This window comes from Pinus tabuliformis, chromosome X, assembly GCF_031772625.1.
Source record: "Pinus tabuliformis cultivar Carrire ecotype Pingquan chromosome X, CPIR1, whole genome shotgun sequence".
Classification (NCBI taxonomy): domain Eukaryota; kingdom Viridiplantae; phylum Streptophyta; class Pinopsida; order Pinales; family Pinaceae; genus Pinus; species Pinus tabuliformis.
This window is the reverse complement of record NC_142308.1, coordinates 1,594,779,361-1,594,851,449: the sequence shown is the minus strand read 5'-3', so window position 1 is coordinate 1,594,851,449 and position 72,089 is coordinate 1,594,779,361.

Genomic DNA, 72,089 nt, shown 5'->3' with positions numbered 1-72,089 from the left:
AGAAAATAGGCAAGTGGCAAAAAGAAGAAAAATCAAGATGACATCCCTTGAGCAAGAAATTGAGGCTGACCGAGAATCATGGCTGGAAAGAGTGAATATCCACCTTGAGAAGATGATTGATAAGGCTAACAGAGAGAAGAAATTGCTGCACTACATGGCTTATCATTACTTAGCTCAAAATAAAATTTGCAAGACAAGGATAAATAGCCTAAAAGCTAAGTTAAAGAGAGCCTTGAGAGCCAAAAAGAAACAAGATAAACTTAAAATTTTGGCTGAAGATTCATTGGCTCAGCAAAGAAATTAGTAAGCTTTCCTCTTGCCAGGTTTGAAGAAATTTTGGGAAAATTTTGTCATTTCACAATTTTGTAATGCAAAACATAGGAATTTTCAGCTGATGCGCAGTGCCATCGGTGCTGCGCATTGAGTTGGCTAGGAATTTTTCAAAATGTCTTGCATTTTTGGATTCCTCATGGAAAAATAATGAAACCCAGAAATTTTCAAAAGATTTGGAGGAGATATAGGTCACCTAAATGGAAAGAAACACCTAAAGAATGCCCTCTCTACCACATTTTGGACCCACAGGAACCAATCTTGGGAGAAATGATTTTTGAGGGGGGAAATGGACTCCAAATCCAAAAATTCTAGTTGTTCCAGAAATTAGATAGGAAAAGCTTTCCAACAAGCTATATTAGGCCTAATTTGGTGAAGTGGAAGGCCTTCAAATTCAGCCTTGAAGTGGCGTTGTGCATCAAGCTCAGGGCGTTGCGCATCAGGCAAAATTTTGCCAATTTTTCCTAAAAACTCAGAATTTCACCTAGTTTGCTGATAATTGATTTTTTCTTCTCTCTTTGGTAAATTAATGATGTAATATGATGTAACGTGATGTACTATGATGTAAATATGATGAAAAATGACTTGAGGAGGTAGATACATAAGTTAGAATTGGTTTGAGGATGAATGAATCAGTTTCCATAGTTTTAGAGGCAAGTTGTTCCACTGCCTATTTTTCAGTTCCTAGTTTAGATGTTGTTGAAACAACTCCTTGACTCATGGATTTGACACCTGATGGCTAGAATAGGTGGTTTGATGCCTGTATCTTGTACTTTATTAGTCATTTGTCAAGGTTGGACTCTTGTGGATGCATTCAGCATTATTGTAAATCACTTTTGCAGTTTGGCAAGGAAATGAACCAGGATTTTGCAGCATTTTGTGGGATTCTTGTGGTAGTGTGTCTTAGCATTATTTTCCTCTATGATTTAGTTTCTCTTATGTGTTTATGTTCCATCATCTATTTATTTCTTCATAACTAAATGAATCAAGAGAATTAGGTAGAATCCATTGATATTCAGTGCTCTGCCTAGAGGATAGATTTAGTTTTTAATGTTTTCTACTATTTAAAGAGGACTCATGAACCTTGCATGCCCTCTCCAACTCCTCACCAGTCTTTAGGCTCACCATCACATTCATTTCAAAGTGCTAAAACACTTGCCTACCTTTCCCCACAGAAACCTCTACAAATCTGAGTTGATTTCCCAGACCCAAAGTTGCCTTCCTCATCTGATCCAACAACCAACCATTAAAATCAAACAAAATCCTCTGAGAAAATATACCTAGCCTAAAATTAGTATTAATTTCAGTCATCTCAAGCCCTATTTTCCATATTTTAATTGATATTGATAAGGAGAGAGCCCTCTCCCGACCTGGTAGGGCTAGCTACCAGGTTAAGCGTGGTTTGATGTTACCCTAGACCTGCCTTCCTTCAGCCTAAGGTAGATTTAGGCACTAACACCTACAAGCCCAGATTTTGTTGGTATCATAATTCGACAAATGGATAGTCAATTTTACAACTCTCGATGACACAAATTCAGTGGTGCAGTTAGTTTTTGTAGCTAAGCCTTCTAGTGGTCAACCATTTTCCAAATTGGAGTGAAAATGTGAGATTTCAAAGCATGGACATCGATTCTATGCTATTTGATGCCACGATTTCAATGGTGCATTCAGATCTAGTAGTCGAGCATTCTCTTCTTCAACCAACATCCGAGTTGAGGTATATGATCTATTTTTTTCATGTACTTCTTTGATCATTTGCTATGAGACGTACTATGTTGTTTCGATTCCTACTTGATGTATGATGCAGAATCTTTGTGTCTATTTAATGTGAGATGTATTCATCATGGATTGTTATGTATGTTTGGTTTGGATCCCTTTGATACCATGATAGTGGGATACTCATTGTCACCATGTGTAAGGTTATGTCATTTTGATAGGAGGTTGTTGATGGTGCTTGACCCACCAACATTCAGGGGATCACCCCAGTACGAAGTCCCAACTAGACCTCACATCGTTTGGTGTGGGAGTCCCATTTGGTATGATGGCCCGGTTGCCATTGCCTTAAGGATTTGCCTCAACTCTTGCTTGTCAGCACAAGAGAGTTGTTCGCTTTGTCTTCGAGAAGTGAGGTTCACGTGCCTAGTGAGTGTAAGTGTACTTGTGCCAATGGTTCTTTCACTGTGAGGGGAAGAGAGTGAAGGTGAGTTCCAGGTTGAAAGGGATCAGTCCCAACTTGGCTAGGAACACACAACACAAAAGGACATACATCGCTTCAACAGATCAGTCCACTCGGATGCAGTAGTCACAACATACAAGGTAAGATAATGCGTACAACACTCATGGATCAGTCTGAACAAGTGCAAAGGTTGTTACAGAAAGGTTCATGTGACAGGCATGTCTGATGTTCGACACAGTAGTTGACAAAAAGCAGACAACATTAACATCATATACAACAAATTTCCATTAGTAGATTATGCATTACAACAAATGAATCAGTTCAGATGTAGAACACAGGTTAAAGGAACATGAGTTACAAGTGTTAAAGATCAATCTTACAACAAATACAATACATGTGTGAAAATGTGTTGGCTTGTTAACAGGCTTCTGAATTAAGCGAAAGTTCCAAGACACATCGTTACACCATACATCACTAACCCCATCAATGGGGCATTTGAGCCACTACTTCCACCTCAAAGGAAATATTGCAGACTCTATTGGTTATGTGGGAGGAGCTGAGGTGAAAAACCCTTTACATGTACAAATGAGAGGGTATTTATAGCCAAGGGTGAAACTGACCTTTGTGGCTGTTCGACTACCCTCATGATCGTTTGACTTCCATGGCTCTTCGACTTACATGACTCTTTGTTCAATAAGTGGGTCTCTTGGACTTCCACATTACATCACATTGATTGACAACAAGACCGTAGTGAGGATGTGGGCAACACGACTCATAACTTGACTTGACATGACAATGCTGGTACATTCGTGTTGCTGCTAGAGTGCATGTCAAGCTATAGTGCTGTTGGGTGATGGATGTCTTCATGGTTTATCATAGGTTCACCTCCACATGGAAAAGTGTGTAGAGTCTTCAATGGCCCTTGGTTCGCTTGATGAAGATTTAGCATGTTATTCCTTTCTTGTATGTTGGAAGACCTGACAGGCTCATCTGTTCGCGAAGGTGCATGTTCATCACATTCATATGCTTGGCCTAATTTGTTCGTTTTTCTGTTGGTGAACCTATCATTCTACATGCAATCTCTTCATTCATGCCATTCTTCGTCTTGCCATTCTCGTTGGTGTACCTGTACCTGTAGTCACTCATGACGAGATGACATCAAATCCAAAACCTCCTAGTCTACAATAACACATGATCACTCAAGTGTAGGTGATCAGGAGAGGCAGCAAGGCTGTGATGTGGGATGATGGCTTTGGAAAACTATTGATGAAAACTATGAAAGAGTCACTGAGAGATGGAAACAGACAATCCGAGTTGACAATGACTATCTGCAAGGTCTGGCTCGGCTGGGAGGAAAAAGTGCGCAAATTTTGGGAGGAACAGTCTAAGCTACTGGAAGGAAAGGTAAGCATGCTCTACACATTTTTCAGAACGAATGGGTAGTGGGGTTGGATAGCCAGATTTGCGCAATTTTCTAGAGGAACAGGCTGGGCTGCATGAAGGGTCAATAGGTTTGGATTGCATGGTTTTTTTGGGGAACTACTGGGGTCACTGGCAGCCAAAACTGCACAATTCCTAGAGGAAACTTCTAGTTTGTTGCCTGGGAGACTAGCAATAGAAACTGTGCAATTCCCAAAGGAAACTGGTAGTTGGCTAATAAGGGCTACTGGTAAGGAAAACTGCACTAAGGACTATAGGCCGTCCTGCTGATCATCTCTGCACAATTTCTAAGCTGAGATGACTGATGGGTAGCGGAATCCTTGCTCATGAACATTGCGCAATTTCTGAGATGAACAGTTGGTCGACTATCGGGATGACTGACTTGGAAAACTGCACAATTTTAATTGGGAAATAGGGAGGGGAAATTGGTGGCTATCTGGCATGTTTGTGCAATTTACTCAATTAGTTGAGCGAGTGAATTCAAAGGCCTTTATGAAATTTTTGATGGGAGTCAGTCCTGGGGTGACTACAAGATCCGACTGTCAAGGTGGATAACATGAGAGTTGATTGAATTTCTTGTTGGCGGCGTAGCCTGAAAAGAATATCTTGGTGCCTCTGTGTTGTTCTAGTTGACAATCGATCGAGTTGGTGGTAGGGTGATGGTCTGGTTGTTAGAGGGGAGTCAGGTCGTCAGAACCTTTAGCAAAAATTCCTAAGTGTGTGAACGATCAAAAGATGCATAGGTGATCATACGAAAACACACTCACGGGACTTGACGATGAAATTACCAAACCATATAGACACATATGTTCAACAAGATTGACCGACGATGTAAGCAACAAGTGCGACACTCATGATTGATCATACATTGATCGAGACAACTCTTGCACAACAATGAATGTGACTCTGTGTGTGAGTGTGATATATGCTTTCATAATGATTTCAACAAGCACATATGAAGCAAAGACTTTAAGCATAACCAGAACATGGTCATAAGCATGACTTAGACATCATCATGTAGAGACTTGAATGCAATGAACAAGAAAGGTGGATGTAAGGACTTACACTAGCACATAGAGTGAACCCGAGTGTGTGTAGTCATCAAGTGAACTCTTCAAGGGATGCTATGAAATTGGTGCAGGCCAAAATTTTGGAGGGTGGTTGTATCCTCTACAACACTTGGCAACACACTGGTAGAACTCCAGCTTCTTTGTTTTGGTTCATTGCTAGCACAGGGCCTTGCTCTTTCGGGGAGTATTGAATCACTGTGCATTTTACTTCAGTTTCCCCACTTACCTCATGGACATACGCGATTCACCCCTTTCCAACTCAGTCAAACACAAACAAAATTTCAGCTTGAATCTCAGTGTTTCAAATTTGGGAAGGGTAGTTTAGCTTGCGAGTTGAAGATTTTGAGAGTATAAGTTTTCATCTTCGTGTTTTTTTACTGCCAGTAGGCTTTGACAGTACCGTGATAGATTCACACAAGAACATAGACATTCCTCCACTACCAGTGAGCCTCATCAGTACCCTGGTGGAGTTGTTTGCATCACCTCTCTACACAAGAAGCCTTTCTCTTCTTTCACCTTTGTATTTTTCCAAGAGGATTGTGCATAGGCACTTATTTATTTTTGGGGCAAAAGAGGGATCCTGAATTATTGAGCGCATAAGAGTTTGTTCCTTGAGAGAAGCATGTAAGACCTCTAATATAGGTTTGCTCATTTAGATTTTCCCCTACTTTGTTTCTACTAGTTTGATGAGCTTAGACACATAGAGCAGAAGGCTGAGTACATGCATTAGGCTTCCCTGTGTGGACACAGGTTCATGGTTGGACCAAAGCTTCCATTATAGATGGTTCATATTTTCTGTTGAGACTTCATCGGCCAAAGGTTACAGCCAAGCATAGAGAAGATAGACACAAGACTGGCCAAGTGATGCATTTTCACAGGTTTCTTCCAATTTTAGCCATATACTCTATTCAAAAGCCAGTACACAGTAGTTGGCAGCACTTATTTCCAGAAACAAAAATAGTAATATATCAAATAAACAAAATGAACGTGAAAAAAATAGTAAGCATAATCAAACAAAACAAAAGCAAAGATAATAAGTAAAACAAATCAAATGAAAACCACAAGTAGCAAGTAGACTATGTACATGGCATGGGAACGACCCGATGTATTGAAAATAATGTTTGAGATCTTGGCCATTGGCAAGAAGGTTGTCAATCCCCCTGACCAATGATTGCAAATGATACTTGTGTGGGACAAGCTCCTTGTAGACCAGGGAAAGTCCACCGGGATCCGCAACCAGAACCTCGTGGTATTCCAGAAGACCTTCAAGTGAAGACAACACCACTATTTCAGGTACTGTGTGCAACATGGGCTCAGATGATGGCATGGGGTAGTTGTTTTTATTCTTGGAAGGGTTCAAGTTTATGAAGTCAACGCGTAAGCGAATTTTCCCAGATTTCTTACGTGTAGGATTTAAATTAGAAAACCAAGTATGATGATGAAATTTGCAAGTAATCCAAGCACTTAAAATGTTAGTCAATATTTTTAGTGAAAGGAGTGAAAACAACATGTATGTGTTACCTACTCTTTGTTGTAATGGCTTGTCTCCTCCTTTACCTGGAATCTCATTGTTGGATTGCTAGCATGTGGCATGTACTCAGGTCATCATCTACTTGTAGGCTCATCCTAGTACTGTTCAATCAAGTGATCAACAATTTGTTGCTGTTGTAGTGTGTAGCTTGTACCGAGATTGACCATCTTCAGATCGTGGTAGGTTCCCAGGTTGCTTTGTTCATTCGTAGTGTTGGTCCTTTGTGTGTTCAGCATGAGTGCTTCATAATCAGCATCATTGTTTGTGCCTTCGAACTTCAGAAAGCTTGAAATCACCCATTGTCCATTGTTTTGGATGACTGAGACACACATGGTCTTTGGGCCGTCATGTGTTCCTGACCTGTCAAGGCTCATAGTGCAAAACTCATCTATAATTAGACTGTTTGGCATACTGGTATTGTTGATACTACCAAAAAAACAAATTGTATAAGTTTCATTATCATTAGTTGGGCGAGCAAGGAGTCCCAACTGCTTTTCTGGTGAGGTTGTACCTAGCCATGCAGGATAACGCTCCAATGTCTTTTCCAAGAGGCAGTTTCCAAACATGAGTTCTACGAAGGCCAATGGTTCGTTCTAACCGTTAAGGGGAGTGACATTATGTTTCATATACCTCTTGGATAACAACCAGATTTGGTTGCATCTTCCCTTGTACGGAAGCCACATGTGAGACTAGTCCATAGCAAAATATCCATCTAGCTTGCTGGACCAATCTCTGTTGAGTAGTAGGCTATATGCTTCCGGTATGTCCACAACAACTATGTTGGTGCATTGGTGAACTCGAGCATCGTGAGATAATTGGATGATCACATCTCAAATTTCACCAATGGATGGTACTGATGTTCTGTCAAGTTGGATGATTCTCGTAGATGTTTCGCTCCTTCGTTCATTGATCTTCTGAGCAATGGAGAGCGGCATGACATTTGCTACCACACCAGAATCAACCAAGCAGTTGTGAACATTGTAGTTGAAAACTTTGAATGAAAGGAGGAATGGGGGGCAACTTGAGTTTTCTTCTTCCATCCAGAGTGTATTAAGCATAGTATATAGTGATCTGGGAGGTCTGCTTGCTCCCTTGCTGGTGGAGGTCGTGTTGTCTGTTGTTGTTTGTCCCAATGCATGCGAAGGATATCTCACTAACTCTGGACTTTGGCTAACTTGAACAAATTGATGTTCACCCAAGTTTTCTTCATGTCATCGACTATGTTGTAGTCCAAAAGTGGTAGACTCACCGAGGTGTCTGGGGTGGAACGGATGTTCGTGTTATTTGATGGATTGTTCTATAACTTGTTGCTCATGGATGTATCCACCACTGTCTTCCCGAACTTGCTTTGTGTCTGTTGCTTCAAGGCAGTCAATGGATCGAATTTCTTTATCAGTTGCCTCACTTTCTCTTGCATTTCCCCACGTGTAGGGGGAGCCCCTTTACTCCTAAGATTGTAGTGATCATTTTTCTTTGGGGGATTCTTCTCGATGTTCGTCTTTGAGATTACTTGCGAGCACTGATATGCATTCACCACATGCCCAGAACTTGGTACCTCATCAGGTGCATCCTCTTCATTATAATCTAGGTCTTTCAGTGGCTCCTCTATGCTTCCATATAAATCGAATGTGTGACTACAGATAGAGGTAAAAAATTGCTTCCAATCTGAACAAGATTTCTCGAGATGAAACTCTTCGTGAAAGGAACAAAAATTAGGATCAGCGCACTGATCGAGTTGGAACACAAGATTCTGCGCAAATTTGGAACCAAACTGGTTGTTGCTTGATGAGTGGTTTATGAACTGCTTGCCTATCTCTGTCTGGGTGGATGGCTACTTGCAAATGTGTTTGTCTTCTGTTGCTTAAGTTCGAACATTTCGGTGGTCAAGTTCTTGACAAGGTGAGTGAGGGTATCAATATGAGTTGTTTCCTTGTCTCGACCCTTAGTCATCGTTTCTTGGGGATTTCTTCTCACATCCTTGGAGTCTTCCTTTGATTCGTCATCCTTGATGACTTCAATGGTGCACGAGTCCTTTTCAATAGCAATAGCCTCTTCAAAGATTTCTAAAAGTGTTAGCTTCATAGCTCGCTTGACGAACTGTGCAATTGTGGGTGGCAGTGCAGGCATGTAATAATCGACAGTGATGGAGTCATGAGGTCTGGTGTCTGCTGCAAAATTGTTGAAAATACGCATAAATATCTTATTGAAGTCTTTCACTTTCTATTTTCCCTCCATCTTGAGGCTTCCCAAGCCTTTGAGTAGCATGGCTGAGGTCTTGTCATCAACAAAATTTTCAAGGAACATACGTTTGAAAGAACCCCAGTTTTGTATGGAGTTAGGTGGAAGGCTATGATACAAAGCAGCTATGTGGCCTTCCAAGGTACATAGAAAAAATCTACATGCTACATCGTCATAACGTACCTCAAGGGTCTGCAACTATAGGTAGAAGTTGTCTGAGTAGTCTTCTGCCTTCACCATGTTGTCACGGTTAAACTTGATGTTCACTCTCTCTGCTTGCTTCAGCATCTTGTGTAGAACAACCAGGAGATCCAATGGTACCTGAGTCATCCATTCAATATTTGGGTCATTCATCTCTTTGTCTTATTTTTCCCCTTTCTCTCTCTCGGAGTCTGATGGTTCCAGGTCTGAGTCTGTTAGTTCATCTCGCCTCCACCTCCTATACCGAAGTTCAATCCCAAGATCACAAGAGTTCCTTATTCATCCTTAAGAAAGATTGGAGGTTCCTCTCCGTCTTCAATAGCTTCTTCCAAACCTTCAAGAGTGGCAAGGACTCCTTCTTCCATTGATGATACAACAACTGTTGTGGGAGTGGCTTTTGGCTTCTTAGATGTGTGTGGAAGATGTTGTACATCTGGGATCAGTCTCACTATTCTCGCGAACTGGTGATTGATGCGACAAATATAGTGAAGGTGTTGATATGAAATCTTGTTTTCAATTCTAGTAGGTTAGGAGTAGCCAACTGCAGAGTCATGAGAGAGGGGTTCTGAGTTACTACCTTGACTAGATGGTTGATGAGTGAGTGTGAGGGGAATTTCAGCCATGTAAAACTAACTACCCTCCTTCTAGCACTAGAAATGTTGACAGTGCTGGACCTTCCAACATTCAGGGGATCACCCCATATCAAGTCCCAACTAGACCTCACACCATTTGGTGTGGGAGTCCCATCTCATATGATGGCCTGATTGCCATTGTCTTAAGTATTTTTCTCAACTCTTGCTTATCAACACATGAGAGTGGTTCACTTTGTCTTCGATAAGTTATGTTCGCATGCCTGGTGAGTGTAAATATACTTGTGTCAATGGTTCTTTCACTGTGAGGGGAAGAGAGTGAAGGTGAGTTCCAGGTTGAAAGGGATCTATCCCAACTCGGCTAGGAACACACAACACAAAAGGACATACACAACTTGCGGTGGAGCAGTCCACTCGGATGTGGAATTCACAATGTACAAGGTAAGATAACACGTACAACACTCATGGATCGGTCTAAAAAAGTGTAATGGTTGTTACAAAAAGATTCATGTGAAACGTCCATCCCATGTCCGGCAGAGCAGTTGACATGAATGAGACATCATTAATAACATATACAACACATTTCCATTAATAGATTATGCATTACAACAAATGAATCAGTTCAAAAGTAGAACATAGGTTAAATCAACATGCATTACAAGTGTTAAAGATAAGTCTTACAACAAATACAATACATGTGTGAAAACATGTTGGCCTTTTAACAAGCTTCTGAATTAAGCAAAAGTTCCAAGACACATCATTACACATACATCACTAACTCCATCAGCGGGGCATTGGAGCCACTACTTACTCATCAAAGAAAATATTACAGACTCTCTTGGCTATGTTGGAGGAGCTGAGGTGAAAATCCCTTTACATGTACAAATGAGGGGGTATTTATAGCCAAGGGTGAAACTAACCCTTGTGGCTGTTCGACTACCCTCATGACAAATTGACTTCCATGACCCTTCAACTTACATGACTCTTTGTTCAACAAGTGGGTCTCTTTTACTTCCATGTTACATCACATTGATTAACAAATGGCCAATAGTGAGGATGTGGGCAACATGACTCATGACGTGACTCGACATGACTTGACATGACAATGATGGTACATTCATGCTGCTCCTGGAGTGCATGTCGAGATATAGTGTTGTTGGGTGATGGATGTATTCATGGTGTATCATAGCTTCACCTCCACATGGAAAAGTGTGCGGAGTCTAGGATGGTCCTTGGTTCGCTTGATGAAGCTTTAGCATGTTATTCGTTGCTTGCATGTTGGAGGACTTGATAGGCTCATCTATTTGAGAAGGTGCTTTTTCGTCACATTTGTCCACTTCGCTTGCTTCATTCATTCGTCCATTGGTGAACCTGTCATTCTGCATGTGCTCTCTTCATTCATTCCATTTGTTGTCTTGCCATGTTCGTTGGTGTATTTCTACCTACAATCACTCATAATGAGAAGACATCAAATCCAAAACCTACTAGTCTACCATGACACATGATCATTAGGGTGCAGGTGACAAGGAGAGGTAGCAAGTTGTGGTGCGGGATGATGACTCTAGGAAACTACTGATGAAAATTGCGCAAGAGTCACTGAGAGATGGAGACAGGCAATCTAAGTCGACAGTGACTGCCTGTAAGGTCTGGCTCGGCTGGGAGGAAAATTTGTGCAAATTTTGGGAGGAACGGTCTAGGCTACTGGAAGGAAAGGTAGGCATGCTCTCTACATTTTTCAGAACGAATGGGAAATGGGGCTGGACAACCAAATTTGCACAATTTTCCAGAGGAATGGGCCAAGCTACATGAAGGATTAGTAGGCAGGGATTGTGCAGTTTTTCTGGGGAATTGCCCGAGTCACTCACAGCCCAAACTACACAATTTGCAGAGGGAAATGTTAGTTGGCTGCTGGGGTCACTGGCAGCCAAAATTGTACAATTCCCAAAGGGAACTGCCAGTTGGATGCCTGGTAGACTAGCAACAGAAACTGTGCAATTCCTAGAGGGAACTAGCAATCTGCTGTTAGGGACCGCTGGCAAGGAAAACTGCACTGAGGTTGGTAGGCCATCCTGTTGATCATGTTTGAGCAATTTTTGAGTTGTGCTAAATGATGGGTAGTGGAAGGCTTTCTCATGAACATTTCGCAAATTTTTGATATGAATAGTTGGTCAATTCTCGAGATGACTGACTGGGAAAATTGCGCAATTTTCTAAGGGAAACAAGGATGAGCACTTGGTGGTTGTTTGCACAATTTCTTCAGTCATTTGAGTGGGTGAAGTTAGAGGCCTCTATGAAATTTTTGAGGGGATTCGGTCCCGAGGTGATTGCTGGGTCAGACTGTCTGGGTGGCTAGCATGGGAGTTGATTGAATTGCTTGCGACGTCGCAGCTTGAAAGGACTAGCTTGGTGCTTCTACATTTCTCTAGTTGAAAATCAATCAAGTTGATGGCAAGATGATGGTCCGGCTATCAGAGGGGAGTCAATTCGTCAGAACCTTCAACAAAAATGGCTAAGTGTGTGAATAATCAAAAGATGCATAGGTGATCATACAAACACACACTCACATGACTTGAAAATGAAACAACCAAACCATCTAGACACATATCTTCAATACGACTGACCGACAGTGTAAGAAAAAAGCACTATACTGATGATTGATCATTCATTGATCGAGATGACGTTTGTGCAATAGTGAATCTGACTCCATGAGTGAGTGCGACAGATTCTTTCATAGTGAATACAAAAAGCACATACGAAGCGAAGACTTTAAGCATAACCAGAACATGGTCGTAAGCATGACTTAGACATTAGCATGCAGAGACTTGAATGCAATGAACAATCAAGGTGGATGTAAGGACTTACACAAGCTCACGGAGTGAACCTGAGTGTGTGCAGTCATCAAGTGAACTCTTCAAGGGAGGCTCCAAAATTGATGTAGGCCAAACGCTTGGAGGGTGGTTGTGGCCACTACAACAAAGGTCTATTGTGAGTGATAATACCTATGGCGGAACGTCTCATGGAGAGACATTGCCACTCATGTAGAGGGAACATGTCTTTGTATGACAAAAACAGAGTCCATGTGCATATTTTCCATTTCCAACACTAAATGAAGTGACCAGCACCATCTTGACACCCGACGTGAAGATGTAGTCCACACAGCACAAACTCTATTATCAATGTCTCTTGTTTATGATTTGTTGATCATCGTTATGTTTCCATTTGCTTAAGAATGCAAATATGTTCATTTATGCTCTTATAAAATGCAGTTCTAACTACATCATGAAAGCAAAAGATCTTGGTTAAATTCAGAAGTTGAGTAAACTCAGATCAGTTGATGAGCTACCGAGCCTACAGAAGAAAGGCAAGAAGTTGTTGCAACCAAAGAGTATCCAAGTGTGGGGCACGTAGTAAACATGTTCAATTTCATACTCACAACCAAAAAGAACATAGACAACAAACAAATTACGAGTGATGGTCTGGCCCAGAAGCAGACCAACTAGTACAATCTAGGAAGCCAAGGGCCGACCACTAGATGAGAGTTGATGAAGTAGAAACTTAAAGAAAATATATTAAGAAATATCAGTCTACCCGTGAACTCAAAAAATAATACTCAGAGAAAGTCTAGAAATGAAACTACAAAAAAAGGTTCTTTCATAATTAGTAAGAGTAAGACCAACATTCCGGAAGTCATAAACCAAGTCATGGCCCCACACACTTCGGAAATTTTTCCCACTTTGGATTACAATATAGTTTAAGAAATGAAGAAGACTCGTGCGAATATCTCAATGTATGAACTAATAAATATAAAAATCCAACAAGACATCCTCTTATGCACACTTGGGCAGTCTAATGTAGGTAGTGATGCTTCTTCAGTCAAGGGATTTGGTGCATCCTCTTGTTCCCTCGAAACCATACTTAATTCTTTAAAAATGGATGCAAATACGCTCTTCCATCCTTTTCTATTAATTTACGAAATATTCAATTTCAATGTAAAAAATTTCTTGGCTGATTTTGGTGTATCAGTAAATATAATTCCATCATCTGTCACCAAGAAAATCAACGCAAAATGGGACAAATAGATGCACAAATCATTCAATTGGACAAGACTCTTTTCCACTCAGTTGGTGAACTTAGAGATGTGATTATCCATTTATCATCTCATGAATGAGTCCACCAATGTATAGACATAGTGACTGTAGACATTACAGAAGCATATGGAGTATTAGTCAATAGGGATTTGTTTGGACTAGTCACATTTTCAACTTCTGCATAAGGGAAGAAACAATTAGATCCGAATGAATTCAGAGACATACACGAAACATAATGTTACTCCCTTGAATGGACATAATGAACCAGTGTCTTCCGTATCACTTATCTTTTGAAATTGTTTCCTGGAAACTCATTTGGGGTGTTATCTTTTGCATCCATCCCCAATCCCACTAGATACATAGTTGGAGCTCCTTCCTAGTCCAACTGTGAAAATGACATTTGTAAAGTTGGTAGTGATAGTAATAATAGTACAAGTGTAGTTCCCAGTCATTTTACATATGATATGTGGCATTTGTACTTTGATGGTTCCAAAACATAGGAGGGCTCTGGAGTTGGTTGCATTTTAATAGACCGACTAAAGAGAAAACATATTATCACTAGCCGCTTGGAATTTGAGTGCACGAACAACACTGCAGAATACAAGGCATTTATATGGGGCTTGCAAAGAGCCATTAACCTCAACATTGTTATCCTAAAAGTAGTAGGTGACTTAGAAATTATTATGCAAGAGGTACATGACACCATACATTGTGTGTCACCTCATCTTAAAATTTATCAGCAAGAGGTATGGCATTTGATTTCGCAATTCCTAGCTTTTAATATTATTGTTGTTCCTAGAATGCATAATGCAGCTACAGATGCATTGGCAAATGCTGCTGCTAGGTAGTCACCATTAAGGGAAAGTTTTTCTATTGAAATTATTTATAAGCCATCCGTCCCTGATAATATCACATTTACACATTTTTAATGCTGACCAATACATTCTGCACTTCATGGAAAATGTTGATCTTTTCAAGGACACAACAATTGATGAAGACAAGCACAGAAGAATGTTGTAGGATACAACTAGCTCAAGCAAAGGAAATATCATGTTGAAAGGTGTGGTATCGCTGGAAAATCTATATGAACTACAAAATTATTTCTAAGGACCTTTTAATGCTAAAACCCATAGTTCCATGATGTCGCATGAGGAGATCAACTTGGAAAAGAAAAATATCCTAAGTATATTAATCTTAGTACCTGTTGTACTCCACAGGAGCGAAAATCATTTATCTTCATGTTTAAGCAGTACGGAGATTTATCCACTTGGATGTATGATGAACTTAAAACTTATGACACATGAATTATCCAACATGTGATTTTGTAGGAGGGTCTAAGCAAGTTCAACAAAATCTACGAAAGGTACATCTGATCCTTGAGCTCCTCATTCAAAAAGAGTTAATAAAATTGTTGGATGCTCAAATCATATATAAAGTGCGACACTCCACCTGGGTATCAAACTTGGTCCTGGTAAGAAAGAAGACCTAGGAAATATGCTTATGTGTTGATTTCAGAAATCTAAATCATGCCTTGGATAAGGATAACTACCTTGTGCCATATATGGAGCAGATATTACAAATACTATCGGGGTGAGAAATGTTTTCTCTCTTGGATGGATATCTAGGATATAACGAGGTTCTATTCTTAGAGCCTAACAAATGTAAAAAAACTCTCCACACAAATTGGGGCAGGTTTACATTCAAGTGAATGCCATTTGGGTTGATTAATTCTAGTTCTACATTCCAACGTGCCATGGACATCACATTCCAGGGATTTATTGGATAGAGCGTAGTGGTCTATCTTGATGATGCTACAATGTTCTCCAAATAGAGATCTGATCACATACACCATCTGAAGAAAATTTTCGAGTGATGTCACAAGTACGAGATGTCTCTTAACCCCAAGACAAGTATCTTTGCAGTGTCTTAGGGTAACCTCTTGGGCCACATCATCGCTAAGAATGGGATAAAATTAAACCCGAATAGGGTCAAAGAAATTACATAGATTCCCTTCCGAGTAAACAAAAAAGCTATGCATTCCTTTCTAGGGAAAATAAATTTCCTCTTCAAGTTCATTTCCAATTACGATTAGATTGTTAAAAAAATACAAGAGACGATAACAAAGGATGTAGTATATAGATGGGACAAAAGGGAAAATGATGTGTTATCCCATATCAAACATGCTATCACAGAAGCACCTGCATTATATAGCCCAGACTTTAGCAGAGATTTTTTTCTCTACACCTTTTTTTCTAACACTTCTCTTGCCATTTTGATCACACAAAAGGATGATTAGAATAATGAGCGACCTATATATTTTATGAGCGATAGTATTTAAGGACCAAAACTTAATTATCCCACCATTAACAAGTAGGCTTATGTACTATTCAAGGCAATGAAGTACTTTAGGCCCTATCTTTTGAAAAATCAATGTATTATCTTTGTTCCCCACCCAATAGTTAGATCACTATTTTTTCAACAAGAGAACTCGGTGAGGTAAGAGTGAACTAGATAAATGGTCTACATGAATATGACTTAGAATTCAAACCAGTTCACAAAATTAAGGGCCATGGTCTATGTCAACTAGTAGCAGAAGTAGTGGATGCAAATGAAGAAGAATATCTCTCAATATGAGAGCAAGAAATCAAAATGTACAATGTTTAGTGAGCCTCCCCTACTACTATCATGAACTCTTGGTACAAAAATGTGTGCCAATACCTTAAGCACGACACTTTTCCCTCCTATCTATCCACATGACAAAATAGGGCACTCAGACTTAAAGCATTATCTTACCAGTTTGTGTATGGGGTGCTTTTCAGAAAGCACCATAATGGAGTACTACTCAAGTGTTTGGAAGCACGTGATTCAGAGAAAGTATTGCGTGATGCCCACAACATACCAACTGGGGAAAATTTTGTGGGTAACACAAAAAAACATAAAGTCATGCAGGTTAGATTTTACTTGCCTACATTATTCATGGATGCTAATGCTTACACCCGCAAGTGTTTAGTCTGTCAAAGGTGTGTGAGAAAAAACAATAATTCAGTAGCCCCATTGCAGTGGAAGAACCTTTTCAATGGTGGGGTTTGGATATTATTGGAGAAATATTTTCACATTCATCGAAGAAACACCATTATATTCTCACTACCATGGATTACTTCATGTGATGGAAAAAGGTAGTTTTTGTTAAATAGGTGAATGATTAGGAAATCATAAATTTCCTTCAGCAAAACATCATTTCTAGGTTCAACATTCCTACTTCACTTTTTTTGAAGAATGCAACATACTTTTCATCACTAAGACTTTACAATTTTTCATTGGAAAATGGTATTTTATTGAAACATTCAGCTAATTATTATATGGTCTTGCTAAATCCACGAATAAGAACCTAATCTATACCATCAAAAATACCATATTCTCTAAGAAGTGAAACTGGCACTCTTCTTTGGTAAATGCTTTATGAGATGACCAAGTAACGCCAAATCCCTCTTTAAACAACTCCCCTTACTTCTTGTTATATGGAAAAAAATCCATCCTCCCGCCCAATATCTACTTTCCTACTCTCCAAATTTCATAAGAATCCCAATGCAAGCCATGTTTATTAGTGCAACGTAGGATGGATACCCTTCACAACTTACAGGAAGAAAGCTTGAAAGAAAAATAAAGATTTTTACTTCATCAGAACCGTATCAAGAGGTAGTTCGACAAGAATTCTGCATGGAAGAACAACTTCAATGTGGGTGACTTAGTCTTAAAGTGGGATAAATCCCACAAGGACAAAGGAAAACACACTAAGTTTCAATCCCTATGGATTGGGCCATTCACAGTCCACAAAAAGCTTGGCAAGCACACTTATTGTCTTCAATCACTTAACGAGAAGATTGAATCTCTCCCTGTCAATGGACAAGAATTAAAACAATACTTTCAATGATGATATGGGGTTGTACCCTACACTGTGTACATAGTATTTTATTTCTTGTTTGTTTGTTCCCGTCAATCATAGCCAACTAGAGATGAAGGTGATGATAGTCGCTAGCCGTTGAATGAAGTCGATAGCCAATTCTCTGTTTTCATAATGTGAATAAGTGTTGTGCATGAACATGTCATTGATTCTTAGTATGTGTGTGGTTGAACTCTAAAGAGTCTTCTGACACTTCAACATTTGGCTAACCTCCTGTCCATCTTCCTTGTGTTGGTTATATATTTTGGTCGATGAAGTTTCGATGGAAAATATGATCTATCTATAAGGATAGTTTTGGTCCAACCTTGAACCTATGTCTATCTAGGAAAACTTATGCCTGCAATCGGTTTGTTTGTTTTGGTGTTTTCATGCTTATCCAATCAGTAGAAGAGGAGTAGGGGAAAAAGATAAACAAGATAACATAAATCAAAGGTCTTTATATGCTTCTCTGAAGGAAAAAACCTCTTCTTCTCTCAATAAATTGGGATCCCACTTCTGCTCAAAAATGAATGTGTCAATGCACAATCCTCGTTAAAATAAATAAATAAAGGCGAAAGAAAAGAAAGACTTCATGTGCATAGAGATGAAGCAAGCAACTATGCCAAGGTACTGTCCAGGCTCACTAGAAGTGAAGAAATTTTTTTGTTCCTGCATGACTCCACTAGGGTGCTATCCAAGCTTAGTCACAGTGGAGCAACACCAAAGATGAAAAATTATACTCTGAAAATCTTAATCTTGGGAGCTACACTACCCTTCCCAACTCGAAACATTGTGATATTATTGAATCTTATGTTATGTTAAATCAAGAAGGCATAAAGGGGACCATGTATATTCATGAGGTAAGTGGGAAGACCAAAGTAATATGTACAATGAATAAATACTCCCTGATGAACCAAGGCCTTGCATAGAAGAATTTAACTGAGGGAGAGAAGCTGCAATTCTACTAATGTGTCACCAAGTCTTGTAGATGCTACAACACCCTCCAAAATTTTGGCTTAAACTCAATTTCAAAGCCTTCCTTCGTCTTGCATACTGTCATCTTAATCACCAAAAATCATTTCATGAGCTTTATTGAAGTATTATGCTCCCCTTTTCAAGTTGGATCAACTATCGTCTTTCAGCATGATTGGATATCATAAAATGTGTATAATCTTGTTATGATTCAAGGGTCTATCTTTGTGTAAATGAGTTGTTCTAACTAGTTATTCATATGTCACACTCATTCACAAAGTTTTAAGGACTCTCACACAAGTGTCATCATGGTCATCCCAAAGTCTATCTTACGTGTGGCACTTATTGTAACTGGTTGTAAAGTTGTTGCACGTAGGGAAATGCATTGTTCATGTGCCTTGGGTAACATTTTTTGTTGTGTCGTCAAGTATTCTAACTGTGAAATCACATTCAAAGTCTAATCTCTATTCACATCATTCTAATTGCTCTTACACAACCATTTCTGAGAAGGCTTCCCAACTAAGCAACTTGGCTTCATCGAGCTTCCCTGAACTACACACTATGCAGTTCTAGTCCTCTAGCCATGAACTTTCCCCTTTGAACTATGTAATATGTAGTTCCTACCTTCCAGGACTACTACATTGTGCAGTTTTTGTGCTCAAGCTCTGACCTTGACCTTCATAATTGTGTAGTCCTTTCTTTGAACCTAGTCTTCACTGTGCACTACACAATCACAAGCCTCAAGCTCATTCCCTAAGCCTTTGAAGTATGAAATTTTGCAGTATCCATGCCTCCCTTGTCTCCTGAAACAACATAGCCTATTCTCTCAGTGCTCGTCCCTTCAGCCTATCCCACTCGCTCCTAGAATTGCACAATTTTTCCCTCTGTCCTACTTGAATTGCACATTGTGCAGTCTAAGAAATCAAGCCTCACCCCTGGTTTCTTAAAATGCACAATTGTGTAGTTAGTGAGCCCTCTCTCCTGACTTGTCACCTAGTTCTAGCTCTGTTAATGGATCAAATTGAACTATCTCAGACTAGGGGGTTTTTAGACTTATGTCATCTCATCATGAGTGAATTGCAAATGAATGTACTCTATCATACCATGGTAAGATGATGAAGAAAGAGATGAATGAGGGAAGCTTGCTAAAAGACACACTTGTAGCTGAACACACAATCTTATCAATCAAGAAAAGAAAAAGGGACATCAGTTTGTGTTTGCAACTCAAGAATTAATATCATTGAAGATTCCTTATCGCTAAGTCATAAGGAGGTGAAAATAAGAGCATTCTCAAGTAGACACACAACACTCAATAGTTGTAGTGGCTTGATATTGCCACATCATCAAGTAGTCCATGTCAGTAGATTGATGTCATGTCATGTCATGACTAGTTACATGCCACACCTTGTGGCCAATGATGTAACATATGTTTTAGAAATGTATTGTAAAGTGAAAGTCCAAAGGACATGTGTGGAATATGAAGATTCATGTAAAGTTGAAAAGTCATAAGAAGTCAAATAGTCATGAGGGCAGTCAAAGATTCACAAGGAAGGGGAAGCATTACCCCTTGGTTATATATACTCCCTCATTGTATGAGAAAAGTACTTTTCACCTTGACTCCTCCCGCAAAACATTAAAGAGATACACTAGTTCTTTTGGGGAGCAAGGAGTGGCTCCAACCCTCCACTACTGGAGCTAGTGATTCTCATTGGAAACATGTGTCTTGGAACTTTTACTTAATAACATAAGCCTTCAAATCCAACATGTTCTTCATGCATGGATTATGAATGTTTATAGGACTATTCTGCGGATGTTTGTGCTTCATGTTTTCTGTCACATATCCTAAGATAGTTGAACTATTTTGGTTGTTTTAATACTTATATTATTGAGAATGTGTTGTAATGGTTGTTATCGTTGTCCCATCCTTGTGGACTATTCCATAACATATTAGGCATACATTTTCATTTGTTGTTTTTAACGATCGTCGCATCCTTTGTGGACTATTCCTCTGCATGTTATACTGACCCTTATGGTTTATGTGTTCCTCTAATTGGTTGGTACTACTACCTCTCTCTTAGAGACTCAATTTCCTCCCCTCTCTGTAGTAGAAGAAATTTGACACATTTTCAATCGAACACTCACTAGTGTTATAGACATTTTTGGGCACTGCAACCCCAATCATAAATGTCCATAAACCAAGGGCTCTTAAGTCCCTAAAAGTGTTGTTCCAACCTCTAAAAGAACAAGGTCAACTGATTACATCTTCTCCCAAGAGTTCTCCATGAAAAACTACTCAGAACTGGTCAAAACTGGACCATCTCACTTGCTCCATAGTCAAAGTGCGCTGCATCCCACCTAAATACACATGGGAGGTGAGATGCATACTGAAAATCCCTTCTATGGGGTGCGATGGGTGAGAGTGGACAAATGGCAGGGTCAATCTGTGAGGTGGAGGATCATGGAATCTTCCAGAAACTTCTCCTATGACACTTGCCTCTCTGCATTCGCCCAGGGATGAGTAAGAGATCATCAATCTCCAAGTGGAATCAAGAACTATCAGAGAGAGGACACTAATCAAATCTCAAAAGCTGACTCATCCCCCTTGCAAACATCTATATAGATCCCTCATCCCAGAGATCCAGAGGCTGGAATTTTGTATCTTGTAAGGAAGTGCTGCTGGTTTCTTGGTGTAACATCATAGTGTTGGGTGATCTAAGCTTTTCATGAGGTGAAGAAGGGCTTTCTTGCTGAGAGGATGACGCTGGGTCAAAACAATTGGTTGTAATCCTCTTTGCTATTCTTGATTATTAATGAAGTTATTCGAGTTTTCCTCCACATTGTTGTATGATTGATGATATATGCATTTGTGTGGTCAATATATATCTGGTCCTATATTGTTTATGATAGTATATCTCTGTTCTTGGATAGTGTTATGCTGCTTTGATCCTACAGGTACTCTTTGAAGCTGGGTAAACGAGGAAGCGAGTGGCAAAGATCTATCAGAAGGGAGAGGAATCAAGCAAGGAACCAAGCGCAAGACAAAGGTTGGTCTCCTTTATTCCCCTCTTATCTACTTCTCATAAAGGAAAACGAAAGTGGTTTTAGTTTGTTTGTTTCTAAGGTAGCTACTAGCCTTAGTGGGACTAGCAGCTCTACATAGACACTAGATTTCCCGATAAAAAAATGGTGACTCCACTGGGGAGCGAATAGATTATTTGTTTGTCTATATTTGTTTGCTTTATAAACTTACAGACAAAGCCTGAAGTCAAGCCAGCTAGCCTTCGAACTGCATTTTCTATGCAAGTGCAGAGTAGATCAATGTTGCTTCAGTCTATCTCTGGGTTTTGTTTATGAATTTAACAATCGATTTACAAGCTCTCTAATTGCCCTTGTGGTGGCTCTAGTAACCTCCTTAGATCTACCCCTGTGATTTATTTAATGATTACCACTTGCTCGGCCTAAATCCCTGAACTAAGCTGCAAACTATGACCCGGAATCTAGTTGAAGTCTCGTCCCTAGACCATCGCACTGTCTCTTCTTTGGAATCTGGATGCATCGCACTTCCCGAGTGTAGTAGGTACGTTGCATCTCATATTCCCTGTGTTACAGGTGCGCTGATCAGATAAGACCTCTGTTGCTCTTAGATTTTGGTTTCTGTGTTCACTCTTTTCAGCTCTATTCAGGAGTTTTGCTGTCTGTAGTCAGTATATCTCTATTGAAACCCCCTTCCTTACCATTATTCCGCCTCCATTGTGCAAAGAACTGTAATTTTTTTTTTATGTATTTTGAGCCATTTTCAGTTCTCTTTTACAAAGAAGTAGCGTAATTGAACTGTCGCTTCTTGATTTGAAAGTGTCGCAAGTGTCGTTTTCAGTCATAGAAGAGAATCTGATTGTTCTTGATAGTCGATTACACTATTACTCTTGTATTTGATTTGAATTAGTAGTTTTTCAAGTGTCGAAAGCAAGTTTTCAATTCCAAATCGCAAAGTGTCGTCATTGTCTTCATTTTGTCTTGAAAAGAAACTTGTTAGTAATGTCACTTTGAAAAATAATTCAGATTTGCGCTTAAGCTTTCTTTTTATCATTCGCACATTAAGAAGGCTGAAAACAAATACATGCATGTGCATTTGCATTTAGACTATTTGTTGGTTTGATTTAAACAGTGCATATAGTGTATGCTCTCTACTCTATGTTGAAAGAATATCATCTCTCTTTCCTTAGTAGCTAGGATTTTCATTGCAAAAGAAGATTAAACGATTGTTTATCATCTTAGATTGCATTTTAGGAATTGTACATCTACATCACGCGGTGAACCTGAAAGGCAAATTTATTAAGCAAGATCAATTGCAAAATAAATTTAATGAATCTAAAAACGCTTTGGAACCTAACGCACAACATTTAGAAGTCTAGGCTAGAGACATATTCCGGCATCGTAAAGCCTGGTAACTGTTGTTTTCATTGTTGGTTGGGTGATTCCTCCACTTTGAGACGATAAGTTCCAGTACGAACTTGTGCTCCCACGTACCGTCGAGTATATATTCGGAGACCACAATAGGCTTTATCCTTTATCCATAGGAAGCCGTGTCTGCCGCCCTATCGATCGCAATGCACTGAACACAGCATTCGGGAAGATTGACTTCCGTACCGTAAAATGTATTCTGCAGTTTTTCGATTGGTTTGGCAATCCCTCTGTCTAGATTTCCAAAGTAGTCTCTTTCATTCCTTTTCAGACTCCTTAAAGGAAAAGGTCCATCTGAGCACTTGTCACTTCAAGCTCCTTAAAAATCGAAGGCGACTAGAGTCATCTTTCTTTTTTTCTCGACTCTTAAAAATTGAAAAAACAAGTTGTGTCAAAGTGCCTAAAATTTATTTTAATCGAAATAAATATCACCTTTCCTACGTTGGTCTTAGGTTGAGGAAAATGGAGTCCACCAACCAAGGAGTTCCCCTTGGGGGAAATCCTAGTCCTTTCTCCTCTTGGGGAGATGTTGGTGCGCCCCATATGGCCACATTGTTGCTTCCAGGATTGACAATCGACTTGCCCGTATGGCTCTTCTCAACCTTTGTCCTTCAGAACATCGTGATTCCTGAATAATCAAGTCGGCAACTAAATGATACCAGAGTTACCTCCCAACCTTCTACTTCGTCCAATTCTTCCTCTCATCCTTCCTCTTCGCTTGATGAAGCTAGTAAAGCCAAAAATCAAGTGACCAAGAAGAAGAAGGAGAAGAAGAAGAAAGAGAAGAAGAAGAAGGAGCCAAAGGCGAAAAGGGGCGACCAGGCATCATCTAGCGAAAATACACACACTGCACCGTCCAAGCCTAAATCGCCATGTGTCATTTGCAAAGGAGACCACTATCATCGAGATTGTCCTTGCATCCCTCGGATCTTAAGGGACTGGTCTCCTCGTTTGCACAATCCGGTGTCATCAACCCCTGATAATCATGTTGAAGATACACCGTCAACTAGTGAAAGTGAAGCCCCTGGAAAAAAAGGAAAATATAGATTTCCTTGTAAACTGTGTGAAGGCGATCACGCCGTCCACCGTTGTCCCTTCTTAGATGAGGCTAAAAGAGTTTTGGACATCTAGTTTCACCGTTACGGCTTCCTCCTGGATGTAAGAAACTCTTGCCGAGTCCGTCACTAGTTGAAAATCTGGCTGACACGCCATTGTGGTCATCCGAAGCGTATATCATTGAAGATAAACCATCTAAATCCACACCAGATGAAAGTCAAAAGGTCAAGGTAGCAGTTGACCTGGTCTTACCTTCAGAGGATCCATCTTCAGATGATACAGTCACTAAACAAGAACGACACCATCTAAATTCTTTTTGTAAGCACAGACTTCGATGAACATGGGGGCAGTCTACCCGTTCCTTTACCGCAGGAAGGAAGTTCGTCGGAGTCATATCTGGCCGTCTATTTGGTCCCACCTCCAAGCAACCTAGTTGTTTCCTTCGATTGGAATCTACTAGGCAGACCCCGCTTAATTTCGAATCATTGCTCAAATATATAAAATGGTCATGGCCGGTACCATCATAGATGAAGGGGCTTCTGTGAGTATCCTTTCCTCAATTGCTTGGAAAGCACTTGGTTCGCCATCGCTTTTACCTGAAATGAGAAATCTAATAAGCTTTGATAAAGGAACCAGTTGACCGTTAGGGATCCTTCCCAATGTGCCGATAACATTGAGAAGGAAAACCATTCACATGAATGTAATGGTAGTCCAAGGACCCCTGGATTATAATCTACTCCTTGGACGTGACTATATTTATTGCATGGGAGCCATTGTCTCCTCACTCTTTAGAGTAATGTGTTTTCCGCATGAAGGAAGAGTGGTCAAGCTCATAGACCAGCTTTCATTCCCCGGTTCACACATAGCAAATAGTCATATACCATCCCTGAATGGTCCTTTCATGCAAGGAATGTCTCATCAATCCCCAATCCGTCCTCCTGATGAGCGCAAGTGATTCGGAGGATATGACTTAAACCCAGGGGGCATGTCCCTTGCCTGTTTCGACAAGAAAACCTTGGGTATAGGGTAGGTTTCGCGAAGGATATATGACTAGTTGACACACTCATCCATTTAGGAAAATGGGGTTAGACCAGAATAAGATACCTCTGTTAAAAGGTAGGCCCTTCTCGATAAAACAAATGTTTTGTCTGCAAATTGAGGGGTAACCTGCAAACTCTACTTCATTATACCTGGGGGCATGCAAACATTTTGGCATGCAAGAGAAGAGTGCCCATTCATTTTTTAAATTTGTAGGTCCTCTAACCCTTTAAACTCGTAAGGTTGGTCATTTCCTAACTTGCATAAAGAAAGGATGTGGGGCAAAGCTTTGAAAAAATGCCATTTTTTAAATGAGACATCCTTATTATACGACTGGATCGAGCAGTTTTAACATGTAATTCAAGCTCGTTAAAAAATAAACATAAGCAATGAGCAAATGTTCCCCCAGAGTTTAAGCTCATTAAAAAATGAACCTATTTCCGGTAAATAACCATCGTGAATGTATTATCATCAGCCTTTGAAGCCTTGGTCGTGTTCTCATCATCACCTCCACTCTGTATTGGCCGATCATTCACCTCCATTTGATTTTTTATCCTTTTTGAGGAACAGCTGCGAAGAGTGATCCTGTTAGCCATCCTTGTGACACTACCGTGATTGGAAAATTCCAAACCTTACCTGGAATTAGCTGCTACCCAAAATTATCACTCGTTCCTCAAAAAGCGAGTCTCTTTTAAGCTCTTTTCAACTGACTCGTAAAATATGAAAATATTGCCGAGCGATTGACCCCTCCAGCTCGTTAAAGTGACCAGAAGTGCTATCCCTCCTTTAGATTTTAATCTTTTTGGACCTGAGGGATTATTACACAAAACGATCGAGCTCTTGTTTTGCTCGGCTCATTAAAAGTACCGAAAATTCATCCCTTTTGTATTGCTTTATACTTTTTCGGACTCAAGGGATTATATGACGAAAAAGGATTATTGGAGCTTTCTTTACGTCCCTTTTTCAGACTCTCTAAAATTGAAAAGGGCCGATTTATCTTTGTCGTTAAACTCGTTAAAACCCCCAAAAGCGACAAACTTGTCCATACAGACAAGAATGAGTTTCACTATCACTAGGCTTGTTAAAACATAGCGATGGGTTTGCCCGAAGGGAAAATTATAGAACAAGCATATGTTATCCTCCTCAAGCTTGAAAAAAATAAAGAGGTACTGGTCAACAATTACTGGGGAAAAATTGGGAAGAAAACTTGAAGAAATTTTATTGGTCGCAAGTCGCTCTTGAACATGACACTTTGACTCCACATCTGAGGCGGGTTGGGTTGTTCTGTTCACTGGTCATATCACCATGGGTCCATCACACCATCCATATTTTGGGTTAACACTACCAATCCATCATGTTAGTGTCACCGATATGTTCAAGAGAAGTCGCTCAGAGAATTCACCTGTGTCTCATCCGCTGCAATACATTTACACTCCATCCTTTCATGACCGCCACCCTGAACCTTATATCATCAAATCGTTTTCACCCCCATTAAAATCATTTTCTCCGTTCCGTGTCATTGATGTGGGATTCACTAAGGCCCTCCTATGACGGATCGCTTCTTGTCGACACCAGCTCATTATCCAGGAAGTTGATCTAGGAACAACCCTTTCAGTACTTTGAAGCTTGCATGCCTCAATGGCAAGTTTCTCACTTCCGGTGACATGTTTACATCAATGCCCTTCGACTGAAAGACTTTGCATGGTGTTCGATGCCAAGTCCCTTATTCACACCACATGAATTGCACTATAGTACCTTGAGGGTCATCATCATTATCGGTGATTCATCTCGTGCCTGTTAACAGCTTACATCATTGGCTGGTAATCAGGCAATGTCTTTCCATGTTCGACTCCAAGAACATCTCTCACATGGATCGACTTGTACTTTGTGTGAAGATCGGACGAGATTGAAGACCCCGGATCTAGTTTCATCCATCTGGGCTGTGATATATATTTAGGAAAATAAAGACATCAAATGTACATCATTACTGTATAGATAATCATCCAATCCGAGGGATGATGGCTCTACCAGAATCATCAGTCTGCACTCAGACGATTGTCTATCTTATGTACATGAAAATGAATTTATAAAGCTGAGCATGGGAATGCCCACCTCAGCTAGATCATGAAAATATTATGAAGATAATGTATTGTATTGTATCTTATTACAGGTCGCCTTCCAGCTCGAAAAAACTTCATATCCTCATGATAAAGCATTTCACCCGACATCAACAGATTAACGACCTCATGCTTTAGGGGGCAACTGTTATAGAAATTTTTGGGCACTGCAACCCCAATCATAAATTTCCATAAACCAAGGGCTGTTAAGTCCCTAAAATTGTTGTTCCAACCTCTAAAAGAACAAGGTCAACTGATTACATCTTCTCCCAGAAGTTCTCCATGAAAAACTACTCAGAACTGGTCAAAATTGGACCATCTCACCTACTCCATGGTCAAAGTGCGCTGCATCCCACCTAAATACACATGGGAGGTGCGATGCATACTAAAAATCCCTTCTATGGGGTGTGATGGGTGAGAGTAGACAAATGGCAAGGTCAATCTGCGAGGTGGAGGATCATGGAATCTTCCAGAAACTTCTCTTGTGACACTTGCCTCTCTTCCTTCACCCAAGGATGAGTAAGAGATCATCAATATCCAAGTGGAATCAAGAACTATCAGAGAGAGGACACTAATCAAATCTGAAAAGCTGACTCACCCCCCTTGCAAACATCTATATATGGATCCCTCATCCCAGAGATCCAGAGGCTAGAATTTTGTATCTTGTAAGGAAGTGCTGCTGGTTTCTTGGTGTAACATCATAGTGTTTGTTGATCTAAGCTTTTCATGAGGTGAAGAAGGGCTTTCTTGCTGATAGGATGATGTTGGGTCAGAACAATTGGTTGTAATCCTCTTTGCTATTCTTGATTTTTAATAAAGCTATTCGAGTTTTCCTCCACATTCTTGTAAGATTGATGATATATGCATTTGTGTGGTCAATATATATCTGGTCCTATATTGTTTATGATAGTAGATCTCTGTTCTTGGATAGTGTTATGCTACTTTGATCCTACAGGTACTCTTTGAAGCTGGGTAAACGAGGAAGCGAGTGGCAAAGATCTATCAGAAGGGAGAGGAATCAAGCAAGGAACCAACTGTAAGACAGAGGTTGGTCTCCTTTATTCCCCTCTTATCTACTTCTCATAAATGAAAACGAAAGTGGTTTTAGTTTGTTTGTTTCTAAGGTAGCTACCAACCTTAGTGGGACTTGAAGCTCTGCATAGACACTAGATTTCCTGATAACAACTAGACACACCTTCTTGCTTTTTGAAGGCACCGTTTCACCCCTCTCTCTTGATGACAGTTAGAGCCAAGGAAAATATTTAAGGATTTGGAAATCGAGCCTTTATACCAGATGGGAATCCTACACCAAACGGTGTGAGGTCTAATTTGGACTTCATATCAGGGAGATCCTATGAATGTTGGTGGGTCTAGCATCGTCAACACTTCTTCAAATCATCATCATGAAGATTCTAGTAGATTATGCATCTAGCTTGCATATCCTACTAAAACAAATTTGGTGCAACTGGATCCTTGCCACATCCTTCACATACCAGACTCCAAATGTTAGATCCATTGGACATTAAAAACTGAGATTTAATAGTTTTTCTCCATACCTTGAAATTTGCAGTAGTGAGCATAACCACTCCTTGAGAATTCGTTCTAAAAAAAGAAATTCTAATATTTTTCCAATAAACCCCAGATCTACTCTCTAGCAATCAAGTTGCAAACAAGAATCTCGCTCTGATACCAATTGTTGGAAATGTTTGAGCACTACTTGGGGGGGTGAATTAATGGTGTCACTTATTAACAATTTTCACCAATTTTAGCTTCTCTACTGAATCACATATATTAACCAATAACACATTCTATCATCACATGAATATAAACAATGTAAGAAGCTAAATAAAACAACCATGAGAGAAATAATACACAACAAACCATCAAACACAACCACAAAACCATCACACGAGAGGCACAAGGTATATGGTGGAAAACCCTTCACTGGGAAAAAACCACCCTTGACATTGTTGTGTTTCTTTGAATCTTCTATTAAGAAAATGATGTATTTTACATAGATTTGTTGACTCCCATCAACATGGATACTCGACCTCATATACAATCAACTAACTCCCATCAACCAGGATACTCGATTCTACTGATCAAATCAGAAGACTATGTTCTCACATAGAACTATGGACTCCCATCAGCTGAAATCCACTGTTAACACTATGTAATTCCTCTAGGTTGAGGAGAGGAACCCAAAGGTAACCAGAAACCACTTTGAAACTAGAATTTAACCCTTCAAACTTTAGAGAGGGCTCTCTCTGTTCAAATTTTCAGTCACTTAGGTTTTAGCCTAGCTATAAAAATAAAGGTATAGATTTAACAATTTGCTATTAGGGTAGAGTGAAAATCCATTGGGCATACAGTCATATAAAGTTGAATTTTTTTTTTATCAGTGAGAGGACAAAGCGATGAGGGATATTTTGACAAGGGAAAGGTAGGAAGTCCTGCTGGTGTTTTCAATGTAATTTGTTTTAGAAGGGTGAGAAGAGAAATGGTGGAAGTGACATATAGAGCATCAAATTGAAGGATGAATTCTAAATTCCATTTAAGAAGAAAACATTAATTGTTTAGCAAACCATATCAAAGCACTTAGACGACAAGTTCTGAGATAAATCGTTGTTTAACCAAACATGAAGACATACAATCAAACATGGAAATGACAAGAGAGAAAAATTACAACATAAGAAAGCACATCACAATAGGAACTGACACAGGAATCCCTATAAATTCACACCTCAATCTTTTTCATTCACCAGAAAATATCATAAAAAGACAATGCACACTGTTTCTTCTTCTAAATACTAACAAACCAACCAGCCATTTTTTTTTTTGCTGAAGCAAGCGCCGATCCTTCTATTTAATTAAATCAAAAGAAAAATTACATAATGTACAAAAACCTGATATCTTACAATAAGACGGGAAAAGGACTCCTTGCCAATGTCAAAGACCCCCCTCCCTACTACGATGAGCATCCATCCTAAGAGAAGCTGATGTGGAAAGACTGCAAGAACCCCCCCACTTCAGAAATTACTTACAGATACATTCCCTGATGCCGACCAACAAACACAGACATCCCCAATCGCGTGAAATCCACACCCCGCAAACGAGGGAAAAGATGCGCCAAAAAAGCCTGATGAATAAAGCCCACCTGGCCCCACAAAACTAAACAATCCATCTCTATCGTTGATCCTGGCTGCTGGATCCCATGGCCAAGAATCATATCGTACCTTTGAACATGTCTGAGAGATAATGTGTGATCAAGGGTGGTTTTAAAGTCAATCCCTCTGCCACGTGTAGCAATCCCAATGGGATCGCTTCCAAAACTAAAAAACACAAACCACTAATGAGATGAGTGATCACTGGAGAGCCGATTTGGGTGTGGTTTTGAGACCTAAAATCTAGAAGGGGGAGAATACCAACAGCCGGAAAACCAATTCTCATTTTTTGTCTATTCTTTCCACGGCTCCTGTCCCCGATACTGAGCCTGTTTGAGAAATGACCCCATAAATTGTCTTTCGAGAACCTAAGGATCCCATTCACCTGACCTCAGTAGAGAGTGAGACATAACTTGGCCTGCCTTTCTACCATATGCATTCAGAAAGATTGAGAAAAAATTAGCCTGATAAATCAATTCATACATGCGATCCGGGTCCGATAACGAAACATTTCTCTGTCTTCTGTAACCTGTTCATCATAGAGAGCCTTTAAATGGTTTTGAGGAATTTCCCACCACTTGTTCGCCATCCCAAAATCTACATTGTTCACTCCTTGGTTCGCTAGAAGGTCCGCTAGTTTATTGGCCGAACGTCGAACATGGTTGAAACTCACCATTCGAAGCCCTTGGAGGTGAACATGGATTCTTTGGTAAACCATGATTAGTTTCCAGTGGTTAGATACTTTCTACAGCCCAGTACCACAATTAATACTTCTCATAGAGTTAATAGTAATCTCCGAGTCCGCTTCAACAATGGCATTAGAGCAATGGTTCTAGATCAGAAACTCTAGACATTGTTCCAGAACCATTAATTCTGCCATATTATTTCTGGCTCTGCCTAGATGATAGTGGAAGATAAAAATAATTATGCCCTCTTCATCTCTTAAGACTCCTCCAAAACCAGTCTTTCCCAGGTTGCCTTTTGAAGCCCCATCAATGTTGTATTTTAGATAACCTTTCGGTGGAGGTTGCCATAACTCCTTCCCTAAATCCATTGATGTGTCCTTTCTGATTAGAACTTGGGAAATTTTCCCTTTCATTCTTAGTTGTTTTAGAATTTGTAGCTCAGACAAAGAGGGAGGATTTTTGGGGAGATTGCGAGTTGTGGTACTTACTGTCTCCTGAAGCTATTTCAATATCAGATCAAATAGATAGTCTGGGGTGGACTTTTCATTTTTTAAAGTCCTTTTATTCCTTTCTTTCCAAACATTCCAGATAATGAAGCTTGGTGTGAAGGCCCGGGCCAGATTAATGAACTCATTCTCCAAAAAGTTTACTCTCCATTTGTTTAAGGTATTAGTGATACTACTTCTGTCCCTATCTGACTGATGGAAAATGGAAGAGAAGGAATCCCATAGCCAGGTAGTAAAAGAGTAGTTGTTAAGAATGTGCTCCATGTTCTCCTCCTGCTTTTCACAGAGCTGGCATCTGGAAGGCCCCATAACACCCCTTTTCCTAATTTTGTCCCAACTTAAAATTTTCTTATGATGAACCAACCACATGAAAATCTTGATTTTCATCCAACTTTGGTGCTTTTAGAGGAGCTTCCATGTCTTGTCTGGAACCCTGTAATCAAGCCCAAGAAGAATACTTTGGCTTCCTTAAGATTAAAGTTACATTTATTGTTATTGCCCCATCTCAATTGATCCTGCCCCTCTGTAACTAAAATCATCCTTTGTTTAAACAAGCTCCCAAGAGCCTCTACCTTTAATTTAATGGGACTTTCATCTTTGCAGTCAATTTTCCTCCAGCTTCTCCATTTTCCTAAGGTCTGAGCAAGATCCCAGAAATCCTTGAGTTTGTTTAACCCTTAGTGGTCTGTTTCCTTCTTGAGACTAGCAAAGTCCTCTATTAACAGTGTTGGTTCTTGCTGCCACTTGTCTTCCCAAAAGAGTACAATATCTCCTGCTTTGATTTTCCAGAAGCTATTATTTTGAACTAGGCTTCTATTATCCCAGGCTCTATTCCAGATGTGAGAACCTTTTACATTACCAGACATTCTTATGAGATCCTTAGTGTGCCAAGAGCTGGCATATTTTTCTTTCCAGATTCTTGCCCATTGTGTTTTTGGCTCTTGAACCCATCGCCACCAAAGCTTGGCTCCTAGAACTTTATTAAGAATCTCCTGATCATCCCAAACTAGTCCACCCTATCTCTTGGGTTTACAGATTTTGTCCCAAGATACCAGGGCCCATTTCTTCTTAGTTTCTTCCTTGCCCCAGAGGAAATCTCTTTGAATGCTTCTGAATTGCTCTAAAACACCTTTGGGAGCTGGGAGGGAAGATAACATGAATAATGGGATAGATTGCAAGACCTCCTTTGTCAGAGCCAACCTACCTGCCAGGTTCAAGACCCAGAAGGTCCAATTTTTGACTTTGTCTTGCAATTTATTAAGCACCAATTCCCAGATACTTTTGTGCATTGGTTTGTTTGTAAGAGGAATTCCCAAATACTTTGTGGGGAGGGAATCCCTTTGGAAGCCCAGAATTCTATAAATGTTTCTCTGAATAGCAATGTTAGTGTTTAAGAAGAATATTTTTGACTTAGAAAGATTGACTTCCATACCTATAGCCAAGGAAAATTCCTTCAGGATTTGATTGTAGACTGAAGCTTCTTTGATTGTGGGGAGCCCTTGCAACATGGTATCATCTACAAATTGTTAGTGAGTCAGAGCTTGACCATTCTCAGATAATTGAAGAGCTTTGATTTTTCCCATTGCCTTGGCATGCTTAATAGATCTACCTAGTCCCTCCATCATAAGAATGAAAAGAAAGGGAGAGAGCGGGTCTCCCCATCTAAGGCCTCTAGAAGGAATGAATATCTCTGAGGGAGATCCATTTACCAAAATTGAAAAGTTGGAAGAGGTCACTAGAGCCATGACCCAACAGATCCAATTGTGGTCGAACCCAAAAGCAATGAGAATCTTTTTGATGTAGATCCAGTTAACTTTATCATATGCTTTGGCTATATCCAATTGCATGATCATCCCTGCCTTTTTTTTACTGGTGAGCGTGTGGACCACCTCATGGGCTTGAATAATGTTATTTAAGATTTGTCTGCCCTCCACATAACCTGATTGTTCCTCTGAAACTAAAGAAGGAAGGAGAGGTTTAAGTCTATTTTCCACTACCTTAGAGATTATCTTGTAAACCACATTAGATAAAGCTATGGGTCTGTATTTGTCCGTAGTTTGAGCTGATTCCTATTTGGGGATCAGGGAGATGAAGGAGGTGTTGAGGGCTTTCAGGATCATCTTGCTGGACCTGGAATCCTCCACCACTTCCAGAATATCCTGTTTGACAATATGCCAACAAGCTTTAAAGAAATCCACATTGAAACCATCTAGACTTGGTGCTTTGTAGTTCTTCATGTATTTGAGAACCTCATTGACTTCCTCTTCAGTAACAGGTCTATTGATGTTATATACCTAGGGGGGATAATATGGGGTACCAAGATATAACATTACATTATAGATCTGATACCACTTTTTATGGCTCTGATACCACTTGTTGTAGCTTTGATACCACTTGTTGTAGATCTAACCCAGAAATATTATAGATCTGATATAAATATATAATACAATGCAAATAAACCATTTTGTAGCTCTGATACCACTTCTTATAGATCTAACCCGGAAATACTATAGATCTGATATGAAAATATAAGACAATGAAAATAAACCCAAGAAATAACAAGATCTGAATATAGATAGAAATGCTTCTTTATTATCAAAACCCTTATGGTAGGGCAACACCATACATTCACTCCTTAAGGAAGGAGAACACTCCACAAGCCATATGCCTGTTCATACAATAATCCTTGACTATCTCCATGTGGAGTCTCTAGCCTCTATATAGGCCTCATACATACAATACCATGGGCCATTACCATGGTTCCCTCATACCATCAACTAATACCATGGGCCCATTACATTATTATTAACTACTTGTGGTCCCTTACATGATATGGGTTAACCACCTTATTTATTACTATGGCCCATCCTATTATTACATTGTTACCTTGGGTACCTCCCTTGGTACGCCATATTATCCCCCCTAGGTATATAACAATTGAGGTTAAAATTGTCCTCTCTAGACACCAACTTTGGGATATGCCTTGTAATTTCCTTGATGGAATGTTCCTTGTCTGGATTATTTTCACGGGTGATGTTTCAGAAATACTAAACAAGCACGGCTTCAATATTCTTATGGGTCTTCTGGATTTGTCCATTCTCATATTTTATCATTGAGATTCTATTGTATGCTGTTAGCCATAGTGGATTTGTGGAAGAATCTTGTATTCCGTTCTCATTCCTTGAGCCATTGAACCCTAGACTTCTATTATTATTATGATTATTTATAATAATAATATTAACAATTGATACTAATAATAATTATTAGAATAAAAGTAACTAATTATTAATAATATTATAATTAATTAATTAATACTAATTTTGATAATGATCAACATAATAATAATTTATATTAATTAAGTTATCTCATCAATAAATTAATCAAAAATTATTAAAAAGAAAACCAACATTCATCTCAATTTACTCTCATCATTAATAAATCAAAATTATTCAAAAGAATAGCCGACATTCTTCTTAAATTACTCTCCTCATTACTATTTAATCTCTTAAATTAGCTCTTCTTCTATCAAGCATTCAAGAAGTCCTGGTGATGGATCCGAGTTGGGATTTGAAACGTTGGCAAAAAAAGGTTCTTACTGTGGATTCTCTGGAAACTAAATCAAAAAATGTTTCCTCTTGTTTGCATAAATTATCCCATTCTTGGTGATGCTTATCAACCTAATCACTTTTGACTTTGTCAAAGCCGTCTTTGATCAGAGTCTAGTTGAGTTCCTGTAATTTGATTTCCAATGATCTTTTGTTCACAGAAACGTTACCAAAATCCTTTTTGTTCCACTCTTTTAGCCTGAAGTTGACATTCTTTAGTCTTTTATGAAGGAGATACATTTTTGAGCCCTGGAATTGCAAGTCCTCCGACCACCATTTTTCAATGTTGCTGATGAAATCCAGGTGGGAGAGCCAAATATTCTCGAATCTGAAGGGCCTATTCCTGGGAGAAATTAAACCCTTGATTTCCAGTTGAATCATCCAGTGATCTAAACCTCCAAAGGGAAGGACTGTTGTTGTTATTTCTTTATCTGTAAGCAAAAGCTCCTTTGATATCATGAACATATCCAACTTAAAGGCTACCTATGCCTCACCTCCTCTTTTGTTGTTCCAGGTAAAAAGGCCATTGCTTAGGTCTAAATCAACCAATTTCATCTCATCTATGAAAGTCTGAAACACTGAGGAGTCTTTGTTGAGTGCTCTGGTGCCTCCTTTTTTTTCCAAAAGAGATTTGATCATATTAAAGTCCCCTCCCATGATCCAAGGAATCCCAGCCTGTCTGTTCCTGAGATCAATTAGGGATTCTAATAATTTTAGTTTGTCATTTATTCTTTGAGGACCATAAACATTTGTGACTAGGAAGGTTTTTGAATCCCCCACTGGTTGAATGACCACTGATAAGTAGTTTCTAGATGCTTCTGCATCTGCTCTACTGATTTTCTTTGGATTCCAAAGAGTTAGAATGCCCCTCGCCGTGTTTTCAACTTTAACCTCTAGGAACTCAAATCTATTGAGCCATTTGCTTTGAATTTGTTTTATTTTCTGGATGGAACATTTCATTTCCTAGATGAAGATAACATCTGGAATTTCCTGTTTAATTCTATGACTAAGCATTCGTTGTTTTCTTTTACTACCTAGACCTCTGATATTCCATGATGTGGGCTTCATATTTAAAGATTTGTAAATGAGTAACTGGTTAGGTCTTTCATCTTACCTGAGTCGATTATTAACTTTCCACACTCTATCAAGAGGTCCTTCTGTTTTTTCCTCCCTCTCTTCTTTCCTGCATTTCTGGTTGCTAATCCTTGAGTTGATTTCATTATTTTCACTCCTTTGTATTCCTATTTTTCAATGGTTTTTCCTTTATCTAATCCTCTTTCCTGAGTTTTCCATAAGAATAGTTGTTGAATTTTGTTGCAGTCTTCTTGGGGTAGTGAGTCTATCCCTCCCATGGACCCCTGCATCAAGAACCCTTCCAAATCTAGATTTTCCTTATCTAGAATTTCCTGAAGTTCATGATCTTCTAGATCTGTTTCACTCTGGGTCATTTCCTAATCCATCTCTAGTTCTGTTTCACTCATTATAGTTTCCTTCTTATTATCCATCTCTTGTGTTGGGTAGCAGTATTCTTTTGTTTCCATTTCCTTTTCATTAGGGCCATCCTCCATATATTTGTCTTCATTCGCCATTTCTACATTCTCTTCTAGTGCTTGATAACGATTTTCGCTTACCTTTTTACCCTCATTACGAAGTTTCCTTGGTCCCTTTTTGCTGCCTTTTCCTCAACTTGTAACTTTCTGGAAGCTATATGTGTCCTTAATTTCCTTAGGTTTTCCCTTGTTGTCTGTTTGAATAAGAGGGAAATCTCTGAAAAAGTGTCCATGTTCATGGCATTTACGACATATGAATGGGATATGCTCATAGTCTACTATTTGTACCCATTCCTCATCAAAAACTTCCAGGATGACTTCATCTGGAAGAGCTCCTGATAGATCCATTTCTACACAGATCCTTGCATAGGAAGTGTATTTGCCTCTTCTTGTGGCTTCTGAGGCTTTGACAAAATTTCCTAGTTTGTTGCCTATGGTAGCAAGCAATTCAATTTTCCAATAATCAAGAGGAAGAGAATAGAGCCTTACCCAGACTGGTACCGAAGTGAAAGTTTCCCACTCTGGAAAAACGTTCATCTTCCAAGGCCGCATATAGAGGCCAGTTGCTACATAAAAGTAGGGTCCTCCTTCGAATATTTTGTCTTTGTCTTCGATGTTTGTGAACACCACAGTGAAAAATCCCTGTTACCCAAGATGAAGATCTATACTTCCTTTGGGTTTCTAGTGATAGTTGATCCATAACTGTAAAGCCTTTTCTGTGGGCCATAATCCCATAAACTTGCAGATTATAGCGTAGGTCCCCATATGTTCCCTATGTGCCTATAGTGCAGGATCGTTTAACACTACTCTAGGAGTAATCTCCATTTTGGGTCTGCACGGTCCCTTTTGTTTATTGTTCCTTGTGCCCTGATTTTTGTCTTCTTCCTTCTTGTTTTTAGTACTGACATTTTCCTTGGGCCTGCCCCCGTTTATCTCCTTTTCATTATTACTCTTTTCCTCTTCCAATGAATCTCTGACTTTTCCCAGAGGAGACTTGCCTCTGTTGGAAACATTGCTTTTGTAGGAGGGAGGGGGGCTCCCTCCTCTGCGATCCTCCATTAGGAGCAGGCGCTGAACGTTTTTGAAACCGTAGCTGCATGTTTTTTTTTCCGCCTGTTATCCCCAACCAACCAACCATTTTCACACTCAAACCCATGAAACATATAAAATTATCTCATCCATGAACTTGTGGGATCAATCTCAACCTTTTCCCCAAAGATAAAGTTAGTTACATTAGATTTAGAAACTGCTTGCTAGGAAATAGGGACTAAATTTATGGAAAATATGGGTCAAATATTAGATCATATCTGTCAAATCATGACATATGTTACAAAACCAAAGGATTTAATTGTAACTTGGCTTGTTTTTAACATAAACCTCTTTTACGTTTTCAAAATTCATCACCATTTGGTCAGAAACTAATATTGAAGTGAGACTTTCCAAAAACGCAACAACTCCCCTGCACCCAAAATGAAACGAGTTTATTTTTCAAATATATCCTAAACGATGAACCGAATTGAGCTGATTTTTTTCATCCAGTTAATATAATTATAATTATTCTCTACAAAAAAATTGGGCTCAATCTGAATCACGAATTTTGAGAAAATCAAAAAATGGATGGAGATGATAGTGTCTTGTTTCTCGGAAAATGTGAAGCATTTTGAAATGAAGTTGAGTGAGTTTATTCATGTCATCCGCATGCATATCCTGTAAAAATTTCATGGCAAAGAGGTACATGATTTAAGAGATATGGTGGAAATATTTTTGCAACAATGGCACAACAAGAAAGTGCAACAAAACGCTAATTGCATGAATTTGACCAAGTGAAATATCTAACCGGGTAGGATGGTTGTTGAATGATGTTGACAATCTCAAATACCCTCTTGAACCTCCATATGTATGGATCCTATATCAAATATTAATGCCTTTGACAATAGCGCAACAAAAAAGGAAAGCGCAACATCAACTTGCAGTGGTAATATTATTATTGAAATATTTTATTTGACTTGGCAATTGACTTAACAAGAAACCACTGAAATCAGCTTAATGATAAAAAATCAAATTTGTTAGATCTTCACTCATGGCTTGTGTTATCACAAAATCAACCCCTGATAGGCTGCTAATCAGGGAGACTCTGAGAAACTATTTCAAACCAACTTTTGGCTGAGGCTTAGCCTCCTCAACCTGAGAGGGCTCTCTCACTAGATTAAAGATTTTGATAATGAATAAGATGACTAACTCTATGGAAAATTCAAAAAACAATGTATAAATGGTTGAAATACCAATTAACAAACTTCCATTGGGCTATGGAGTCAAAGTGTGTTTCAGTACAACAATAAGATCAATTTCACATGGAAGTCAAGGCATAGAGGGTTTTAACATAAAAGCAAAATAGAGATATAATGTAAAGAACACAGCCTACAAACACATGAAGGAAGTTAGAGCATCATCAATGAATTCTAAGTAACATGTGTCTATACCACTGCAAGTAAGTATATGAAGGAAGCCATGAGGAAAATCAAACATTAAAACCCTTTCTGAACCCTAAGTAGTGAAAGCAACTCTTTGTATTAACTTAAAAACATACAATCACATACAATAACACAATGTGCTTGTTTCTTTGAAAATTTCCAATCACTACCAAAGCTAAACTGAAGAAGGCCATTTGTCAGAGAACGAGTTTGGATTGTAATCAATGCTACTACCAACATGATGAGGAGTTACACTCCTAGTTGTATTAGGTCTCTAGGACTGTTAGTTAACAACTAACTGTAATTAATAGTTTGTTTAAGTATCAATAGGTGTCAGGTCAAGTGAAATTCAAATTCCCCTCATGATGGAGGAAGGAATCCAAGCTTGTAATGAACTCTATATATGACAAGAGAGGTAATGCATCAAGGGTTAGAAATTTTCAGAGAAACACTCATATTGTGTCATTGTAGAAGATCATGTTTTTATGAATACAGAGTTTGGCTTTACTTCTCAGGATTCAGAAAGAGTTCAATGGTGGCTTGTTTTATGTTTGTCCTTATTTCCTTATTTGCAGTAGTATGAATGTATGATACTTTGAATTCATTGACATGCTCTAACTTCCTTCATGCATTTATAGATTGTGTTTCTTACTTGTCTATATGTGTTAACTGATATGTTGAACTCCAAATGCTTTGATTTCCATGTAAAGTTAATATAATTGTTATACTGAAGCATTTCTTGACTCCATAAGCCCAATGGATGTTTACTGATCATGTTCAACCATTCATATTTTTCACTTGTTTCATATAGTTAGCCATCTAATCTTTATCAAAATATTTAACCTAGTGAGAGAGCCCTCTCAGGTTGAGGAGGCTAAGCCTCAGCCAAAAGTTGGTTTGAAAGAGTTACACAAGGTCTTCCTGTTCAGCGGCCTATCAGGGGTCTGATTTTGTGATAACAGCTTGATTAACACATTTTCTTAAACTTACTAAAGTCAAACCTTAGGAAATCAATGACTATTTCCATCCTCACTTGAATTTTTTTTTGACATAGCCCTAACTTAGACTCAAACTAATCACATGATCTCACATTTGATGTCGTGGGATAGGGGGCCTGCAAATTAAAAATTAACACATAACACATAACATTGAAATCCACATAATACTTATGCACATAAAATCTCAAAAATAATTAATTAATAAATAAAATATTTACAATCGAACTATTGGCCTCTCATTCCTCTCTCTCACTCACTTACATGCCTCATGGGCTCTCCTAGATTTATACAAGTGGATCTAAACCCAAAGTAGGTTCTAGATCCTAAACAAACTCCCACAATATCTCTCATGATCCATAAAATATCTCACCTAATCCCTTATCCCTAGATAAGATATAACTAACCCAAAAATCTCTCAATTCTTCCAAAATACTCTCGAACCTTCTCCTATTTACAATAATTCTCATTCTCTCCTAAAAATATAGGAAAATACATTAAATAATTAAATCCTAACTTAGGAAGCTAACTCCTTTAATAAACATTCAACCCCAGGTTAGGTGCTCTTGCTTTAGACTCCCCAAGTAAAAGAAAATCATGGTCTCCCGACCATATGTCTTTATAAGTTGATAAAACTCCTCTTGGATTCCAAACTTTCATTTTCAGTAAATCAGTTGCTCTATCATGTTGTTGATGTTTTATGGTTGTCTTCTCTCATCTTCCAGGCTTCCAAAATTTATGTTTTAGTTCTCCTCCTTCTTTGTTTATTTATATTCAAGCAATTAAATGCATCGAGATGTTGTCTTTCTGCCTTATATTACAATATCTTGGTTTATGCGTTTTTTTCCACCAATTTTATTAATTCTTCAATCTCATCATCCAATTTACTATCTGATTGAATTTTGCTGTTACTAGTTTGGAAAATCAATTCATCATCTTTAACATTAAATTGAAAATTACATTTTATCTTAGGTTCGACATTTTTACTGCTTGAACATTTCTCTTCTTTATCTGCAATTTAATTGGATTCAGGTCTGATCAACATTTATGAGATATTCTTCGGCGTAAATCACATGAAATTTCATTTGTCGACGTGTTTCGAACCAACAAGTGTTGTTCATCGTCAGGACAAGTTGAAGAATCAGATCTAACTTTGCATATTAAATAGTCAGAGCAGGACATCCAATGGCTATATTTCTTGACCAAGCAACGGCTAAATTTGACCAGGAGACGGTTAGTTGTACAGGATTAAGGGCATGACCTATATTTTAATAATTAAGTTAATTCAAATAAATATCAAATTGTTAGTTAGTTATATTCTTATTAAAAACGAGGTTAGAGGGACTATAAATGAATATATCCTAAAATAAATTAATTAATTTAAATTAACAGTAAGTTATATATATATATATATATATATATATATCTATATATATATATATATATATATTAAAGATAAAGAGACTTATTTTATAAATCAATTATAAAATAAAACATCATAAAATGAATTTAAATAGATAGTTAGTTAAAAAGATACAAAATTAGTTATATATATATATATATATATATATATATATATATATATATATATATATATATATATATATATATATATAAAGGGACTTATGTTATATATTAAAATAATTTAATTATAAAATTAAATCATTTTTAAATTAGTAGTTATTGAAAGATATTATAGAAAAATTTTAGGGGGTTAGAAAGAATATTAAAATTTTATTTATTTATTTATTTTAAAGTTTAATTAAGGGTTAAACTATCATATTATCCTAGATCGATTTTAAGGTATAGAATTATTATTATAGTTATGAACAGATTAATATAATAGTGTTATCATAATAATATTTCATTAATCAAAGGATTAGTGAGCACGCAGCTGACCTCAAGCATAAGAGAACCAAGTCTTCCGCTTTAGCTGAGCATGCGGAGAGTACCAAACATCATGTTTGTATAGAGGAGGCGAGTGTTATTGCTAAGGTTTCGCAATTCCATCACCACAAATTTAGGGAAGCCCTTGAGATTGAGAAAAGACCAAACAATCTCAATAGGGAAGACAGATGGAAAATCAGTAGTTGTTGGATCCCAACACTCTCTTCCTAGTCATTTTCTTCCCTTCCTCCCCTCCCTTCATTTTTAGCTTGTTTTCCCGTATCATTCTCTCATGGGCCTTTAGTCTTTGATGAGATTTTGAGTCCCGGCCCTCTCCTCTTAGTCGCTCTTCAAGATTATGTTATTTATTATAAGATAATTATATAGGAAATTTAGGTTATAAGTATACATCTTTATTAATAATTTTATGAAATATTATTATGATAACACTATTATATTAATCTGTTCATAACTCTAATAATAATTCTATACCTTAAAATCAATCTAGGATAATATGATAGCTTAACCCTTAATTAAACTTTAAAAAATAAATAAATAAATAAATTTTTAATATTATTTCTAACCCCCTAAAATTTTCTATAATATCTTTCCATAACTACTAATTTAAAAATGATTTTTTATTTTATAATTAATTTATCTTAATATATAAAATAAGTACCTCTCTCTCTCTCTCTCTCTCTCTCTCTATATATATATATATATATATATATATATATATATATAGATATATATATATATATAACTTTGTATATTTTTAACTAACTATCTATTTAAATTCATTTTATGATGTTTTATTTTATAATTGATTTATAAAATAAGTCCCTTTATCTTTAATATATGTATAACTAATTATATATATTTAATAACTTTTTAACTAACTATTAATTTAAATTATTTATTTATTTTAGGATATATTCGTTTATAGTCCCTCTAACCTCGTTTTAATAAGAATATAACTAACTAAAAATTTGATATTTATTTGAATTAACTTAATTATTAAAATATAGGTCATGCCCTTAATCCTGTCCAACTAACTCTCTCCTGGTCAAATTTAGCTGTTGCTTGGTCAAGAAATATAGTCGTTGGATGTCTTGCTCTGGCTATTTAATATGCAGAGCTAGATCTGATTCTTCAACTTGTCCTGACAGTGAACCACACTAATTGGTTCGAAACGCATCGACAAATGAAATTTCATGTGATTTACGCAGAAGAAGCTCTCATAAATTTTATATGGATCACAAAATCCTCAATTCAACATTTGATCAACATATTTTCTAGCAATTGTAGTTCTTCTTTACATTTCATCAGTGTTTTATGGTCTCTTTCAGAAATCATTTCAAAATACTAGTCTTCATTCTTGCATGGAACATAATTAGTGTCTCGTCCATCATCTACAACACATCCTGCATCCACACACCAATTGTCATATTTAAAAACATAAGCATTTATAGTCTCAATAAATGATTTTTTCCTCAAGTCTTTATGCTGATCTTCTAAATAGTTTGTGGCACCATCTGTGGGAATCGAACCCATGTTCATATCAACATATTTCATTTCAACATCATCATCATCCTCACTAATCGTCAATCCTTTTTCTGGTTCACAAATGCATACATTCATCTCGGTTATCTGGAGTTTTTCTACTTCCCTTAACAAAACTTTCAATTTTTTCTTTTGTATTCTTTTAGTCAACTGCTTGATTGGCCATCTCACTATATTATTCATTATCCATCCATGTTTCAGATTTTGTAGTAGCTCCATCAATACGTCAAGTCATGTCTTCAACCCAACAATCTCTTTCTCGAACTCTTCATTATTTACACCAACTATTATGGCATCGCTGTGGCTTTTTTCCGAATTTTGCAAACAACTGTCCATAGTAATCTTCATCTCCTTTTTCCCTTACATAAGCTCCTATATACTCTACTTCCCTTTCTGCAAACAACTGCAATATTCTTTTTCCCTACAATACATTGACCAGACTTTCGATGTCAGGCTCTACCGATCATGCACCCAATTACAATTAATGACTCAAGCTTAAATGCACTTTTGACTTGATTTATGACTCTTTAACTCTAGAATTCTAATTTGGCATCAACTCTTTACATCAATGAACCTTGGGTGTCGGATACAACTGAAAATGCACCCTTTTATACAATATATAAATATCTTCTTCATGACTCAACTATACATGACTCTCAAGTATTCATACATGTTCTTCCTTGTTACATTTAGAAATTAATTCTTTAATTTCTAATCAATACATATTATGCCATGCATAGTCAACATTACCTTTGACAAGAAACACCACACTACTTCCTCCTTTGGTTTGAATGGAATTTTGGACTTCATTACTCCATTGTTACACAATTTCTACATGTCAAATTATTTACATTCTTTCTTCCATCCATGAGCTAGGATTTCAAATTTACTTTTGCAATTTTCCTTTAAATATTTTAAGTCACTTATTTGTTCCTTATTGACATGAATTTAATATGACTGAAAAAAAAAAAAAAAAAAACTTCTCAAACCATAAAATTAACTTTAAAATTCTCACTTCTACTAAGTCTCTCCATAACTCTATCATTCTCCTCACGTTTTGTTTTTTTTTGTTTTTAATTTGAATACCAATAATCAACTTATAATTATGTTAATGACTAGTTACAAGGGAAATTTCAACAACAATTGGATATGCAGGTTATATTCAAATGACTTGTATGTAGTTAACCTCTAGATCGACACTTACAACTTGTGCACAACAACAACTAATAAACTTGTGTGCAACCAATAATAGATATGCAACACAAATTCCAATGCACTTTTGTAAAATATCAAACTTGTTGTAGCCGCTACAACCACCCGCGAAAATTTTACCTTCACTTCATTTTGGAGCATCCCTCCTTAAATCTTAGTAGCTTGTCTTGCACTACTCAGGTATTTATGCTTTCATTTGAATTTATCTTTCACTTTATAGCTTTTTTCACTTTCTTTGCTGACTAACCACAAGCTGACCCCAGTGACTTGGTTGGTCCAGTTCTTGCACTACCTTGGCAAACTGTGCAGTTCTAGAGGGTAACCAACCTTTCTCTCAAGAAATGCGCAATGCAACCCAGCAGTGAGCTTAGGCTCTCAAATTGCACAGACCCACCTGGAAGCTTGTCTTCAACTAGGAAACTGGGCAAAGCAGTCCAAGCCAACAAGTGAGCCTTCAACTCCATAATTGTGCATAGTCAGTTGAAAACTAACTTTCAACCCAAGAATTGTGCAGTCCAAACCCATAGTGAGCACTCAAGTCTAGAATTGCACAGAGACAGTTGACATCCTACCTTCAGCTAGGAAATTGCATAGAGCCTGAGAGGTAGTTGAGAGCCACACAACCCAGAAATTGCGCAGAACCATACTGTGCTTAGAAACTATCATTACACGAACCAGAGAGTTTCCCAATCCTCCCCATGACCATGCAATACTTCTAGGAAGTGCATGGTAGGGTCCTCAAAAAGTAATAAGCTAAGAGGAAAGGAATCCTCGGGAAGTGGGGAATCTATTATTAGCTTCCCGTTTCTGCTAAGTGTTGTTGTTGTCCTTGATCTCAAGCATATGCGTCATGAACTCCATTTGCTCAAATATATGTAATGGACACCTCTAGATCTCACTTTTGCATTCAATCATCAAGCTATACCTTCCTTAGGAGATCAAGGAGCCTTCAGAGCATTGTCATCACTTTTCAGGGTGAGTTTTTCTTTTATTGCTTTTTTCTTCTTTTTATGTTGCTTTGGTTTGTTTATCCTGTGAGAGTTTTGTTATGCTCATTTTGTTGAATGACTCTTGGAATTTTAATTTGTTTTAACTTGTAGAAGTGTTGTTTCAATTTATACATTGCCTTCCCCAAGCGTCGCATGAGTTTTCCCTTTTTTTCACCAATAGTCTTCGATTCAGTGACTCCCTTCACACACTTTGTGTCCCTTCAGTTTGATCCATTATTGCACTTGTCTTACATGCATACATATACACTTAGTCAAATCTACACTCATTCTTACATCATCCTTTAGATATGTCTTTTTTCACACTCCCCATGGACATATCTGGGCTCCCCCTACCCAGATCTCACATTCACTTGCATACACTACACAATTTGGTAGCTCAAGGCCTTTGCCTTGGCTTCTCGAATTGCATAGAGCTAATGTTTGCTTGCCATGAGTGTATGTTTTTTGCCACAGGTACCACACTCGCAAAGCACTTCTCTCCAATAGTCATTGTACCATGGAATTAAAGAGAGTTGTTTCAAGAGCTACCACTAAAATTAGTACTAGGGAAGTAGTTGAGAAAGTGCCAATTTACTTGACAATATATGTAGATTCCCAACTATTTACAGAAAATGAGTCAACACTAACATGGCAGCAAAACCAACAACAGTGGCAGAAGGTAGTAAGCTAGTATAGGATCAGGGAAAGAGGAAGTTGCTGACATAATAAAGGGAGAACAAAGCTACAGAGCAAAAGTGCATTCAATCTTCATGCAAGTAGCTTTGATAGGAAAAGCAATAGGAATCACAGGACACAAACAATAGAGTAGAGGAAGAGAAAAGAGCAAAGCTTGCAGGTAGCAGAACTGAGGTCACAACAAGCACAATGAGAGTCTAAGGAAGCACAAGAGCTAAGAAGCAGAAACAAGAAGAAGAACAAAGGCAAGACATAATGACAAAGAAACATTGCTAGTATAGGTTGATGAGCTGGAACAACTAGTAGCTAAAGAAGAGAGTGAATAGATGCAGTTTCCCTCACCAAAGCTAAGCACAAGAACCAAGTCTGACTAGAGGTTGACAAGTACATGGAGCAAGTGATGTGCGAGGCTACCATTGATGAATTGCAGCTTAGGGCAGACAACATGCAGAAGTACGTTGGTGGTCCAACCACACTCAGGACAACATTGTGCATCCTTAAAGATGAGACAGACAAAGTTTCGAAGACCACATGCCCGAATGCCATGGAGGCAAGAGTTTTCTTTCAGCAAGAAAACATCAAGACATCACAACACAATACCAAGCTTGGCATTAGTACATGACCGAGTAGCATCAAGTGGAGGTTGTCGAGTTGGTCTTTTCCCACACTCCGGAGTCATAGTGTTTTTTCTTTTTATGTTGTCTCTAGCCTATTTTTTCCCACATGGGTATATGTGGAAATTGTATATTATTATAAATATGTTGTTAGTGAAATTCCAAGTGTCATTAGTGGAATGTGAATAGTCACTATGTAATGTAAAGAGACATGAGGGTAGACGAAGAGTCACAAAGGGGAATTTCAAAGGTCAACCCACGCTTTGCTATAAATAGAACCTCATAACTCATAGAATGGACTTTTGGCTAGGCATTTCTTAGAGAAGGTTTGGAGAGTATTGTGACGAGCTTTGGCTTCTCCATAACGTAGAGTGAGTACATCTCTTTGGAGGAGCAGGCAATGTTGACTATAATGTTGCGCTATTGGGGCTAGTGGCTATCAATGGTGTATGTATGGATGGAACTTTCACTTAATAATATAACCGAGACAACACGTTTTCATTCATATGTTTGTTACAAAGAATTTTGTCATTGTCCCTATACTCCCCATTCCTTGATCCTAGAGGACCTCTATAGTGAACCCCGCATGCTTTTCCTTCATGGAGAAACTCCCATTATGTCCCTCTCCATGAGTAGATCATTTCCCTTTTGCACCATTTCCCTTGAAATTTCTGTTTTTCCCAGTTTACAAGACCAGCACTAATGGCTTTTGTCTCCCCCGAACCGATGTGTAGAGATTAGCACTACTCCTCGCACTGACCGAAGCGACTAAAATGTTGTTGGCTTCTTGGGGCCTAAACCAGGTTCAAAGGTAATTTAGCCAAACAAATCTCGGTACTACTGGCCCTGTTATCACCAAAATAAGGGTTTACATTATTCTCGGTCATGGTCTTAGATAAGTGTCAAGTCACCCTATGTTTTAATGGGTGGGTGATAGGTTAGGAGTCTCAAAAGTTTCATTTTTCATATCCAAATAAAGTATAACATCCTTTTTCCATGTTTCATGAGTCTTACATTCTTTTTAGAAACTCATATCTTAAGCCATTTTGAATTTTTTTTGGAATTAGCCCCGAAACCACATTTTCATAGCCCAGACAGTGTAAAATTTTTGTTTTGCACCACGAAAACACTGCTGTTTTCATAGTGCTTTCCCCTGCGCCCTGTGAAAGCACAGATTCATAGAATAGTCTTGTCAAACATCAATCCGTTAATATTCCATTCAAATTTCCATTATTAGGTGTCAGCTAGGAGTCATTCCTTAAGCATGCCACCATCCTAACTCATCATTTCGAATTTAGGGCTCATTATGAAAGATAATTTCGAATTCGAAAGGGATGGCTAGTCTCATCATGTTAAACAGAATTGTTTTCAAACAGTAAGCTTTGGTAGTTTTTCAACAAGGTTTTCTTCATCCATAATTCAAGCGAGGCTGACCACATCTAGCAAACATAATTGTGCAATTAAACCTCTTTGTTCCTTTTTTAGAAGCTTTGTCATACCGTTAGAGCTGATTATCTTTCCCGATTTCCACGCAATACCCCTTACAACTTCCTTTCCTTCTGCAAAAAATTTAATGAAAAGTTCTTGAAAATTAAAAGCTATTGTACCCAAGGATTGTAGGCATTGGACTCCTAGTACAACATCAGCATCTCCCATTGGAATGGAAAGCATTGGGCTAGTCAATACATATTCTCCCATGGATAGCTTGATATTATGGCACTTTCCAGAGCAATTTATTGTTCCTCCATTTGCAACCATCACTTGACACTCTGGTGCTGGATATAGGAAGAAATTCAATTCTTTTGCTACCTTACAATGAATAAAATTGTGGTGGAACTTTCCAGAGCAATTTATTATTCCTCCATTTGCAACCATCACTTGACACTTTGGTGCTAGATATAGGAAGCAATTCAATTCTTTTGCTACCTTACAATGAATAAAATTGTGGGTACTTCCTGAATCAATCAACACTATTACCTTTTTCTTCTTGATTTGTCCTTATATCTTGATGTTTTGAGGAGTGGTAATTCCAGCCAATGCATTACAAGATATGGTCAGACTCATTTCTTCTTTATCTAGGCTTTGTTCCTGGAGTATATCCTCTTCTTTTGACCTTTCTTTCTCCTTTTATTCTTCCTCTTCACAATCTATGTAGAATAATTTCTTCTCAACACACTTATGACCTTTAGTGTATTTGCTATCACAACTGTAACAAAGCCCTTTTGCTATTTTTTTTCCAATCGTTGTGGTGTTAACCTTATAGGTTGTGGAAGACTAGGGGCAACAACACTTCCATATTTATAATTGTGAGTCGTATGCTTCCTGGTTGCCATAATTTTTCTTTCCATTTTTCTTGCTAACCTGAATGCCTTCTCTAATGAATCAAGTTCCCAAAGGCAAACATCATGTTGCATATAATCCTTTAAAGTCCCTATGAACACATCAATCCTATGCTCCTTTGGAATAATTTTTACCCTTATGTTCAATTTTTGGAACTCCTCAATATGCTCCATTATTGAACCCTTTTGTTTGAGACTTATCAATTGGCTAAAAAAAGTGTTTCTTTTTGTATCCTCATAATGTGCTGTCAATTCTTCCGTAAAAATTGCCCAAGTGATAATTTGTTTATGAGAGCAAATCCATTGATACCATACAAACTGATTTGGTTCCAAATATAAAGTTGCAATATGTACCTTTTGTGTGTTTTTCACATTATTGAGATCGAAAAATTGCTCCATCTGTAATATCCATGTTGCGGGATCCTTTCCATCAAACTTCCTCATATCGATTTTTGGAATATGGTGGGTCTTCGATCCAACATTAGAGTCTATGAAATCATGATTAACATTTCTTTTGCTCACATCATGAGTTTCCTTTACTACCCTTTCACCATTAGTAAGTATTTCTTGTAGAAAATTTGTCAAATGTACCTTCAAATCTATCTTCAAATCGTAAATCTTAGCTTCCACACCCTTTATCTTAGATTCCATGCCATTTATCTTACATTCTGTTAGCTTTTGTGAGATTGAAATTTGTTGCACTTGGTCTTGTAATTTTGATATATCATGTAGCATTTCTTCCTCTTCTTCATGAGTCATGCTAGAGATTTCAGGTTGCTTACTATGTGTTTGCATTTTCTTTCCTTGGGGCATCAGTTACCGATAATAATGCTCTACTATGCCCTTTGAATTCCTTCAAAATAATTTTTCAAACCAAGCTTAAGAAAAAATTTAAAAAAATCTATAGACCTTTTTTCACTTTGTAGGAGCTCAATATTACCTCTGATGTATCTCTATAATTTCAGATCATCTAGTTCTAAAATTACGATTTGCAGTAGCCCTCTGTGTCCTCTTTTCAATGCCACCAGTCTGATCCCAATTGGATTCTCCAAGGAAGAGTTATGCCAAATCTCCCACAATGACCTGATTATAGACTACTTCAGAAGAGCGAACTTTTACAATGTGCTACGTGTCCTTGTTTCGACCTTTGGCTCTAAAAAATATATACAAGAAACTATAGCCCATCCTCTTTCTGTACCTTCTTACGAAATTTCAATGCGATGCCCAGAGAGAAAGTTATGACGATTTTCCTCAGGTCACCTATTTGGAATGTAATTTAGGAGTCTGCAAAAAGACCAACTTCCTCAGATCATATCTCTGCAAATATAGTGCGAAACGCTTTGAAATTCAGATCTGCGGTTCAGTGTGATTTCATCTCAAATGGGTTTTTTTTTCACTTCTGAAATGTTGTAGAAAAAAAGTTATAGCGAAAATGTCACAATGACCTATTTGGAGCAGGAAACCCTAGAATCCAAAGCTTCGATACCAAATGTTATGAAACCAGTGCACAAAAATATAGAAAAGATAGATCAACGCCTTAGAATTCAGCCTCTTCGAGGGGGCAACCTCCTTTACATTACATAAATGAACAATTCTTCCATGATTCAAATGACAAAACTTCCTTTCTATATATAGGAGTCTAAGGAGTCACAATATAACCCAGTCGACCTAACAATAATAATATAAAGGCACAAAAATAACAATAGAGGGATTCTATGGAGCACAATAATAACAATATGGGGACAATAGGGGCACAAAAATATTAATAAGGGACACAACTACAATAGTAATGGGGTAATCACTAGTATTATAGGGACCTAACAATCAGGGTGATGAAAAAGGGCAATGAAGGATACATATTAAAATAGTTTTGGCACATAAAAAGAGTTTTGGCATATAAAAAGAAGAACAACTATGAAGAAGAACATCTTATAAGGGTAAGTGGTTTTTATTTTTGGTTGATCATATTAGTCTTCATGGAATTTTGAAAAACTCCCAAACTATAGATTTTTGAAGGCTACGTTGAAAAATAACATACACAGCAGTTTTGTAGTGCATTACGAAACTACTAAAGATGACCATTTAGCACTTATGGATGCTTTCCGGAGGTAAGGTTTGATTAGTTCCAAACTTTGAAGTTGCTGGTAGACATGGGATCACATATGAAGTTTCAGATGGCAATGGTGTAGAAAGCAAGGTTCCAAGAAGTATTTCATAAATGATATAAAAGTTGCGCTATGAAAACAGAGTATTTTCGTAGCACGGTCATCTTTTATTCTTTCCTCCATATTTTCGAGTTCCATTTTCTTTGCACAGGTGGAAAATGAAATATTAATGGACTATTAATGCATGCCACATGTATACCAGCAAAACTGCTCGAAGATAAGAATTAAGGATTGAGGGCCTTGAAAGGAGGAACTCTGTCTCCTAGTTTTCAGGACAATTAGGTCATGACTCAGCGAGTTTTGTAACAACACTATGGACATCATCAAGCTCGAAGACATGGGTTGGCAGCTGATTAAAGAATGTATTGAAGTCATAGATAAGGTTTTTGAAAGCATGTTTTAGGAGTTTCACTCCTATTTGTATTAGGACTCTTAAAGACAGTTCGCTGACTAATTGTAATTAAGTAGTTTATTTTATGAATAGATAGGTGTCAAAGTTAGGAATTCGAATTCTTCCAAAGATGGATCATAGTATCCAAGGTTTTAAAACTCTATATAAATCTTGAGAATAGAATTCCTAAGCGTTGTTAATTTCATTAGCAAAGGAAAGTTGTGTTATTTTAAGAAGCTTTTGTTTTCATACTTAAGGCAGAGATCAGTTTGACTACTCAAGATTCACAAGGAGTTTATGTGTTTGATGTTATTATGGCCTTGTTCAATTACTTATTTGCATTGGTATGAGCTTGTGATACTTAGAATTCATTGGAAAATGCTCTAACTTCCTTCACATGCTTGTAAATTGTGTTGATTCATTGTGATACTATTTATTTATAAACCTAAACCCTAAGTTCCTTGACTTACATGTTTTGTTGATCATGTTGTTTTGTTGAAGACTATCTTGACTCCATAGCCCAATAGATATTTTCTAATCTTTGATTCAACTAGTCAACCAGTTACACATTTATCAATTTTTTTCCTAGAGTTTTCCATCTAATCATTAATCAAAAATCTTAAACCTATTGAGAGAGCCCTCTCAAGCTAAGGAGGCTAAGCCTCAACCAAAAGATTGGTTTGAAAGAGTTACTCAAAGTCTACTTGATCAACAACCTATTAGGGTTAGATTTTGTGATAACGGGCCCTTTAGGCAGCAGTCCGCGGAGCATGGACTGGTATGGGAGGGTGCTAGAACTAGGTTTCTGCACCCTGGAGATGTTTTATGGTTTCAAGTGGTTCGCGGTTCGACCCTGCACACACATCGCTATGTGCACTTTCCTATACCCCATAGCATGAGATATTGCCTTCGCACAGCCCTACTCGAGGGCTGAACAATGTTATTACCCAAGACTTTACTAGTAACCCAATATTAGTTGACTAACTTATCTTACATGTTTGTGTAAAGTATACTTAGCAATATAAATCATTCATACAAGTGTGCGCAGTAAATAAACAGTACATTAGCAATTGATATCAAACATCTAATAACTCAAGAACAGATACACAGAATTCAAATAAAAATTCTCTTTATTATTCTCTTCCTTGGGTTACAGACTCTATTCCACCCTACGCACTCAGCTGCAGGGGTCCACGCACTCAGTTGCAGACTCTACTAGGCCTCTGCACACTCAGTTGCAGAGCCTCTTCCTACTACTATGACCCAAGACACACTTAGACTCTTCTTTTATGCTTTGTTATATCATTCTATCCATTAGATTCTATTCTCCTAATGATCTCTTTACAACTTAAAGCCTCGCTCTATTTATACAATCCCCTGGTCTACGGACCATAGGTAGGCCAACATTACATTCAAACTTAGGGCAGACAACCCTATGACTCTAACATACACTTCGTGCCTGCAATTCATGGAGCTTTACAATAATATCACTCAAAAATTGGGCTTTTAGCCCCAAAACATGCTATGGGGGAACTCCATGCCCAACAGTCCCTAAACATGAACATTGTGACATGCCCTTGAGTCACTTTGTGGGCACGACAATCTTTATGCGGAGTCCCTCCAACTGGTCTCGAACGGTCCTGATATCTGTAGTGCACTGAGCTGCTGCTTGTTGAACCTGCTGCATCCATTCTTCCAAGACCTCTGTGTCTGGCGTGCTACCCTGCATCTGTGTATGCATCCCCTGAATGTGCATGAACTTCCCTTCAATATTCGCTGTGATCGTGAAGGCCTGATCAATCCATGGCTAAACGCGCGCTTTGAGAACTGCTTCCTTATAGCGTGCCGCATCCACCTCCTTTAATGCCTTGGCTTGTTGCATCCTCACAAGCCGCTGAGTGAGAAATACCATCTGCGTAGTTCCTCTGATACTATCGTACTATTGCTAGATTTCGCAAGCCTCTGTCTCCAGTTGCTGAATGTTGGGGTCCTCCTGCAAAGTTGTGAGGACCTCAAGTGCCTGTTCCAAAATGTTGGTATAGTCGTGCACTACACCTCCAATTTATTCCAACCCTGTTGTGATAGTTGTAGCGCACTATTCTCAGACTTCCAGGGGAGTGGAAGGTTGCTCCTTCAACCGCAGCTCGGTGATCTAAAGATTCAAATCCAGCTAAACCTTTGTCATCTCTTCTCTACCCTCGTGGATTCCAGTTACCAAATTGTGGATCTGCACTTCTACTAGTAGATATGCTGTGATGGCCACCTCTGGGACGTGTCGATAAGCGTCATCTACCATGTGCACCAAATGTTGATTTTGTGACCTCAACTTGTCACACTACAAGTTGAGTTGTTCTATGTTTAATTTATACTCACTAAGAACTTGGATCGCGTGATTCTCCCTAGCCCGCAGCTCTGCCATTATCCCATGTTGTAACTAATACAATGTTTCCTGGGGAAGGGTAGCCATATTAAGGCCAAGGCCTTTCATCATGCTAATCGACAACTGATCCATTACATTGGACAAAACTAGAGCTCCATCTAGAAACACTATTATGTTTTCCATCCTTGCGCACAACATCTAATGTGCTGCTGAAGTTCCTACTACGACATGTGTTGACAAGGTGCCTTCCTGAGGGGGCCGCACCTGTAACTCCTGCAGCTACGCCGTGAGGACCCCCAACATAGTCTGATGATCCTGCATGAACTCCTAAAGCGCTTCACTTGTGACATCACAGACCATCTCGTCGATGTCATGGAGATCACCTTTGGTTAAGGTGATCAAGTCAATGGCCAACTTCGAGGCCTTGACCTTCTTCCTTGGGCCCGATCTCTCTGCGATGCATGGCCGCTTTAACTGTGTGGAAACGACCCTTGGGTCCGTACTCCCTTCTGCTATTTTTGTTTCCTCTGCCTCCTTCCCTGAGTATGTTGCTTGGCCTTCGTCTGCTTGTGCTGTTGCTACCTCTGTTGCCTGCACTGTTGCTGCTACTTCTACGACCTTCTTCTACTCCATGGCTTTCTCTGCCGCTTCTCACGATGCCCTTACCTCTGCTAATACTTTTTCATTCCACCTTTTCTTTGCCAATTGAGTGACATGCAGCTTAGCATCATCCTTTTTCTTCTAGGCTGCTGCCTTCTCCAATTCTGCCAAGTTTGGGGCATGCCATTAGGGAGGCTATGTCTCCAAGACAGTAAAAATCACATCGTTAGTGGCTACAAATGATAGCTTCATCCACTGCTTCACCGGATCCTTTCGCGCCTTGATATAAATGTTGTGCATATTAGCTTTGAAGTCTACAAAACTTTGCAGACTATTGTGCACCGTAGGTGACAACCACAACCTTCAATTGATCCACATCCAGATGCTTACCTCCACGAGCACCCATAAAATTTTTGTGTTGTGAATCCGCTTCCCAATCTTTGTGGCCCAGAGCAAAGCGTACTTCGTGGCCACTTGTAACTCTCTGTCAATGTTGGGGAATTGACTGTCCTCTAGTAGTTCTCCCGCAACTAGCAATATGGATAATAGCAACCACGCATAGTGGAACTTTTTACCCTACTCCTGGGCTTCACGATAGTTTGTCAAAAATTCCTCGAAGAGGAATTTGGCCTAGTTGAACTGGACCTCCTCCATGCACTACTCAGCCAGCGCGACCACTGGCGATGGTACCTCATTGGTGCGACACTTTCTCATAATTTTACCGGTTAGGAGTTGGGTTGCTGTGTGCACCCCTTTATCCTTGATGTTGGAGATGGCGTAGACCCTCTTCTTCTTCTCTAGCTTATATTTTGCATTCATGGCTTCTACAAAAGCCAAATCGCTACCTTTTTTGGCTATAGTCATGGGGTCCTTTCCTTTACAGGGGAGCTAAGAGATCTGGTGAATGAGGTCTACCGTGATGGGAATAGGCTCCTCCAGCCATAGATACCCATCATGCACCAGGAAAAGTAGCTGCCTGATGATGAAAATGGTGATGGGAATGTAGTGGAAATGTGGTATCCATAACAAGTGTAGAAACCTGACCTTTTCAACACCATGCGCCATTTCCATGGCTCTAACGTTATCACCTCCCCCTCGGTGTTCTGCTTCATTAATTTTGTGGTCTCTAGGTGAGGGAACTTCTCACTATCAATGAGGTCCCAATCTTCAAATTTCATGGTTGGTACATGGCCTAGGTGCGTGCCCTCAAATACAATGTTATCGGGGATGAGCGGGGTCTAGAGTGAGCTTTTCGTTTCATCCAAGTCCTTCAACCCTTTGGTTTTCCCTTTCCACAGAGGGACATACACTGGAAGTTTTGTGGTAGAACACAATGGTTGGATATCCTCCTCCAAGTCTTCTTCTTCTTCTGCTACGGCTATCATGGCCTGCAAGTCTTCTTCTTCCTCATCTGTTTCTATTGCGACTACTTCCCCTTCTCTTCCATGGATAGTTTGTTGTGCCGTGGATTCCTCAGGGACATGTGTACTGGACCCATTGCCTATTTATCCTTCTTGGGCCTCGGTGTTCATGGTTATTTGGGTATTTCTGTCACCACCTCGGTGCCTTCTGGAACATCCTCCACCATTTGGGTCTGCACAGCGTCACCGGTGGTTACCTCTTCAATTCCCAACCCATCCTTACTAGCCGTCATCATCTCTAGGCTGTATTCTATCTCTCGCGAACTTAGTGGCTCAATTATCGCTTGAATCTCAATGCTCTGTGCTCTTGTCAAGCACTCAATTCTCAAATGAATAAGTGTTGTTCGTTGGCCAGCTCTTTGAGTTTTATAGCACCTTTTGAATTCGAATTCGATTGTTCCCCCCAATTTCGGGCCATTAATGCTTCCTTGGCTGCAGATTTTCCCAAATCTTGTCCATAACGCGCATCTTAAATGCCTGCCACCTGCTCCATTTTGCCTCAAATCGAACATCCCATCATGAATAATGACACCAATGGTCACTTCCCAGCCAATTCGTGCGGTAGTGCAGCCCTCCATGCACAGTCGTGAACCCTGTGATGTTCTGATTCTACATGCATTTCCAATATCGTGCAGCTCCCAAGTAGAACATTTTATAATCATGCGCTCCCTTCTAACTGCCTAGAAAGCTATGATTGTTCTTCCTATTGATAGTCAGGTGGTCGTACCACCTGTGCGGGGTTCCATCCCATCCTCCAGCATGGTTTGCGGAGAATCCCCATCTTCCATTGTGATGATTGGCATCACACACTCTACTATTTGCAATGCGCTACCCTGGCCACTACGTTTGGCGATATGCAGCCCAAGCCAAGGCAGCAGACTAACCAGTTCACGACGATAGTTTTCCAATTTGTCAGTATGATTGTACGCACCTTTCCTTGGCATCCTCAGTTTTTCAATGAGAAATGCTTCCTTTATTTCATTTTCTAGCTTCTTGACCTCTATGTCCATTAAAGTGCTTTTCTCCCTTAGCCGTACCCGGTATTTTTCAAGTTCGTGAAGTCTAAAGTTTCCCTGTTGGATTTCTTCCTCAAGTATTATATGTTCCACTTCTTGTAGCTATGTGATTTCTTCATTTTAGTCTACACGGATCATCGTATCTACGGGTATTGTTACACGCGAACTCGTCTTCGCATGCTCCATAGGGACTATAGCCCCTACTTCATACTTCAGCTTTGGAAGCGCTTGTGCGGTCAGAGTTTTGCACATGGTCCTATAAGCCCATACAATTTCCGGTACACGGACGTACAAGTTGGTCTGTCTCACATGGTGGACCCTATTCAGCACTTTGCACACCTTGTCAAAGGCTTCCCCATGTATGGTTTTGGGCATGCTAGGTTGTATCATACTTCGCCATTCGCACACTTGTCTTGCCTGCTTCTGCTTGTTTCTCCTATTTCCTATTGTGAGAGTTGTGTGCATTCGTGCTGCCTACGTACCATATGCCTGTACCCATCTAGAAAGGTGGGCACGTAGGATGTTTCGTTCATCATGCCCAACGTCCATCCTCATCTGAGGCTTCCCAAATCATAAATGCATCATCTTTTTGCATTTGCACCAGTCCCCGAAACTCTGCTGGTGCGCACCCTATTATCACTCAAAACATTTCCTTAGAAGTTTTAGAAGAAGGGAAGGCTTCGAGGTAACCACAAACCAACTTTTAAGCTTAGGCTCTAGCTAGCCTATGGCTGAGAGAGGGCTCTCTCTATATAATTTTGCTATGTTTGCTTAGATATGAGGCTAGTTCTAGAGTTCAGGGGGGTTTTTGATTTGCATGAAGAGCTAGTGGTGGAATCCTTAAAACGAGCTGAGAGGTTGATGCCTTTAGTCCATTGGGCAATGGAATCAAAGAAGGGGCAGCAAAGCTGGAGTTAAATCACTAAAGGGAATGTTCAAGGGGTAATATAGCAGAGTGAAGTACAAATCCTTGGACTAAATGGAAAGATGAGTCTTAACAGAGGTGAGAGGGAAATCAAGAGTCCTTAGACTGAGGCTAAGATGGGGGAACAACAATAAATAATGAGTAAAGGGCAATTAAGAATACTTTACTATAGACCAGAGGAGAATTATGAAATTTAAGGAGCATTTAAGAATTCCCTAGCTAAGATAGTTTAAGAGAAAACATTAAGAATGTATAATAGTAAGACAAAGTGCAGTCATGAAAATTATGAAATAATATTCAAGTTAGACATTCAAACTTCTGAAACATTTAAGATTTTGAAACAACTTTAAGAGAGGTAAAACAAAAGAAGAGAATTTCTCATTTGTACTCTGCTTTACACATGAATCCCTTGAAATATCTAATCTTTATTCATCAATCCAGCATGCTAGCCCAGTCAGTGATATAAAAGCTTTTAGAGTCTTTGAACAAAATTCTATTGAAAGTATAAGAATCCACCTACATACTTTGATTTGTGAAGAATTTATACAAAATGTTTTTACAAAATATACCAAACTAACTTGGGAATTAATCTAGGAAATTTAACATATCTTCTTGCAGGAAGATAGTGACAGCTATTGAACTATTTTCTTTCTGTCCCTTTTATTGTGCTTTAGCTGGAAGTTTATGGTTGTTGTGCTCTATGCTGGCCAAAGGCTGCTATCTTTTATACTAATACTCTTTTACACGGATAATCTTTGACCCTGTAGCGACTTGACACTGATTCTCTTTTACCTTGTTCACTGTGTGTTTGACTTTTAACAATGTTCTTCTATAGTACGTCAGTTAAATTTTCCCATTCTCGATATGCTGGTAATCAAATACTCAACATTCTCCGGTATGTTTCATCTGCCTCAATGTATTTGGCAAATGAAGGCTTATTTACAAACAGATGTTTTACCTCATGCTGGAGATAAAATAGATTTTCAAAGGCACTGTACAGTACCTTTCCTGTTGGCATTCCGAAAGCCTATGAACTAGCCACTTGCTGTCTTGCTACATCCTTGAGTTTGTCATTGTAATCTCTTTGTTCCATAAGTTTATCATGAATGACTAAGGGATTAGGTAATCCATTCTCTTTTAACTTATCAAACGTATCCATGAACCTTTCAATCGCTACTTGCATTTCCTTTCTCTTTTCCTCTAACTTTTGCATAAGGTCCCTCTTGGCGAGGACTTCCTTTACCTCCAGAATAGTAGCAGTCCTATCTTCAATTTCTAGTTCCTATAATTGGTACTTGTTCTTTGAATTTAAGAACTGGATGAGCCTAGTAGCCTCTCTAGGCCTGTTGCCTAATTCTATCTTCACTTTCTCAATAGCCTCTGTTATTAATGCTATGAGATCAATTTACTTGAATATGACTTGTATGGATGGCCAAATATCATTAACAAAGTCAATGATATTGGCCCACAATTTTTCCTTGGCTTCTCCAAGATGCTCCTTTAGTGTCAAGTCTCTTTCCATTGACTTGAGCTTTTCCTTTATCCTGGCAGCCTTCTGTTCCTCCTCTTTCTGCATAATCTTGGCAAGCTTATAGTCTGTTTCCAAGCTTGCCACCTATTCCTTTAGCTTGTTTATCTCGTTTTTCTGAATAGACATTTCTTCCATGAGATGAACAAACTTGGCTGCTTCATCTATTGCTGTACCTGTTGTTGTTGTGGAAGCTGCTAATGTAGATGTTGTAGTGGTGATTGGAAAGGCAGTGCCTATAGGATTTTTTTGATCCAATGTAGCTGCCAATGTAGATGGTAATGCAATAGTCACTCTAGGGATTACAGTTGCTGGTGGGGTCCCTACTTCACCTTGCTTCAATTGGATTAAGGCATCCAATTCCTTCTGTGCTCCTCAACTGATCATTCAGCTTAAGGACTAAATCCATTAAGTCCTCATGCTAAGTTTGAGACTGTAACAGCTCCTGTGTTTGTGGATGATGCAAGGAGGGTATCTTTAGTTGCTTCTTCAGTGAAGCAATGTCCTTGTTGTTCTGTTTTATTAACTCCTCTGTTGCTTTGATAACTTTGGGATCATGTCCCATGTTTATGATCAAGTCTTCCAAAGACTTGATTCTATTGTCCTTGGCTTGTGATGAAGCCTGTTCAAGCTGATGTTGAGCTGAGATGTTGTTTAGGGAACTTTGTAGTTGATGAACAACTATGGAATTCCCTATTAGGGTGGAGTAGATCATTTCTCCAGCCTACTTGTGAAACTCTATTTGGTCCATAGGGTGATATCCCTGGCCAACACCTCAAAATCAACTTTCTTGTAGTCAGTGGGTGTCCTTGGTTGCTGAACGGTTGGTTGAATGAATGGCACCTACATCTTACCCTCTTTGATGTCAAAGGCTGGCATCAATCTATTCTGACCTAGAGTCGAAAGTTTGAAAAGTTGAGCATATGTCTCAGCTTTCAACCTTTCATTCCTCATTTTTATCTCTTTGAATTTGTCTTTGATACCTTTATCCTAGACTGCTGAAATACGAGGCCTCTACACTCATCTATCTTTGTATCATCTGGGTTCCTGAGGATGATGGGGGCTATGTTTCCTCTGAAGGAGTAGTACCTTTACTCCTTTCTGGCTCAGAATCAGTTATTTCAACTGAGCCATCGGTTTCTTCCTGTTCTGACACAGGATTGAGTCTAGGCCTTTTGCTTTGGCCTCTTTCATATTGAACATTGAAGGCATGTGTCCTTGAACTTGATCCTTCCTCCCTGCCCCTTTTGGGATTTTTCTCCTCATTCAGAGGAGTCTGCATGATAGGGGGAGTGCTCATTGTCCCTTCCTGAGGTGGTACCTGCAGAAATGAATTTTCATCAAGTTGATTTTCCAGATCTAATAATGTGTTTTCCGCAAAAAATACAGTATTATCCCTATCCTCTAAAGTGTTTTCCACCCATTGCAATTGGTTGGCATAATTTTCTATCTCAGGGTGCAGTGATGGATATAGGGAGCCATTTTATTTTTCTGCTTTCTTTTGCAAATGAAATCCAAGGGATCATTTCTCCATATGAAGCTCTGTTTTAATTTTAATCTCTGAAGGATCAGGTCTGTCTCCTTTCCTGCTTCTTTGTTATCACAAATAAAAGGATCCAATTGGGCTTTGATCTTGAGATGGGCTTTATTTTTGGCTTTAGCAAAGTTTACCTCATTTGATTTTATTATCTACCTATAGTACTCCAGGGCGATTAACCTCATTGGGAGGTATTTAGGTAGTTTGTATGGGGCAAGTGGACAACCATAAATCCTAATGATTGTTGTTTAAATGAAGGACTCTCCTAATCTCAGGACTGATTCTTGGTGGAGGGGTTCCACTAAGCATGGTCATCACAGGGTGGACAAAGGAATCTATGAATTCATTATATGAATAGGGGGAGGAATATTGATGAATCAATGGGGTCCAGAAGATTACTGATCTTGGTTAGCCTTTGGTGTCCAACTTTTGCAAGGTAAGTGGAAATTTATATACTTGGAAGTAGAGGAACATGTGGTATAGTACTGAGGAGTACTTGAAAACCCTTTCATTTCCCATCCTTATGAACTGCTCATGCATTATATTAGCTATGAATGTGGCAAAGTCATAAATGGTTGCAGGAGGTTGTCCTGGGGTATAGATGGACATGAAAGCTAGGATGATTTCATCAATGTATTCACTTGTGGAGTAACCCAAAACACAAGATATCATGGATACAATATTTCTGCCCCAAGGAGAAAATATAGTTGCTACATATGGAGGGGGGTCTTTGGGGGTATACTTCTCTTCTATGATGAAGGTTTGAATCAATTGGGCCAATCTTGTAGAGTTGAGTTTGGGATATAAGTCCAACAGGTCTCCAATTGAGAGGGGAGTTAGGTTTGGCCCTGTTTGGAGCCATAATATCTCATTGATGGACTCAGGAGTGATGGTGAAAAGGACTTTCTAGTCATGGGACATGATGGTTCTGTGACTAGGGACGTAGCCAGCATAGCACATATGTACATTTTCAGGAAAAATGTGGACTTGTTGGAACTGGTACTTGGGAAAATTTGACTCCCAAAGGCCAATTACATCACCATGGTTCAGGAACTTGTCCATACTTTGGCAGTGTATTTTGAGAAGGAGCTCTATGACAGAGGTATCTTTTATCTGGAAATCTCTATCAGCTAAGGGAAGGTGGTCCAGGTCCAAATGGGGTGTGGAGATGGGTCTCACGTTAAATAAAGTAGGGGCAACCATAATTCGGTTCTTGTGGATTCAAATTAGGCTTGCTCAAAGTTGAATTAGGGTTTTTAGAGGTAGCTAGGTAGTTTTGGGGTTTGAGTATTCAGCAAGGTGCAGTATGGAGTAGAGTAATTTTAACTAAGTTTTATGTTTAACAAAATAGTCAATGACTAGTCTAACTTTAAATTGACAGGGCACTTGGTGAATTCAGGTTTAAATACCTAAAATTGAGGCAAATTGACTCTGAGCAGGGTAACTGGTAGCTACAATTGGTCGAAGGGTGCTCGTGGAAGCTGTACAGTTGACTGGGTGGTCTGTGGCATTCTCTGGAGTGAAATTTGCACGTAGGTTGATGGCTTCGATGTTTTGTAGGTGTCGTGCATGCATACAGAAGCTTCCGAACGAAAATTCAGCAAAAAAGACATTTTGGGGATTTTTGGTTTTTTTTATATGGAAAAATGTTTTTTGGCGGGTACGGGTGAATAGCGACTCATTTGTCACGTAGCGGGGAGGTGGTAAGTGGTTAATTTTGCACCGCTTATGGGTGTCGAGTGGTTTTTAGGAGGGGACGCCCAATTCCACTCAGCGATTGACACGTCGCCAGGGCAGTCTCGTGGAAAACAACTTTTTTCAGGCGTGTATCATCCAGCGGAGGATCCCACTTGAAATGGTTTTGGGGCATTGGATCTGGGCCTTCAGATCGGACAGTGGTTAGGGCACGATTGCACGTGGAGGTTAATGGGCCTCGACGGGCACTTTAAATATGGCGGTATCGGGATTAATGGCAGATTAAGGTGGGATTAGTGGCAGGATAGGTTTATATAGGAAATTAATATATACAGGAAAAGGGTTATTAATGGGAATTAATATATATTAGATAGAAGTTAATATGAAAAGCATTGGAAATAAATAGCGCCAAGCATAATGTATTTTCTGTGATTTGTTTATTTTTCGCATATGCATTATAACTTAGGCTAAAGTGTTTTTGTGGGTTTTTTTATATGAAAGGGGAATTTACATGGGGGTGATTACTTTCCCTAGGAAAATAATGTTTTAACCTTAGGAAAAGGGGTTTTATTAGGGAAAATGAGGTGAATTTGGCACTTGGTATCTATAAGTCATTGAGCCGAGGATCCAGTCCCTCCAGAAGTCAGAGAAATGCTCTGAGCCCCTTTGACTTAGAGGTTTTTAGTACTTAGAACTTTATTATGGGAAATTAGTTAAGTAAAATAGGTAAAATGAATGGGGGAATTTAATCAATTAATCTTGAAATCCATCGTCATGCTTGATTGACTATTTACATTTGGAACCTATGATGAGAGATTATAAATATGCTTTTTTCCCTATCATCATATTTCTGCAACCTTTCTTCTACTTACCCATCTACTTGTCCTACCATTTTTTTTTCACTTTATTAGGGTGCATTGACTAGAAAACCCTTATTAAAAAATTCTATTTTCTTTTCACAAAGAAAACTATCTAATTCTATCACTATATCAACCAAGGGCTCAGATTAAACTGATGATCTCCTTTTATTTTACTCTACCTAATATAATGATCTGCCAAGATTAAACAGTTTGATCAGATTTTATTCTCTAACTATCAACATGAAATTTAAAGCATGGCATAATCAAGATTAAATAGTTTGATTACCCTGGATTGTGGCATGAATCACAAGCTGCACACTATCATTATTTTTCATAAAGTAAATAGTAGTGGCATTTAAACTTACACACTTTCATGGTCTCTTTTTGTTTTTTGGGGTTCCTATTCTTCACTTTTTTGGACATTTTTCTTTATTCTTTTTGTCCTTTAATTTTCTTTTAAGACATACCCTTTTTTCATTTTTTATTTTATTAATATGGAAAATATTTGTAGAAAGCAAAGGTATGTACATATTACAAGGCTTAACCTTAGTCATTCAAAATTATGACTCCCATTAGTATAGGAACCTAACAGTGGGTCCACTTGGGGATGATATTTCCTTGTGAAATGTCAAGAAGTTTGAGACTAGTAGCCTTGGAATTTTGACTTCAGTTACCTTGTGATTTGTCACCTTTCAACCTGCTTTATTCATAACTTATGATAATAAATCCTTAAAATCTTAGGGCCTTCTCTTCGGGCTTCAACTCTAAAGGTTTACCATCCAACCCAAACTAGACTTTTCCAAAATAAAATATACACACATGGGAAATAACAATCAGTAACTAGGTTCTATGTAATGTTTGAGCATTCGACCATTCACTAGTCCTCCTCCTTCTTCAGTACCATCTAGTCCTTTAAGGAAGAAAGCATTGTTACCTCTATAAGCATAGATGATGTAGGGGCCCTTCCATAGGGAATCAAATTTCCCATGCTTACCCTTATATTACCTTCTCGAGTCCCACTTGAGTACTTTATCACCTAAGTAGAAATCATATGCCTTGGTCCTTTTATAAAAAATCTTTTTTATCTTTTCCTGCACAAGTTGAGATCTGATGTAGACCTCTTCTCTAGTTTGTTGGAGATGAATAGTATGGTTTATTCTCCTCTGGATATCATTTGGTTCAGATTGCAGCTCTTGGAGCATCTTCATCACTGGTACTCCCAAAGAGGATGGAAAAATAGCCTCCATGCTATACACTAGCTGATAGGGGGATATACCAATTGCCTTCTTGGTGGTCAGTCTGTCAGCCCATAAGGATTTGACTAACTTCTTGTTCCATGTTTTCTTATTATCTTCTAGTAACTTCTTAATAATGTTCACCAGGCTTTTATTTGAAGATTCTGCCAGTCCATTTCCTTGAGGGTAGTAGGCTGTAGAATGACCCAGGGTAATGTGATACTTATTGCAGAATTCTATCATTCGTTTGGATTTAAAAGCTACTGCATTATCAGTAATGAGCTTGGTTGGGCATCCAAATCTAGACAGAATGTTGGCTTCAAGGAAGTTAATAATAACAATATATATGGCTTACCTTGAAGTTATGGCCTCTATACATTTTGTGAAATAGTCTGTGGCTGTGAGGATCCACTTATGTTGGGCAAAGGAGGGCGGGTGAATTTCACCAATGAAGTCTAAACCCCATTGTTGAAAAGGTACTTCAACAGTGATTGGTTTAAGGGGTAATGGTAGAAGTTTTCTTTTTCCTTCAAAAATTTGAAACTTGTGACAAGAGGTCACAAATTTCTTGACATCAGAGAATAAAGTTGTCCAATAGAAACCTACCCTTAAGATTTTATCTGTAGTGGTTCTCCAATAGAGGTGTCCACCATAGTCACCTGCATGAAAGTCTTGTAGAATTTTTTCAACCTCATATTTTATCAAACAGTTAAGGAGAATTCCTTCATGATCTTTCCAAAACAAAGAATTATCAAGTATACAAAATTTCAAAGATTTCATTTTTAAGAAACTACATTTGGTTCTAGATAATCCACGAGAAGCTTGTAATTTTTGTAAAATGTAGATGATATCAGCATACCATGGTGATTCAACAAAGTCTTGACTGATCAGTGGAGTCGCCATCTCCTCTCTTTCATCTAGTGCAGCAATAAAGTTTATGTCTAAGGCCTGACAGTTCGACTCAGCCATAAGTTTAGCTAAGCCTTGGCCTTTGATTAACTTTGTGGGTTTGATCTCTATATCATACTCTAAGATAGTAGCAATCCATTTTCCCCTTTTCCCATCAGGACCTTCCTGAGTCAGGATGTCTTTGACTACAAAATTTGGAACATAGGCTACTATATGAGAATACAAAATATATAACCTAAAATATTTGATAACTTTGACTAAAGTGAATGCTTGTTTCTCCATTATGTTGTATTTTAAAGGAGCATCTCTTAAGGCTTTGCTAAAGAAAGCAATGTGTTGTTCATATCCTTGGTCATTTTTCTACAGTAAAATTGCAACTATTGTATGCTCAGAAGTAAAGGAAAACAAACTAAAATCCCTATCAAATTTGGGACTAAATAATACTGGGGTTTTTGTTAAGGCTAGCTTCATGTCTTCAAATGATTTCTTAGCTTCGACAGTCCAACTTAGGGTCGAATCTTTTTTCAACATTTTATTTAGTGCTCTAATTAACTCTGCTAGGTTAGAAATAAATCTTCTAAGGAAGTTAATCTTTCCTAAAAAGGCTTGTAGTTCTTTGACATTCCTAGGGTGTTGTATCAAAAAGATGGCTTCAATTCTTGCAGGATCTATTATTATGCCATCTTTAGAAATGATATGTCCTAAAAATTTCCCTTCTTCCAATCCAAATAAAGATTTCTTGGGGTTCAAGGAGATGCCATACTTTCTACAAAGACCTGCCTTAGATGATCTAGATGTTGATTGTCTGATTTGAGAAAATAGTATTATCATCAAGATATATTTAAAAGGAAATTATGGATTTCTTTGGAAAATGCTATATCCATATCCATCTGGAAAGTGGCTCCTGCATTCATTAGCCCGAAAGGAATTTTGTCATACATAAAGATGCCCAAAGGAGTGGTAAAAGCAGTCTTGGGTTGGTCGTCAGGGTGAACCAAAATTTGATTGTAACCAGAAAACCCATTGAGTAATGAGATTCTAGTTGACCCAACTACCCTTTGTAATATGTGGTCCATTTTGGGAAGAGGGTAATTGTCTTTAAGTGATGCTTTATTCAGATTTCTGAGATCTACATAGAGTCTGATCTCACCAGTTTTCTTCCTGGTTGGGACCAAGTTTGAGACCCATTCATAAAAACCTATTGGTGCAATTACCTTGGCATCATACATTCTCCTAATTTATTTTTCTATTGAAGGTAATAAGACTTGATTAATTCTCCTAAGATTTTGTTTGAAAGGTTTTTGATTCTCTTTGAGCAAAGACATCCTGAAATTCTTTCAATAGCTTGATGTATTTCACCTTTTCTGTTGAAGGAAGTGACTTTGGCAGTTTGATTAGCTTGGGATTGTCTTCAGTGCCTATGTTACACTCTTCAATATCAAATTTTAATGGTTCCATTTTAGGCTTCCTAGGAACATCATTTGAATCGAATAAGTCTTCCAGAGGGGTTAAACCTTTTGGTAAGAAATTATCCTTGAGATTAATTACTTCATTTTCGTCATTAATTGTTTCATCAAGCTAAACCTGTTCTAGGTTGTCTGTATCTGACCTTGTGAATTTAGTGGGATTAAAACTATCTACTTCATTACCTTCTAGTTCATTTATTATTATTTCATTCCTAGAGTTAAGATCTATGGATGTATCAGTGTCTATGTTACTATGTGCAAATTCTTCTTCTAAAGTTAAGAAATTTTTTATCTATCTATCATTTGAGAATACTTGCTAGTTCTGCACATTATCTAGGATTGAAAATCTGTGCTTGACCTCAACAGTCTACTGATGGTTAGGCTGGAAGGGTAACTTGCAGGTACTGGAAAACATTGCTAAATTATGGGCTTTCATATTGTGCTTCCTAGGAACTACTGCAAGCTTTGTTTCTAGGAAGGTATTGAGTATTTCTACAATGGTTCCTCTATAATAACCTAATCTAATGTCTTTGGTCATATATACACCCTTAATCTGATTTACAACTAGCTCTGAGTCTCCTATGACTGAAACTCTTTGAGCACCTAAATTCCTAACTACCTTGAGACCTAGAATAAAGGCTTCATATTCCACCATATTATTGGTACATCTGAAATTTAACCTATGGGCATGGCCCTCTCAGTGATTGCTTTCTAAATTATAAATCCATACTCCTGCTCCTACTCTTAACTTATTTACAGAGCCATCAAATTCTAAATGCCATAAGATTTCATGTACATAGTTCTCATCATCAGTATCCCATTTATTTTTATTTCTAGCAACCTGATTACTTTCTTTATTGCACATTTTTGAAGTTTCTTTCGATTCATTAGCAATGGAAACTGCAATTTCTTTTGGTTTTGCAACTACACTGTTAGGAGTTTCATTTCTTTTTTGATTAGTGTTGAACATGATAAAAGAGTCTACATCTGAATGCTTGGAGTAGATGGGATAGTTTTGAGGTCGATCTTGGTTGCTTACCACGTATTTCATGAAAGTTTCTCTGTAGAGTTTCTTGGGTTGTCCAAACACAGAAATTGTGGCATATGAAATATCTAGTTGGAGGGATCCTTGAAGCTTGGCTCCCCAAGATCTGGATAACATCATGCCATATTTTGGTGGGATATCAGCCACTACAATGTCCATGAGGATGCTCTTGGTAGGATATTGGACTAAAGTAATACACAAATATTTGATTAACACTAAAGGAGAACAAGTCTTTGTAAGGTATAGTAATGTCTAGTTTCAATTTTTCCATTACTGATTTTGGCATTAGCTTGTGAGAAGCCCCAGAATCTGACATGGCATTGTGTAGAATTTTGTCATGAATATTAAGGCTAATGTAAAAAGGCGGAATTCCTCCTTCTTGCGGTTTGCATTAACATCTGGTCCAAATATTAATTCTAGTTTATCATCAAACAAGTTAACTAATTCTTCGTTTTCAGTAATGTTCAGGGTCTGATTTTCCTGTGATTTGTAAGTTTTTTCTTTAACTAGTTCAATCAAAGGGACTAAAATTTTCAGCTTGGATGTCTCTGCTCCGAAATTGAATGATGAGGAAGGGTTTTAGACCTTTGAAACATGGTTTTGAGTGGAATTATCCTCCTTTTGTTTACCTGGGATTTCTTTATGAGGAAATTCAGATTTGGCATTACATGTGTTTTTCTTTGGTTCTTTAAGTGGGACTGATGTGGATGGTGGCTCAACAGAGGGTTGGTTGGCAGTTATTTCTTCAGTGATGGGACTAGGGGTATTTTGGTTTGGTCTAGGGAGGATTTGAATTACCTCTGAAACAAGAACTTTATTTGTTATTTTGGGTTGATTTTCCATTGCTTTCTTAGTTTGGTTAGGAGGACCAATATTCTTTTTACTTCTCAAATTATATTTTTTGTGCACTTCAAATATGGCAGAGTCATATCCTTGTTTATAGTCAAATAACTCTCCAGACTGAGTTTGAAGTTGTTGTAACATATGCAATTCTTCCTCATCCTAAGAGAGGAATACAGGGTTTTGATCATCTAATCCCATTAGATTGATTTGGGTATATTGTTCTAGAATATCAGGATCTGATGATTCTACATAGTTTTCTTGAAAAGGGGGTCTAATGTTTTGATCAGGTCCATTCTTTCTTGTGTTTTGGTTTTGATTTTGGTTTTCTCTGAAATTAGCATTCATAACTAGGGATACTTGTTGATTATCCCATGTTTTTCTATCTAAGTTGTCAAGTCTATCCATGATTCTTTCTACAGTTTTGGCCAAAAGATCTACTTTCCCATCAGACGTTGAAGCTTCATCAGCAAATCCTACTCTCCTTTGTATCTTTGCTCAGGCCTTTTTAGCTAAAAGACTAGCCTCTATTTTTACTACATTGGTTTCACTTTGCTCTAGGGTTGTAGGCTCTCTTTCCATAAGTTGGTAGGCCATATCTAGATCAAACCCATCAGGGAACTTCATCATTGCGAGATCAGGAGCAGGCTTAAGGTTGGAAGGAATGGCATTGTAAGTGTTATTAAACCTGGTACAATAGTCTTCAATTGATTCTTTAGGACATATCCTAATGTTCTCATACTCATAAAGTATCTGCAATGGGTTTTTCTTCCTCTCCCATCTCTTAATGAACATCCTATGAAAGTTTGTCATATCTAGAATACTACCAGTAGCCAAGTTTCTAAACCAGGTTCCAATTTCCCTAGCTAATGTTTGGGAAAAAAGCCTCATTCTTACATCTACATCGTCTATCTCATGTAACTCAAAATAATCATTCATTCTGTTAACATGTTGCTGAGTAGTGTATAAGCCTATAGAATCAAATAATTGAATTTTTCTTTGATAGTCCTAAGGTAGGTCATGTAACTTACCAAGCAACACCAAAGGGGCATATCTATTGGCCATGGCTAAAGCATTGGCTTGGCTCGAAGATAAGGGAAGATTAGTTTGGGTTGAGGTGGAGATGGATGAGCTACCAATGCTTATAGTTGAAAATGAAATATTTCCAATTGAAACTAGAGTATTAATAGTGGAATTTGGAATATTAACAGCTGAATATGGAATATCTACAAATGAAACTGAAACATTAACAGTCGATGAAGGGGTTTCTATAATAGAAATTGGGATAAAAGGGACAGTTGTGTGTATAGGGGAGATGGAAGTATCTATAAGTCAACTCGAAGGGTTAATGGGTGAAGTGGGTGTGTCTATAGGTGGAAACAAGATTCTAGGCTGTATAGGGAGATGTGGAATGAATGGGCCAGTGGAATGAACTATAGAAGAAATAATGGATGGTGTGGTAGTGATGGAAGGGGTATTAATAATGTTGTAGGATTGATCAGAAAGTTTAGCAGTTAGAGTAGTATTAATGGATGATAATGGAGTATTTCGAATATATTTATCAATTGATCTATTAGCTCTTTGAACTTCAAGGTCTGCAATAAAATCAGGATCTAGAACAGTTTCATTAAGCACACTTTCATATTTTGTTCTAAACAATGAGAGATCAAATTTCACATCAAAAGGTAAATCTTCTAAAAACAACCACTCATCAGGATAAGAATTAGCTTTAACTAATGGTGTTTTATCAGTTGAACTCTCTTCTTTTTTGGATTTTCTTATAATTATATCTGGATCATCCAAAATAACTACAGGGTTTGGATCATGGTTGGCCTTGGTATAATGAGTTTCCTTGGTAGCCAAAATTATAACTTTTTAAATGTTTTTTATTATAAATTTTAAAACTTCTGTAAAAACTGACTTTAAGGGGCTCATGATGATGATTAAGATTTCCTTAAAGTTTTAGGGGACCGAGGTTTGTGTTCCCCATCCGAGTCGCCACTATGTTATCACTCAAAACATTTCCTTAGAAGTTTTACAAGAAGGGAAGGCTTCGAGGTAACCACAAACCAACTTTTAAGCTTAGGCTCTAGCCAACCTATGGCTCAGAGAGGGTTCTCTCTAGATAATTTAGCTATGTTTGCTTAGATAGTGGGCTAGTTCTAGAGTTTAGGGGGGTTTTTTATTTGTATGAAGATTTGGTGGTGGAATCATTAAAATGGGCTAATAAGTTGATTCCTTTAGGCCATTGGGCAATGGAGTGAAAGAAGGGGTAGCAAAGCTGGAGTTAAATCACTAAAGGGAATGTTCAAGGGGTAAGATAGCAGAATGAAGTACAAATCCTTGGAGTAAATGGCAAGATGAGTCTTAATGGAGGTGAGAGGGCAATCAAGAATCCTCAGACCAAGGCTAAGATGGGGGAACAACAATGAATCATGAGTAAACGGAAAATAAGAATCCTTTACTATAGAACAGAGGAGAAACTACAGAAGCTAAGGAGCATTTAAGAATTCCCTAGCTAAGATAGTTTAAGAGAAAACATTAATAATGT